The following is a 65,832-nucleotide window of genomic DNA, read 5'->3' as shown; positions in this document are numbered from 1 at the left end:
CATTCAATGTCTTTAATCCAATCCTGGATGTTATAGGAGATTACATAGTTCTGTTTGGGTGGCTTGTGTATCCTTGTTGCCATTCCATCAAGAATTCTGATTTTATTTACTACCATCTCTTTTTTTTTATTATTTAACCAAAATCAATGCTTCCTTGCTGCCGACTTCAATCTCTACATTTTTTTTTTCCATACATGCAACTGCCACAAGATAGCCAGTAAAATCCCTGCTCTTTAAAATCTCTTACATCTCTCACCTTTGCTGGTGGCTGCTGCAGTGGTTTCAGTTACCTCATTCCATAAAGGAGCTTACTGGATTGATTTTTACTCTCATCAGTGGGAGCAACGCCTTGTGTTCTGTTCAACCCATTACATTGTCTTTCCATTGTGGAATAATTGGAAGATGGTAATAGTGATGCTGCCACCTAAGTACCTTCAAATGAATTTGTTCATATGTGCCAAGTGCCTTGCTAAATTATGCCCTTACATACACATGAACAACTTTCCTGGGTTTACAGGGGAAAAAAAAAGGAACATCAATATGTTATCCAAATCTTTTCCTGGCATTACTTTTGCAACTTAAGGCCAACCATTTCAGGCTGGTACTTAGAGAAAGTTGAAACATCACCTTTTTTTAATTAAATTTGCCATGGAAAAAAGAACAGTGGTCTTACTGTGCCCTTTTTTATACAATGAGAATTTTATAGTTTTGTAGTGGGCTGAAGAGCTGAAAAGGCTAATGATTTATTCCAAAAAACAGTATGAAGTATTTCTTTCTTAAACTTTGACTTAAAGGACAGTTATTGTCCATAAATGGCTTTTGCAGCTGGTTGTTGGGTTAGGTGGTACTGGGAAAGCTGGCAAAACAACATGAAAAAATTCAATAAAGGGTGCAAAAAAAGAAAAAGAAGAGGTACTTTTGGTAGAGCTGTAGGAAAACCACCAACATGAGGAAGAAACCTGCAAGAGGAAGAAACCTGCAATATCAATATGTAGAAGTGAAAGCAAATAGTGAATTACATATGGTTTCACAGAAAAGTATAAAAACAAAGCCCACAGAATTTAAGCCTCCCTGTGAAGGATCCCATTGCTGAGGAAGGAACTAACAAAATTCTCTTCCACTTCTTTGGCATGACTACTCTGTGCATATACTACTTAACTAGGTCATGCCTGGGATATTTTTGGGAATCTTCCTGTTAGAAAATTACACTGAAGGGAATTTTAAAAAGAGCAATTAAAATAATTAAAGAGATGAAGGGATTGATTTATGAGACAAGATCAAAAGATCTTGAATATTAAAACATGTTTCACAAATGCTGTGGAGTTTGGATGACATCACATTGTTAAGATTAGCACAGACTGTTTGGAAAGAGTTTATTCAGTGTGAGATTACGTGTGTATTTTGAAACTAGTAGAAACTGCAAAAGTGAGGAAAGAAAGGTTGAGGCACTGGTGTTTGGAAAGCTTTGTGCTGAAAATCAAGGACAGAGACCATACCCTCTACAGGTAGACTGGACAGATTCAAGACACCAGCTGATGAGAACAATCTTGCAAATAGCTGGGACAAAGGCTTTGCACAGTATCAGTAACCTGCACTAGATGTGTGTTTTAGCCTGCAAAACCTCTGTTCTTCATACAGGATCACAGCAGGCTGAAATACCCTGTGTTTCAAGTCTCTATTTTTTTTTTAAGCAGGGTGTAATAGCATTTTTAACCACAGGTTTCCTGTTCATCTTCTCTGACTACATTCCCCTCTGTTCATTGTTCTGAAAATATTTAACCTACAACTGCCACAATCCAAAGTTCACCTCAGGAATGAAAGTTAAACCCAACTTCTTCTCATACACAGCTAAGAAACATCATTTAAGAAAAATATTTTTTCTCCTCATGTTTTTAACCTGTTCAGAAATTCATTAACTTCAGGTTCTTCTGAGTCCATCCTAGGGTTGACTAGAGTTGACAGTAGACTTTTTTTCCTGAATGGCTAAAAAGTTTCTGAAGTAATGACACATTTAAGACAAGAGTTCATAAAGGTTGTGTTAGCCCTTGTTTAGGAACACATGTATATCTCATGGCTTTATCACTTGGTAATAATGCAGCCATCTCACAATGCTAATTGAAACCTTGAAATTAAACATATCTTTCTAAAATATACATACATGAGTCGAGTTCTTTCTCCATGCCTGGGTCTGTATATTCAAAGTATTGATGAACATTAATGCAATACAATTAAATAAACAGAATAACATATAACCCCAAGCTATAGTACCAAAATGGGAAAAGCAGGGGCTGCAAACAGAAGAGGGCTAGAACTTGGTAAAAACCCTGAAAGTGCTTTCATCATCTTCACTGTTTGTGCACTCTGGATCAGTTTTTCCCAAGGAAATTTCTTTTTATTTTTTTTAAACACAGTTCTAGTCCTTAAGTATTTGCTTATCATTGACAGAAGTCATTGTAAATTTTGAGAGGTAGGAGAGGAAAGATAATATTTCATTTTAGAAAAATATTAGTGGGGTGGGATGAGAAGGGTCTTGTAAGTTAATAGTTGTAGAAATTGAGGTGACAATGTGATATAATCATTGTGACCAAATTTGAAATTTACTTTGTGAAACAGCACTATCTTATTATATAAGATGAAATTCATGTTTTCTAGAGGTGAACAACTGTTTAATACAGCTAGGAAAACCAGAACTGATTATTGTAATGAATTTCCTTCTTTAATTCTTATTTCTACTTTTGTGCCTGAGCACGTTACTGTTTACTAAAACAAATACAGTTTATCCCCCTTCTCTTGGATGCTTTCTATCTAATATGTAGGCTTGTTGGGGCATAGCTCTAAAGGCTTAAAAAAAAAGATAGACAACTGTCCATTTAAAATTAAATTTAGGCAGTGTGGATTCTCCATCTCACTGGAAATTATGAGAAAAATCTCTAACTTTAAAGACGAGCATATTGAGTTCAACAGGAAACTTACTCAGGTAGATTACAAGATGAATAAAGACTCTTTCTTTTTTTTTTTTTTTTAATTCTGCAAAGAAAGACCCTGGAGAGTCAAATTATATCATAGGATGTAAGACTTCTCACAGAACAAGAGAACAATTTCAGGAAGTTAGCAAACTCAGATAAGAGTTAATTACTTAAATAAGTGCTACCATAAATTATAGCAGCTATTATATTCCCTGCTTTTTGAGAACCCTCTGCTGGATTTCAGCCAGAGGGCTGTGTGTGAAACCTAGGGATTTCCTTTGGTCCAAATAGACTTCAGTTTGTTTCCTTTGGGCAGAGGTTATTTGGTGGTGAGACCTTAAGTCCAGTCATCCCAGGATCCTGGTCATCCTGCACATCTTCTTCAGGGACACCTTACTCGTGTTAAAACACTCACTAGTCAGGTTCCAGTCCTGACAGAAACTAATGAATTATTTTGATAACACTGACAAGTAGCCACAGAAACCACTCACAGACCCTTCCTTACCTTTGCTTTCCCAGCAGCATCCTCTAAGCTTAGCCCACATCATAATGGGAGGTTTGGGGTTGGGTTTTTTCCTAATTGCCAAAATGCCACAGACCTGACAGAGTTTCTTTCTGTGTTTCTCTATAGATGTTTGACCATTCAATAGAATTCCTCAGAATCCTAGTAAGTATTTCCTCACCCCCAAACCAAATACAAGGAAAGGCTAGATGAATGCTGCTTTTCCATCTCAAACACAGTCTTGCCTGTGAACCTACCATATGATGCAGCAAAATTTGATCAAGCTTTTCCTTAACATCTGTGTTATCTCTCAAAACAATTATATCCTATAAGAAGTCCCTCTTGATGTTTGAAAATAGCCTTTGAGGAACCTTTTTTATAACTCCTATCAGATGATCTCCCCTGTTCACTCTTTGTCCCTAGTCATCATCTGATCCCATGGGCAGATCATCAGGTGATTCCCAGTACCACATCAGATGATCATGATCCTGGATAGCAACCAAAGGACTTGCCTGGCTTGTCCACCTTCTGTCATGCCTGTCACCTTGTCTGCATGCACTCCTCAGGGATCAATAGGGCCTGCCAGCACTAGTCTTCTTTTATGACCTAAGCTATAGAAGTTATGTCTGATGGCTGCATCAACTTGTTAGAATATCTAAACCACTCCCAAGTGGTGACTTACAGAGTACAGGACAGGACCTGTGCTTCACAATCAAAAAGAATGTAACAGAAAAAATTGGATTCTGATGCCTCATTTCCCCACACACACAGCAGAATGACAGCAAGCTCAGGTGAGGTCAGATAACCAGTGCTAGGGGTGGCTGTGTGTGACAGGGTTGGGACTGTAGGATAGGCCTGTTTCCACCAGCAATACAAAAGAATAATTTTTCTATTAAGCTGGTTTTAGTTGTTTGCTTGAGTATTTTTTTTTTTTGCTATTCTCCTTCGGTTTTGTTTCTATTTCCTAATAATTACTGTCACAAAACCAATAGTGCGCAGGTTTCCCCAATCCCTTCAAATTACAGCATCCTGTCTGTTGATTAAAATTTCCCATGGCATGCAGGTGTCTTCAGGAAGAGCTTACCCCAAGATATCAGAAAACACACTGAATAGGTAAAGCTTTTTCATCACAGCACTCTGTATCCAGTGGACATCATTCTCCTTTCTTATGACCAACATTAGCAGCTACAGTTGAAACAATGTAAATATTATAGAAAACTGTAAACAACCTGATCAGGACAAAAGAATTTCTTTTGCATCTTTTAAAACTCTTTATATTAGGGAAAAATATACATGGGGTGATCATTTGTAATCCTAGCCTCTCATAGCATGAAGAAAATAATATTCTTTCTGATCAAAGGTTTTTTATGAAGGGAGAGAATCCCTGCAACAGAGAAGAATGGATGGTAAATTGATTAAAATTAGAGTAATGAATTCATCCAGACAGCATGGAGGCAGTAGGACAGAAGAGCAAAAGAGAGGGAGTGTAAAACAAAAAAATAGAAAATATATTTTACTTTAACTAGACATCAGTAATATGTACTTTATGTACATGTTTTAAAATATTATTTCTCATAAAATTGTTCCTTTTAGTTACCTTTACCAATTCTCTTTTGAGGGATGATGCCTCAGTGTGCATTCTGTGAGAAATGCTGAGAAATGATAGTGTGAATTTTATTCTCATATCTGTATTGTATACTGGATTCAGGGCTTCTTACATGAAATCCTGCTGCCACTGAAGTCAAAGATAGACTTAATGCTACTTTGAAGGGAGCCAGGACATCAGTATTTGTCTGGTGCCTGCAGGCAAGGTTAGACCAATACTCTTTTTTACCTGGTCATCTGACTGTCCAGGCAGAATTGTATGTAACAGCATTCAAAATATAAAAACAAGGAGAATGAACAAAATGCTTAAATACATGCCAATAACTCATACTAGCTACAATTAAGTCATAAACTCAACCCTTCAGAGCTCTCTATTTTATTGATGTGTTCAGCTTTCTTATTATGAGACAAGGTATTACTACTATGCCTGTCATGAGTGAACCTTTTGATTGCAAGTGCAATACAAATTCCAAGTCAGAAAATGGTCTCTTCTGCAGAGGGATTTCCAGATTAAAGAAACAGGCCAAGGTGCCAGTGCAGAACAGCTGTTGCACATCAGGCTCTCGTGTGCACCCTGTGCATGAAACTCATCTCCTCTAGCTCAGATGTCACAGTCCAGGAGCCTGCACTTGGTCTGGTTGTCTTGACTGCATTCAGAAACAGCAGAGAGCCAGTTTTAAGATGTAGTTCATCTCTTCTATTCAAACCAGATCAGATAAAATGTGTTCTGCTTATATCTGTTGCCTATGAACAGTCCAGGTGAATTCCACATTCGTGGAGTGCTTTGAACAGATTGAATTAATTTCCTTCTATTCCATGATACTCTCAACATGAAACAAGAATTGCCATGTGGGGATGAGAGCCATGGTTACTTTTTTTCAAGTTTTCTCCTTAGCAGAAACTTTTGCACAAACTTCTCAATTTTCTATTGTAAATAAGAAACAGCATGTGCTTAGGAAAGAGAGATGAGTTTTCCAGGGGTAAAAACAATACACTAAGATAACACTGATCCACTCAGCTGGCCATGATCTCATTTTATTTGCTGTCAGACCATCTTTGAGTTCATTAAATAACATCAAAGAAAAAAAGTTGAAAGGACTTTGTGAAAGACTTTGTGGTTTTTCACAGACAGTTCCTCTAAGAAGTTGTCAGGTAACATCTAATCATAAATTTGTATGTTTTTTTAAATGCAATGGAAATCAAAATGTAGAGTCAAGAATATAAAATAAGAAAATATTGATCTATAGTTCATCTAAGTACTTTCACAATTAAAACTAAAATGGATAACTAAATTTGGAGAAATTGACAAGTCTAGTAGTCAATCCTCCAAAACTTACATAAAGATTCTGACTCTATTGACAAGGTAATATAATAATAATGTATTGCAATCTGTTACCAAAACTTCACCAGAATTCAATAAAGTAGTAATAGGCAGTAATTACAGCAAAGTGCCTTTTGGAATTGACATAAAAATTTTCAGCCTGAAACAGCCTTGTAAACAACTCTTGTAAACATCAGAAAATTCATGTGTCCTTGCAACTCAGACGTTTGTTAGGTAAGATACACTGATTGTCCCCACTGGTGCCAGCTGAGTCTTTACTAAAATGTCTCAGCTGATACTGTGAGGGAAGCTAGAGCAGTAGGTTAGGAGTCAGGAGATCAGTGTTTTAATTCTTAAGTTACTAATGATTATTCCACCCAAAAACTGGTGGCAACAGTACTTTATTTCTCAGTTAGTTTGTGCATCCATGAGAACGAAAACTGTTTCTACTGTGATATTTTAAAAAATACAAATTCAACAGGTAGCTCTAAATTCCTCTTGTGAATAATGTATGTGAGTAATGTATATGGTATTCTACACAAATTTCCCATAATGATTCTTTATTACTTGCCTTATATTATTACTTGCTTTATATTATCTGACTGATTCCATACACAGCCTTTAATATATTCTCCAGTTATTTAACAGGTTGGTTTAGATTTCTTTTTTAGGTTTCCTTCTTTACTCTGTTAATTTTAAACTGAAAGAACTTCTGATGAACACAGAATGGCATGTAAAGATATTGTCAATGAGTGAGCAGTTGTTCAAAAGATAACACGGTTTGCTTAGAAGTTTTGGCTGCAATGCTTATGTAATGACTATTATTGCCAGCAACATTAACCTCAAATACAAGAAAATCAGAAAAGTAATCAGATAGGAATACTTACCATATGCAAAGTTCAAATGTAGGTGTTTTTTTTTTTCTTCCCAGCATCAGAATTCTGAAAGGTTTTCTTCAAAGGGGTGAGAGGTGAAAATCTTGAGAGGGAAGATTTTCAAATTTTTAAGGGGATTTCCAATAGAACCTGCAGCTACTGGTAACACCTGAGGATAATTTTCAAAGGTAGGACTTTTGAGTACTGTATCTACATTGACTTTTGGGCTGAAAATGGTGAATGAAATGCACACTTGGAAAAAGAGACAGAGCAAAATAATTTCTTATGCAGAATTCAAATCATCATTAATTTCCTCTGTGTGGAAAAGATTGGAAGCAAAAAACTCTCTTGATGAGAGTTATGTCAAAGCCTAGGCACCAAAGATGCCAATTGCTTCAATAGACAAACATTGTTCAGCTACACGAAGGAAGGCTATTCATACAGAGTTCTGTAATCTAAGGACTTCAAGTATCTATGGAAAAACAATTAGTATTTTCTGTATTTTAAAATTTATCAATTCAGAGTCTTACTTCTGTGAGTGCATGAATAAAAAAAAAAAAAAATAAAAGCAAGTAGCTATTTTGTTTGCTGTGATTTCCCAATCCCAACTTTACCAGCATGACATGAAAAATTAAAAATATAAGTGAATAGATAATGTTGTTAGAATTTCTGGTGTGAAAACATTTTAATTTTTCAATTAAAACTTGACAGAAAGGTTGTTTTTATGACCTAAAGCAAAAGGTGGATAATTTAGTTTGGTCTGGCTCCTATCCTTTCAGTGTTTTGGGATTGCTTCTATGCAGGGGTTAAGCTGTAAGAAGAAAAGAATGTATTGTCGTACCTGCAGGGTACTAGAAATCCTGGTCAGGTTTCTCTTCTGATCTAGGCAGTGATATGGTGGCCTTGTTTTTGTACTCTGATGAATTCAAGCTGCTGTGTTCTGAGTGCTCACTTCTTCCTGACCTTCTTTCTATTTTGCCCTGTTTTCAAGGGCTACATCTGTCATAATCAATGACACTGTTTCATTGTGCCAAAAGAGCTCAAGCTGGTGTTTTGCCAATACCAAAAGACACTGATTCAAAAAGATACTTGAGAATGCTGAAATAACTCTTGGATTATATTTTCTTCCTGATTCCTGTTTTAAATTGTGCACTATTGTATTTCTCTTCATCACATACTCAAACTGACAGAGCCCCATGTAACAATAAACAATATGAATTGCCAGCCTTTAACTTTTACTGTTTGCTTAGAGAGTGTGCAGGAACTAATGAGAAAGTGTATGAATTCATTTTTGGACCAACAAATGCTGAATAACAGATTTTGCAATTAAAATGGCTCAGGAAAAGACAAGATACATTTTCTATGTGACAGCCACTTTTGAGTATGTCAAACAAAGCTATAAAACTTAACCAATATGTCATGCAGACTTCTTGGAACAAATTCTGCAGTTGCCTGACTCCATTCTTTCAGGAAACTTTTCTGCAGATTTGATTGCACTCTGACATGGTTAGACTGTGGCACTGAGGAGCACAAGGAGCCCAGGGCTCTCCTGGTCGCTGGGGCCAGTTTTGCTTTGTGTTGTGGGCAGCTCAGCAGCCAGACTGAGTGTGGAGCCTTTGCTGCAGCACTGCAGGAGTGTGGAAGCAGCACCCAGCTCTGCTTTCCCACACACTGTCCTGCACTGAAACTATGCAGGTGGATTAAAAGACTCTGCCCTAGGAGATAACAGCTTATCCTGTCATAAACCAGGCTTGAGTAGTGATGCTGAGATCCCTCTGGTCCCCCTTTCCATTCCTAGGGTATGGGAACAAGTCCCATGGGATCACATGGGAGGGGCTGCAGTGGAGCTGCTGGAGGAAGCCAAGATGCTCAGAGGAAAAACTAGTAAGCACCTTACTCTGTATGTGTTCTTCTTCCCTGGAAATGCTTCCTTCTCAGCATTTCTACTGTTGGATCCCTTCTAGTTATGAGGCCACATGATTGTGGGTTTGCAGGGTAAACTCAAGGGACTCTAAAACGTTTCTTTGATTTCTGGACAAGAGAGCAAGCCCATTATTAGTATTGTATACAGGACTGTTTAGACTACTGACCACCTGGCAACAAATTTGCTTTATTTTCAATTAGATTTATTTGAGGTGTTGGAGCAAGTCCAGAGGGGGGAAACAGAGCTGGTGAAGGGTCTGGAGCACAAATCCAATGATGAGCATCTGAGAGAGTTGAGATTTTTTAGCCTGGAGGAAAAGGGTCTCTGGGGAGACCTTATTGCTCTCTTGTACTACTTGAAAGGAGGTTGTAGCCAGGTGGGGGTTAGTGTCTTCTCCCAAGCAGCAAGTGACAGGACAAGATTAAATGGTTTTGAGTTGCATCAGGGGTGGTTTAGATTGGATATTAGGAAAAATGTCTTCAGTGAAAGCATTGTAAGGCATTGAAACAGGCTAGCCAGGGAAGTGTTGGAGTCACCATCCCTGTAAGTGTTCAAAAAACATGTGGGTAGGGCACTGGAGGACATGGTTTAATGATGAACATGGTGGTGGCACTAGGTTGGACTTGATGATCTCAAAAGTCTATTCCAGACTTAACCATTCTATGGTTTTCCTACTGTTTTTCTTTTTTATTCTTTTCCCTATTATTTTTCTTTCTCATTCATGAATATCAAGCTAAAAAAATATTAATTTGTTTTCCCTGTATTTTGTTCAAAATGTAAATGGTAATTTTGATGGGAAAGGGACCATAGTTCTCTGCTTGCAGGTAATATTTCTGGTCAAATCATATCTTGTGAGTAGCATTGGCTTCAGGCTTACTTCTTTCAGTAAGCCTCACTTCTACCTTTATAACAATTCATGGGGTTCAGTTTAAGGGATTGTGCATGTGTTATTGCCAGAGTAGTCCTATTCATGTGACATCCATCCTGCATGGCATATCCCATTGCCTGGGTTATGTGCAGTCTGTCTGAATGGTAGCCTCCAGTAAGACATTTACAGTATATCCTTCTGCAGTTTATAAACTGTTTAGGAGTTAAAAGTCTCATAAGTGTTCCAGCCCTTAAAAACAAGCATTCACACTTCCTATGTATTAGTGAAATGCCCACATTTATTCACAAATAATTTTCTGGGCTGGTTCTATCAATTCTAAACCACAGCTGAATCAATGATATTTTCTCCCTTCATCTGGCTTTCAGTCAAGCCCACAATCACTTTTCCTGTGTGCCTTGAATGTTTAATTGGTAAACACTGCAGGATAATATTTAACTACAAATAAAAATCTATCGTTACTGCCATGTCATAAACACATAGGGAAATTCCAGTTTAATTTTCTGAAATTGCTTGCTTGCAGCACTAAATATGTGGGATTAAACTGACTTTGAGAGAATGCTAACTGAGAAGCAATAAGATGCTTTTGGCCTGGTGCTGTTTCTGAAGGCTTTGCAAAGATGCTATCATGCAGTATTTCAGTCATGGCAGGAATGAACTGGAAATTTCCTGACAAGAGGTGGTGGGTAGGTAAAAGGTTGCTATAAAACCTTAAGCCTCCCCTAAGGTCATATTGCAAGCTGCTTGAAATAACGAATCTTAAAAACATGTAATGCAACTGTGGTGTAAATACAAAAAGTGCTGCTTGAGAAAGTAGACAAAGAAACAATAAAACCCCCCAATATCTCTGAATGAAGGAGAAGCAATGACTATCTATATGACCTGTCTTCAAGCCTCATTCTTTCTGCAGTTTCAAGTCCCAGTCATCTCTCCCATTCCCCCTTTCAACTCCCTGTCCCTCAGTTCCATTCTCTCTTCTTTCTTTTCTGTGATCATCACTTTAAATCTTTGCTGACTGGAGGCCTTATTCTTCAATACTCTCCAAACTGTTTCACCACTACTAACCTGGTTTTTCATTTGCTGCATGCTACTCCAGCCCTGCTTCTGTCCATAGCTCTTTGATATTTAATTAACTTATTAACTTTCATTTATCTTAGCAGCTTTATCTGTTATTTGGAAATCAGCAGAGCTTTCTCCATGTTCCCATTCAAACTGCACTTTTGCCCAACCTGTTCGGAATGCAGCACTGTTTGTTCTCAGTTCTTCTTCCTTTCTTCTTCTCCTAAACCATACTTTATTCTGTTTGATACCATCACTTGCATTCCCTCCTGCTGAGTCTTTCCTATGATGTTCATTCCATCAGTTTCTGATTTCTCTGTTGTTTACAACTGCTTTTCTTGCTCTGCCTGCACTGTTACTGACTTCTTGACTGAATTAATTTTCAAAATGCTGCTGCTGTTGGAGTTCAAACTACATGACAGAGATCATGTTTAAGACCTAGTATTTCTTTCCTAAGAACCAGTTTTTCCAGTGCACACTACTTCCAAAGCATATTTGTATCAGTACAAATATCTCCAAAGAGAGTTATATCCTCATATCACTGCACTCAGAAAAAGGGACACAGAGAATTTATGATCCAAATACTGAAAATAAAAGGGATCAGCAAAACACCAAAACATTATGGCTCCTCTTTTACATGGGCTGAGCTGAAAGTTTAATTCAGGTCTTGTAAAACAGTCCAGATTGTTACTGGTGGAAGTATTCTGTTACTCAAACCACCCTCTTCCTGGTTTTCCAAGAAGTAAAACCAAGCCTGGGCAGATGTGGAGATTTTCTCATCCGTAGTTTCTCAGTGTCACATTTAAGGTGCTGTCAATTTTAATGGCAGATGTATTGCAGGCTTTACTGTCACCCAGTAGAAACTGGTCCAAGGCACTAAACCAGGCTGCTATTATTTCAGCTGTGCAGGAAACTAGTGTGATTGTGTGTGATAATATGGTTAGTGCCCTTAGTAGCATTTGTCTTTAGTTTTTCCAACCATTTTATTTTTTCTTTCAGTGGGAAGTAAATATACAAACACAAATGTTAGTTAGTGGTAAGCAGTGGTCCTGGTATGCAAGTTGGCTCTTCTAAAAATACTTCATTTTCTGTTCTCTTGCTTTGGAAAAATAAATCCTTTAGACTGAGAATTCTAGAAATGCACCCGGATTCAGTCTTCGCTTTCCAGAATCTTGGCTGGATCTTTACATGATTAATGTAATGCTTATTCACTGTAAAAACATCTTTCTTCCTGAAGCAAATCATCCTTCAATGTGAATCCAGGTTTTTGCCTAATATCTGTGATGCCCTCAAGGGAGATAAAGCATTAGGCAATAGATTGTATGAAAGTATGTAACCTGGTATATATAAGCTAATAATCTCTGGCCAGAAGTGCAGCCTTTCAAACAGTTGCCACAGCTGGCAAACAACACACAATTACACTGGGAGTCGTCGTTCTCTACGCAGTCCTTGTCAGTCATATCACCACAGTAATTTCTTTTAAAGATGTAAAAACCAGAACGTCTGACAAACACTTTTGCTAATTAATTCCCCAGCTAAATCAAGAGTACAACACAGAAGCCATGCTCTTCCTTTGCTTCCTCCTGACTGCATAGGAATGGATTGTTGAGAAATTATCACTTTTTCATTTAAAAATCATATAGTACTGACAAAACAAGGGCAGGCAGATACTAATAACTCTGCAATATGGTTCTGGATTTGTTAGAGAGAAGGTAAGGTGGGAAGAAAGTGGGGAGGTGGGAGAGGTGCTGGGAAAGGCAGGAGGTAGAAGAGATACAGGTTGTGAATTCAGTGTCAAACTGGTAATCATAGAATCCCAGCATGGTTTGGATTGGAAGGGACCTTAAAAATCATCTCATTCCAACCTCCCATCCAATCTGGCCTGGAACACTTCCAGAGCCATCCTCAACCTGGACAACCTGTTCCAGTGCCTCACCACCCTCACAGTAAGGAACACCTTTCCAATACACAATCTGAATGTGCCCATTTGCAACTTAAACCTTTTTCCCCTTGTCCTGTCACTGTGCAGCCTTGTGAAAAGTCCCTCTCCAGTGAATGAATGTGGCAGTCAGCTGTGACAAGGAAGTTGTATCTCTAAATGGCTTTCCAGCCTTCAGGCTTGATCTTGGCAGAAAGACAGAGAAAAGGCTAGTGAGCAATTCTGAAGGAAAAAAGTGAGTATTTACAACTACGGCAGAGATGTACAGTGTGGGAGGTGGACAGTGATAATGTGAGGCCACACATGTAATTAATTGAGAATGCCTGTCTTCAGGCATACATTTGGCTTATGTCTAAGCCTGTTCTAGATAGGCTGATTTCTAAATCACTGTCTTCATCATTAGTACTTTTAAGCATTATTGTTTACTTTTTAAACTCTTTTTATTGTAATTGTAATTGTAATAAGAAGAGATTGTTAGCTCCAGATACCTAGCAATTAGAAATTATTCATCATAATATTTCAGTGATCTTAAAGACACACACATATATAAGAAGAGTTACTGTGTTACCAGACAAAAATATTTTAAAATTGTAAATTATCGAGACCAATACTTACAATTTTTAGAACATGTTCTAAAGCATTCTCTGGAAGAATATGGTGCACATGAATAAAGACCTTTTAAGTACAGTAATCAGCCACAACCCAGTGTTTATTCACACAAAGTTTTTTATTCATAAATGTACTGTGGACCAAAGAAAGAAAAAGGATATAAGGCAGTATAGGAACCAACACTCATTATTCTGTTTGACTATATTACTTGTGTAGGTGCTCTGAGCAATCCTATGCATTAATGTAGTCCTTCTGCAACATGGCTGTGGAGCAGGCTGTGCCCTGGCTGCCCCCCCAGGCTGGGTCTGTAGTATGCAGCCCCAGAGCCTGGTGCTCCTCAGACTTGTCTGTGGTATGTCTGTCTTTGTTAACTCCAGAGAGAGGCCAGGGTGACTTTCCAAATGCCTAAAGCAAGTGACTCAAGCTAGGTGGGGTTCAGGCCCTGAATTCCTCCCCTCACAGCAGCAGCCTGCTCAAAAAACAAGCAGCCTTAAAAGTTTGTTACAGCCCAAAGCAAAAAAACCTTCCAAATTCCATTTGATTGCTACATCCTTATGCTTCAATATAAAATAACTTTTACAAGATGTGCTTGAAGAATAGGGCTATGTCTTACAGTACAGAAGTAAAGAGCCTTGCAAAGAAGAGAAGCCTCTTGCTTCATTCTGTAGGTTGAAACAACTGCTTTCCTCCTTCAGTAGGTCCAGCTGTGACACTGTTCTTTAGGCCATGCCACCTTATCCTGCTATCACTTTAACACTCCCCTCCATACAGGGCCAGGATGTTTCCCACTAACCTCAGTGTAGCCAGACCGTGTCTGTGGTGAAGAAGGATGGAAGAAAGGAGTCCTTCACATTTACATATTGATAAGAGTCTTATTGCTCGTGCACAATTTAGCTCTGTTTTCACACGCATATCATATTCAGGGACTACATCAAGGACTCCACTTAATTTGGACCTACAATTTCCTGGTATCAGGTCTGTCTGGCTGCAGTGTTAGATTTCATAGGACAACATTCCAAAGCCTGCGATGCACAAGCAAAAAATCTCTGATTTCAGATGCCCAACTGACAATAAATTAAGCTGTTCTTAAGACAGCTGACTTTCTTTACAGCTACACAACAGCAAGCTTTTATCAGCATCAAACTGCTGCTGATACAACAAGGTCAAACATTTCGAGCAGTTGAAGAGGAGACAGCCATTTCAAAGCTCCTTTGTTCACAAGATTCCATGGCCCAAGATGCACACTCCCTAGACTTGGAAGAAAGTTAAAATGTTTTTTTTAAACATTGAAAAGCTATTTCAGCAAATTCTTTAGAAAAGCAAAACAGCTTTTAAAATACGAATGCAATTTTATTCTTTAATATAAAAGCATTTTCCACCAAAGCTTAAATTTGCAGCATCTCTTTAACATTCCTGTCCAGCAAGAAAACACCTCATTCTTCCATGGTTTGTATGCATCTGCAGATACAACAAAGATTAAAAAAACCGCAACAACCAAGACACAATTTAAAACATTCCTGGAAACTTTGTGGCTCTGTCCTGGAGATTTTTAAGTAGGCCAAGACCTGAAACTCACCTATAGTATTACATAAACTATTCAGTGGTTCACTAAACAGACACTGGATTGTACCCAGGTTGTTCCCCATCTGCTGTATCCTGCTCCCACCCCTGCATGCAGCATTTTCAAAGACAGAACTACCCCTGCTGCATTTAGTGGGATGCTGGATTATAAAATTCCACACTGACACTGAATGCTACTCTGAGCCTCTCCACAAGAGGAGCAGCACATCATTGCCAGACCCCAGCCTGGACACTATGTGAGCTCTTCTTCTGCCAGGGATGGCCATGTGCAGAAGAGCTCAGGGCTGTTTTGGGTAAAAATCTGAGCAAGTTCTGGAGGGCTTTGACCTCAGGGTAAGAAAGGTCTTAATGGTAGAGCTTAGTGAGATCTAGTGGCCTGAGTCCCTGCTAAGGACTGCAGGTGCCTTTCTGGGGCTGGCCCTGGCAGGTGTGCAGGTCACACAGGGGAGCACAGCGGGATGAATTCCTGTCCTGCAGGGATGCTGCACATCCAGGCCCAGACAGAGCTGCTCAACCACTCCTCTTCACTGCAAGTTGTGTTTTATGGATCTGACAGTGCCACTTCACTGCAGCTACAGCCTGTACAGTTCAGAGCCTTCTAAGGCCACTAACAATCCTTACTTTTATCTAAACTGATGCTAGTGCAGGCCAGCAGCCATTAACCAACTGCTTATCAAATTCTTATCTCTGTCTATACACAAACCCATGGCAGAAGACAAAAGGTTTATTTTGCCTTTTAACTCCTTTTTGATCTAGAAGAGTGCCTTCATTTAAGGGGCTTTACCCCTCAATTTATTTACTTGTAATTAATAATAAAAATATTTTTTAAAAACTTGCATGACCATTCAATATCTGGATTATTTTTGCTATTTTACATCAGAACATGACAGGTTTGATTTCATGACCACATATATGAGATCAGTGTGATTTATACATTTAGTGTCACATTTAGTATCATTTTGTTAAATGATGCAGTTTTATTTTTTCTCATTTGCACATGCTAAAAGAGAACCCCTCTAAGTAACCCTGTAAGTGAAAGCTAAAATGTTCTCTTTGGAATAACTTTTGGTATTTTCACTCAAAATAGAAAAAAAAGAGGTTAAAAAAAAGTGCTGTTCCATTTAGTTGAAATCTCAACGGAACAATAGGTTTCTGAATTTTTATGAAAAATTGCCATTTGATAACATGCTGAAGATTTCACAACAACGACAGTAATATTGTGACTTCTGGTCTAACTTCTGGTTCAGCTCCATTTAATTGCAGAGGTCAGTGGTACACAGAGGACAGTTAGGTTAACTCTCTTAGGAGTACCTTTGAATATAAATGCTGGAAAAATAACCAGACCCTTAATCTATGAAAAATAATCTTATCTGTGTTGGTTCACTAAATGAAACAGTGAATTTCATTGTAAGAAGCACACTATGCAAGTTTTGGGTTGCCCATTTTTTCCTTCCTTCAGCACTGCAGCACGTTTAATGCTGCAAGCACCAGAACATCTCCAGGGAATAAATTCAAGCATTTAATAAAGAGCAGTACACAGTCAAAGTGAAGAAAAAAAAAAAATGTTGGTATAACCAGTGGCAAGTATCCAGGAATTTATGGTTTATAATGCACGTTCATAATCTTTGTTGATTTTGCAGCAGTGATAGAGATACAGGTGGTTTGGCCAAATATCTGCTAGTTATTCAAATAGCTGCAGGAATGAAAACAAAGCCAAGGGGCAAAATATTTTTAAAATTGATTTTCTTAATAATTGCATTTGTAAGATTAACTCATGCTGAAGGGGGAATGTGGAAACAGCAGGAGGAAAGTTCTGACTTTGACTAACTGAAAGTCAGATTGGTCCTGATCCTCAGTAAAGGAGAGGGATGCAACTCTGAAGTCTGAACACCTGAACTGCTGTCTAGGAGAGGCTTTTTCTGCCCCTCTGATCTTACTACCAATGTGCTTCTACCAAAGAGGGAAGTTTGTTAGTTCTAGTTGCAGGTCAGCTCTATAAATGCTTCAGTGGGAAAAAAAATAGTAAAAAATCTTACTGTGCAGTTATTTGTGATTCTGTAAATGAACAAACCACCTCTATCACTCCCTTCCCTTACTTTGTACCATTCTTAACTGGAAGTCTCATTTCTTTTCTTCTGCAAGTTAAAAGCCAGTCAAATGTACAGTTGTGGCACTTGGCAGAGATGGTCACAGCTCCCTCACACAGCCTTGTGTCTCCCTGCTGCCTCCACAGCTTGAGACTGATGGGATTTTCCTCATAACATCAGCCTTCCCTTTTCTTGCTGTAGGTACCACTACAGCAGCAGCACTAATTCCTGCTGCTTCCAGACCTCATGCAGGAGAATGCTTGTATTTTGCCAGCCTGACTTTCATACAACAGTCTGGATCACACTATTCTGAATAAATAGAAAAGCTTAGATTAATTTTATGGCAGATGTACTTACTCAAAAAGCCTCATAGTCTACTGTAATTCAAAAAGAAAAAAAAAAATCAATGAAGAAAAGGAATCTGTTTGGCTTGATTTGATGCCCACGTGCAAGCATCTGGTGTGATACAAAACGCCCTCAGGTATCTTTTCAAGTATCCAGCAGCTGGTCCAGAATGTCTTTGATCTCCAGTAGGGCCTCACCCACATCTGGAAGCCCCATGTGCAGGTCTTAGAAACCCTGAGACTCATCCACCAGGAGGAAAAGGAGACAAGTGGGGGACGAGGTTCAAAATGGTCTTTCAAGTCAGATTTTTAACCTAAGAACACCTTAGGATATCTCAGACCACACCAGATGCCTGCATGGGACACTGAATCAAATTCAGTTGGTTTGGGGAAATTTAAAACAATATCTTGTAGTATTTTAATAGATGTTCTCAAAGAGCCATGAAAGGTAAAAAGGACAGGAACTTTTATAATGCAATAGCAAATAAAAAGGATGACATTAAAAAAAAAGGAAAAAAGTATTTATTTTCAGTTTGAAAGATTCCTTTGAGGGGGAAATAAAAAAAGATGTAGGACCATGTGTTTTCAAGACAGTCAGAAGTGGCAGTGACAGTATTCAGCCACTAATGAACTTGCAAAGAACTAAAAAGAGGTAGAACTAATCATAAATGTAGAAAATATGATACATAATTGGTAAGAATATCCAATTGTATTTCAACACCACCAGAGCCTTACAAGGATGGAAGCAAACACTGAACTCACATCTGAGGTAAAAAAGTGGAAAATTTTATCTAGCCACAAGACATTTATGAGCTTAGTCCTCGTAAGTGTTGTGAATTCTCTCAGTTTACCACCATAAGATTAGAATCAAACCTTAAATTGTATTTTGTTGTGTAGGTCACGTCAAAATATCATAAAAATATTTTAGAAAATATTTAAGTGAACTCGGTGCATTCAGATCTACCAAACATGTTTAGGAATACTTCTACTTGGTGGTTCAAACTGGTATGATCACAGGAAGAATTATATTTAGCTTTCTTTATAAAGTTACCAAAAATAAGACTCACAGATAGAGGTTTTCTTTTTAAATTTCACCCTGAAATTATATTAGTGAATAAGGCAACATTCCTCAGGATGACATTAGGATATAATTAACTGTTTTTCCAGACTACAAGAGGAACATACCTTATCACAGTAAAGGATAACATTTTCAAAACCAACTGAAAAACCACAAAACTCTCCTAAAAGCTTACATGATTCAGAATAAAAAACAAAAACTGTTGCATCTACCTTTAACATGGATAAGAGGGAAAAAAAAGCATCTCTTCATACCAGGAAAATGCAATTCAGAAAACTGCAAAAACTGCATAACAACCTATCTGGGAAATCCTACCAATGTGCCCAATCTGTGCTTTGTGTCCACTTTTCATGGTATTCTTTTATCTGGGAACAAAGCCACAATTGCTGAAACAGCTCTGCCTGTATAAAGTAACAGTGTGTCCAATAAGCAACAAAGGACGATTTAGCTCTCAGAACAAATAACCTGGCTGACGCAGATGAGCTTGCTCAAGGAACAGAGCAGCAGCACTTCCCTCTGACAGAGCTGGTGCCCACTGGGCACCCAAGGAAACCTGTCCAGAACCAGGATGTGCCCACCTGGGCTGGCCTGGACAACAAAATCAAAGGTTGTCATATGTAAGTTCACCTTTGAAGAGCTGACATTCTAAGTTCTTCACACAGGACTGGCCAGAGTGGTTTTTGCTTACCTTGACGATAACATCCAGTGTCAAATATTTCAATTATTACTGTGATAAGCTGATAAATAAGGGAAAGTAAAGTGATAGTTATTATTATTTTTAGGAGGTGGTCAGATACTCAAAAGGATGGTGTATCTTGTTGGTACCCAGAGAGAGAATATGAATGACATATGAAGAGAATAGAAATATATCCGAGAATATGGCAATTGCCACTAATAAGGAATGATGTCACTCTACCTTATTTTTAAAAACAGACTTAAGCACATCAACAATCAGACAATGAATTTATTTGCAGGATACATTTATTATACATAGAAAACAATACTTATTGTTTGGTTAATTAAATAGAGAAAAAAAGGAAAACAAAACCACAATACATTATTCAGTGTTCCATATATTTGCTAGCTGACATTTTCAAAATGAAGCTTTCTTTTTTTTCCATTTTTTAAAAAAACCCATGATCAAGAACAATGCATAGTGGAAACAAAGGGTCTAGAAATCTAACATTCCACAGCTGTGAGTCAGTGTGAAAAATAAGGCCATGTAGAGGAAAAAAACCCCACAGTGAATTTCTAAACAATACGTATTCCATTGACAGGCTTCAGATAAGATCAACTGAGTATATAAAATCTAAAAACAATGTGATATAAGGAAAAGATTAATTTAAAATATTATCAAACAACTTGGAAATAGATTTTCCTAGTGATGGCTTGGAAATAGCCTCCAAACTTTCAACCCAGGATCAATGAAGATAGATTGTACTATAATGCTGCAAAAACCATCGCAGGATGAACATCTAGAGGTGAGAAATATCCAAGTCCATTTTACAACACAAGCTACAACTATCCACACTACTTATTCAGCACATATTTATGGAAGGAATGACAAAGTGCTAAGAAATAAGTTTGACCACCAGTCACTGAATTATTCAGTGAAGGGCTGCAAAACATATCTTCCTGCTCTGAAATGTCAATTACTAGTTCTTTTCAGGTTTCATGACAATGTAAACGGAATGAAAGGAATTGCAGTGTCATATCCTGCTCTTTGTTCCTGTATTTTCACACCAGGTCAGCAGTGTGAAAGTTTCATAAAGCTGCCATAAACTGAAGTCCTTCACTGCCTTAAACGCTGCCATCTACCCTTCACATGATGGAGTGGATGAGCCCAAGGACCAGCAGTCACAGAGCTGCTGCTTGCTGGCAGTCCCCAGTGCAATGTTCCCAAACACTGCATGGCTGCAGGGTGTGTGCCCCAGGTAACTCAGCCACATTAAACAACTATTCAACAGAAAGCACTACATGAAATTCAGGATAGAAAGAGTATAAAATATTTGCCAATATTGGATCTCACCTGTTTTAAGATTCAAGATTCCTTACTCACAAGATTACAAGAACAAAGCTGAGGCAAAACTGGTTGTGGAAATTGGTCTGAGTGCAGGTGTACATAATGCATACTTTACAAATAACTCTTTATATCTAGCATTTAATTCACATATTTTTAAAACAATTAATTACAGACTAGGCTATATAAACCTTAATAAGCCTTCTTCATCTCATTAGTGATATTCAGATCTGTATGAAAGCTCTGAATTTGTAAGAAATACATAATTTATCTTAAAAATATTCCTACAAGTCATCTTTGAATCGTGTAACATGTATGAGAAGCTATGGGAACACTGGGATTGCTGATGTGCTAAGCTCAACAAAACATATCCTTATTAAAACAAAGCTGAAACACCCTGCCATGGAGAGTTCTGTCCTGAAAACTTTATTTCTTCAGTATACTCTACACAGAGCTCTTGTTCATCCCAGTTCTTAAGAACAGCACAAACAGCAGCAGTAAGAGAGTGGTGCATTCCAAGGCTGACCTTCTTCAGTTGCCCTGAAAAAGCTGTGTTTACCATGCTTGTAGCTGAGGCTTCACAGAAAGTAAGAAACATACTTTAAACATCATCTGAACAAAACTCATGCAGACTGTGGTTACATCATATCCCCATCACTTGTCTTCTGTTAATAAAGAAGTTAAAAGTTGCTTATGGGAAAAAACATAAGTTTCTATTTTCAAATCCAGAGAAAGCCACAGAGAGAATTCACAGAGAGAAGGAAAAACAAAAGCCTGCATTGCAGAATATGGAGTAAGGAGTAAGCTATCACTAAAAAAACATTAATATATCCTATGGCTATGTATGTATCTGTTACAGAAATGTATGCATACACACATATCCACAAATGTAGAATTATCACTGAAAGAAACTATCAACATGGTTGTTTCATTCTAAATAAAAGGAATGAGTTAACACATTTTCCATTGTGGCTCCTAATTTGTAATGACTCAAGTTTGTCTATACTTTTTCTAGTGAAGCCTCTTTCATTTAATTGGTACAGATACAAGCTGGTTTTAATTTCCTAAGTTAGCAAAGAGCATGTAACACCCCCCATGCTAAGGAGTTTGCCATTTTCATGTTATATCATGCATTATCAGAACATGCTATGTAAATATTTCCTGATATAAAAAACCATTTCATAAAAAACAAAGTAGAACAATGATTATAATTATGGAATTCTTCTGGAAATTTTCGAACAAAAGCTAAGTATAACATTTCTGAATATTAGACATTACTTTTTCCATCTGATACAGATTTAAAATGCTTAGTATATACATAAATAGTAGCAGCCATCCAATCTTTAAGAGTGCTGTATTTTATAGTCCAGTCAATATGCCCTATAATTATATTGATGGATTCAGTATTAAAGATTTTGAGGGGCTAATTATAATAAGATGTAAAAGGATTTAATTTAAAGACTTTCTCTTTTTACAAAAACAAAACACACATCAGAAATACTCCAACACACAAAAGCCACTCTGTACTTTTGTGTTTTCTCTTCCTAAATAAACGACCAAAACCCCAGGAAAAATTGTCCCAGTAAGTGTATGTATGGCACATGCTTATCAGAATGTAATCCACATATAGGATTATAGAGAATGAAATTGATCCACTGAACAACAACTTCTTCTTCAGAGAGTGGCCCAACCTATTACTTTCTAATTACACTAATCTAAGATGTGCTCGGTCACTCAGTTTGCTTAAAGTCTTGATTTAAAGAACCTGTACATACCTAAATCAACCCTTACCCAGTTGAATTTTACATGTGGAGGGATGGACTCATGAATTATTTTTAAGCACTTCTAATGCTCTCTCTTCCATACATGCTATCTAGAGTCTGTGCAGTGCACTAGTGTGTCTGTTTTGCTAAAGCCATGGCCAATGTGTTCCCCATCCTCTTCTTGCTTATGAGGCCAGATACAGACTGAAGTTCTACTTTGTGAAAGTGTGGCTTTCAGTGACTGTGTAAAGTAAACTGGCTTTAGCTTTAGTTGATAAAACTTCATGTTTTGGTAGCACACAAAATAACCAGGAACAGTCTGCCCTGCCAGCCTCATTATGGCAGATGAAATTTGTGTATGTCAATTCAGAAGCTTTGGGTTTTTCCAGATCTGTTGCCTACATCTCCATGAGAGGCATGATGCTAAAGGATTGTTCCAAGCCATTGTAGTCAACATGAATAAATAAATATAAAACTTGACAAGTTTTAAAACTAAATATCCTGTCTTACTAAACTATAATAAAATTTCCAAGTGGAAATTAATGTTTTGCACTGTAGATTGGATGAGACAGAGGAAAGTGTCAAGTAGAAAGCCACTGAAAGGAAGAGCTCAGATCAGTAAAGAGCCACTGAGGTGAGAGAGCAGTCTGGAACAGAGCCTCAGAGACAGGGCCTTGAGCAGGAGCAGGGCTGCTCCTGTCCTCCTGTCCATGGAGGGATGGCACAGTGACCCATCAGAACAGCTACTCTGAAACCTCTGTATGTTTCCAAGAGTGATGACAAGTTAGACTATAGTTTGTTTTATCTTTCTTGCACTTTGTGTTACTTTTAATGGTCCCCAAAGGGGCCAGCTGACACTGGATCAGAGTATTTACCCTCCCCTACCAGGACCTGTCCCAATTTGCCTGGGCTGAAATGACTGAAAAGGAGAGGCACAGGCCAGACACCCCACAGAGGTAAACCTCAAGGGCCCACCCAGCCTGTGGCAGCACTGGAAGGGGATGTAAACTGGCCAACAACAAATAAATAGACATGGTCTCTCATTACTGCTTGCATCATCATAAGTAAGGAGTGCATCTTAAGTGTGAAAGCTACTGTGCAAAAGTACACATCAGTGGGCAAATGCAAACACCACAGAGTAATGAAACTGTCCAGCAACACCAGAATTGGGCTTCTCCCCACCTTGAATTTACCCAGGCTTTTACCTCAAGTGCCAAAAGAATCTATTTTACCTGGTCATGGATGTTTCAGTACTCCCTGCAAGCCAGGATCTTTCAGCTTAGGTTCCACTTCAGTTCCTGATGGAAAGGTCATTTTTGTAAAGGAACTCTGAGCTTCAGCAGCTCCTATGGGGAGTACTGCATGAGGCAGAAGTTGCAGGGTATTTTTCAACAATTTCCTATTTCAAATATTTAGGCTCCCAAACCAGAGCATTTTTGTTTAAATATCAGCCTATATTGAGGCAAGGCTCTGACTGAACCTGATTTATATAAACTAGGCAATGTATCACAGGAGGAAATGGCATTCAATACATAATCCTACTGGGTACAAAACATTACAGACCTAAAGAACTTCAAAGCATGTCAAACATACTTCAGTCAGTAAAACACTGACTGCTCTTCCACTGTTCATTTGAGAACAAGGATATGGTCTGTATTCATCCCAGGAAGCAAAGCTAAATATTTAAATAGTTCAAATCATAATCATATGCTTCCTTTAAATAATTAATATATAAGACCAGCTAAATATCTTTGTTAGCTACCTTTGAACAGAATGAATTAATGAATTCTAGCCGAAAAAAATTAGCCTGTGAAAACCATCAGTGAGTTACTGTACATATTACATGCATAGCATCAGAAGATAGACACCATAAAAACAATACAATATTATTTTCTGAGTAAAACACCACGAACATTACATATCACTTAGGAAAACTGTGCACAGCATACTTCAGCACTCAGAAACTAAATTTCAGTTATCTTGTAGCTATTGCTGACAAATATTGCCTTTTAAAAAACTTCAGCTGTGTATGACAATATACAACTGAAAGTGTGAGCAACACAAACATGTGGGCTTTGCTATCCTCCCACATGCTTCATTTTTAGCAGACATTGGCACTTCTCATCTACATCCTGAGGACAACATTCCTCCAGTCATTTTGGCAGGTGAAAAGGAAAGCCACTCACCCAAATGGCTGCTCTCTCCCCTTTAACACATGGTACCTAGCTTTTCTCCATTTTGAGATCAGACTTTTGGGCTTCTCAGAATCCAGTTTGGTAGAATACTAAAGTAAAAAAACCAAAACAAGTCCCTGAAGACTATGCTGACTGAGAAATGATCAAAGCCCATACAGACAATTATTTAAATTAAAAAATAAAACTAGCTTTTTTCCCTCCCACTTTACAAATGTTTGAGGCAAAATAATTCCCTTATTTTGAGATCTGAATTAATGAAGTCTAATTTTTTCCTATGAAATCTTAAAATTCAATTTCTCCAAAAGTATTACCTAAAGAGTGCTTAAAGAGTAAATAAAAAGGCTTCTACATTTTCCTATTAGATTTCCCATGAGAACAGGCATAGTGTTGTAAAGTTTTAAATTAAAACAGCAACCCCCAGTTGATTGTTCTCTCAGTGTCATTTTAAGGGAATTATTTCAATCTCAGTACTGGACAAATTTTAAAAAGTAATGGATTCATTATTTCTGTGTACTTTCAGAACTGATGGAAGAATATCCAATGTTCTATCGTGCTGTCACCATCCAAAGTCCCAGTGCAACATTGGCAGCCAAAAGTGCACTACCAGCAAGCAAAATCAAAAAGCCAACAAGCTCTCTGTTTTGTTTTTCTACAATTAGGGAGCTCAGTGTGGCTTCCAGGAAGGAGTTTAATATCCACTGACCATCCAAAGCGAAGCAGGGTACAGCATTGATAACTGCCAGTGCTCCTGATAGTGAGATGAGGTACCTGGTTGAATGTAGTTAAGGTTCATTAAGAGTATCTGAGAAAATGTAAAAATCAAGAAGTTTTAGAAAAAATATATGTATTGTATTTCTAGTATGCAGAGGGACATACATGGGTTATTTTTCTAGCTACCATTCCATTTCACAGAAATTATATGAATAAAATTAGTTTTAGCCCGTAACATACACACTCAGAGAACTGCCTTTACAGATTTTTATTTTTTAAGAGCTAAGTCTGGATACTTAAACCTGCACTTTTCACAACTTGAGTGAAAGTAGGAGACAGCAAAACCACCATCTTCTTTGCTTGCTTTGTGTGGCTTTGGAGGAAAGTTATAGCTCTGGCACCATGCCTGAAGTAAGAAGGTATTCTAGACCCAAGTATGAAATCATGATTAAGAATATTTTCCAAAACACTAAATGACTACAATATAATCAGAAATCTGACCTACCTCTCCTACTTACCTGTTAGCCAGAAAAGCTGAGTGGATTTCTGTACAAGTGTGCATGTGAGAATGAGGCATGGGCAGGTAATTTTTACTGCTGGTTAAAGGCTTGCTAACTGCAGTACCTGCCTCTGTCCTAAATGTCCAGGCAAGAAGACACGAGTCAGAAAGCAGCTGAGGCAGCACAAACCTTGATCTGCTCCCAGAAAATGGGAGCTTAAATGGTACCTTTACTCTGGCTCTAGGGACTTGTCATTAAACTGAAATGCACAGCTTAGTTATTCAATGGCCACACATAAACATTTCAGTTTCTAAGGCTAAGGGTTCCTAGATTAGCCACATTCAAGTCTACTAATCTATACATATGTGCATATATATAATCTCATTCATTAATAAGCAAGAGTTAACTGAATTATCCCATTTCTTGAATACCTATTTTCTTTTCTTTTGAAGAAAAAAATTTAAAACCCCAACCATATCCTGTTATTTAATTCCGTAAAATGACATAAAATAATAAAACTCTGACACTGCAAAGCTACAAGAACATCTCATTTTTCCTGACTTATATTCAGGCTTACTTTGGCTTTCATGTCACATCTGTTAAGGCTCACCCTCAAGAGTTAAAAAAGCAATGACCAAAAAATGCTTTTAAGCACAAGAAAGTGAGAGATTTCATTTTCAGCTTGGTGCATGGACAACAATCAATGCAGAGATGGGATAAAGATGTGAAATCAATACAGAAATACTTCAGGACATCCTGTCTAAAATGACATCCAACTGAAATTTTGCTAGGTCACTAAATTCTAAACAGTTCCCTTCTTACTGTAAAAGAACAAACATACTTCAAAGGATACTTGCAAAATGTCTCTATCACCACAGGCAGATCAATACTTAGAAAGTTTTGGCGTGGCACAAAACTGCTGAGACTTACTGAAATGAAAATACACAAAGCATGAAAAGTCATTCCAGGGTTATAATATTATGAATTTTAGTTTATAATTTTGCAGAAAAATCACATGTGAAATGACCCTCTTCCAGGACAAATAATCAATCTCAGTAAGGGTTTGATTAGTATTTTGTTTTTGCAAGAGTGCAGCTATTATATTTTTCTTAAACTGGCCACTATCACAGTAAAGTCACTACACAGAACAATTAACATTTCAATAAAACTGGATCTAAAATACATATTTCAAGAGATATCTTTAGTCATAAAGACTCCACTGCATGATTCCAGTATTTTTCAAAGAAAAGCCGTTATAGTTACCAGACTTTTTCAACATATGCAGTACACATGCACACTGTGCGTGCACACATGTATTTTCTCTGAAGGCCAGAAAAACTTTCTCTTGCAGTACCTGCAGAAAATCCCCTTAACCTGAGGCTGAGCTCATGGTGTACAGGAGTGGGGGAGATGGGGAGCAGAATTCTGGAGTCCCTCTCAGAATGCAGAGGCTATGAGGGGGTGCACAGCTGCATCACACACCACCAGTTAGCCAGTACATAAGTAGCTTCTCTTCTGTGTTCAGATGATAAGTGACTTCAAGATATAACATGGTGCAACTCAAAAACCTGGGGGTGGGACTCAGCATCAGTGACTGGAAAACTGCAATGTCAAGGACCACATGATCTGGAACACTTTATTACTGTACATATTGTTATTTGAAGGTGTACATGAACCTTCAGTAGACTGCATGTCAAATGTTTCTGAGAGATTCTTCAAGGCAAGTGCAGTAGTTTGAGACCTGCCAGAAGGCACTTTGTTAGTACAGAAATGTTCCATCTGAGTAGCATTCTGGGTCTGCCAGCACCAGGGACTGTTTGAGAACTATTCTGTGACAGCTGCAAGAAAGATGCCTTTCGTACTAAAAGGAAGGCACAGCAGGGTCTAATACCCAGAAGGAAGAGGTCAGGGTAAATTAATGCAGAATTAGAAAACCACCTTGAAAATAAACTTGCATAGTGCAACCAATATTCTGTCTTTAAAGAACAACTTCAGATGTGAGCTCCCAGCCACAACAGCCTGAATTTTCCCTACCTATGTGGAGAATAGTTATAGCCTTAAGAAATACATACTCCACAGAGATATTTGAAGGCAAGAGTTCAAATCCCACTCAGTACAAGCATCCCTTGGGAAAGGAACAGTTTAGTTTAACCCACCATTGGAGAAATTTTAACCATATGCTAAGAGAACACCGGGAACATAACATACCAGAAGTGCTGCTAAGTATATCTTACTTAAGAGTGAGATCAGATTTCTTCAGGTTCAATAAAGAATTCAAGGACACAGCAACAAAGGTGAGGGAAAGTAGTTCTAAAGGCACATAAGGCAGAGAACTGGTCCATTCAGTCACATAAAGACATTTTCTTCTGTTAATAGATGCTCTCCTGATACGTCTAGCCAGCAAACATACCAGGGGTTGGAAAGATATGGACAGCAAGGGGAACCAAAAAAAGAATGTGTTTGGCGTGGCAACAAGCAGAGAACTCTTCAGTATGACAACTGCCAGTGTGCTTGAAAGCTGCATTTTTGCTTAAAGCTTAAGACTGACCCTTGATTTAGGGGAACTGAGAGAAAATAAATCTGTAGGACGACTGAGTGGAAAACACAACAGATAGAAATCCTGGATACCACCCAGTGCAGAAAGTCAGAGGTATCCAAGTCCATCACAGAATCAATAGAATTATTTGGGTAGAAACATCATCTTGTTCCAACCTCCCTGGCACAGGCAGGAACATCTACTAGACCAGCTTGCTCAAAACCCCATCCAGCCTTGCCTTGAACACTACCAGGGATAGGGCATACACCATTTCTATAGGCAACATGTTTCAGTGCCTCATCATATTTAGTGAAGAGCTACTTTATTGTATACAATCTCTTTCTAGAAGAAAGCCTGTAGTATAAGCCACTGATTATCAGAAATACAACTGGGAAGTTCTCTGAAACATACTATGTGTTTCTCTAGTACTTTTTAGTACCAAGGCATTATTGTAAACAAATAGTTGAACCACAAAAGCCCTAAAGATAAAATATTTTTCCCTTATACCCATTGTACACACAGAATTACTCAACTAAATGCAATATTTTATTAAAATACTGTTTTAGACTTATCTTAAAAATTACATTGGTTAACCAAGCAGATACCACAGCCTTCTGCAGCTTGATACAGGGGCTTGCCCCACTGCAGGTGCAGGACTTTGTACTTGGTCTTATTGAACCTCATGAGGGCTCTTTTCAAGCTTGTTCAGCTTGTTGTTGGCTTCCTATCCTTCAGGTGTGGCAACCACACCACTATGCTTGGCACTGTTTGCAAACCTGAGCAAGGTGTAGAACCTCTGAAGGGTCCCAGCCCTTGGGTGAAGCTGCCCTATGGGATGTGCTCCCCTGCTCAGGGGGGCAGCTTCCCAGGAGCACCCTGAGCTCCACCCTCACACAGCCCCACACTGGCTGCCCGCTCATTCCATGGCCATGAGGTCACACAGCCCCACGGCGCTCCAGCCGCTCTCCATGAGCACCCTGAGTGCCATCCCCACACAGCCCTGCCCTGGCTGCATGGGGCCATGAGGTCACAGAGCCCCATAGCCATAAGAACCAACTGCTCAGCCCCCATCCTTGACTGCAGCAGCAGCAGCGTGGTGGAAGGGAGACCATGGCCCTTGTCCACCATTTCTTCCTTTCCTTCCTCATCCTCCTGATGGTCCTGCATCCCAGGACTGCCAACTATGTTCCACAGAAATCACAGGAAGCAGGTGAGCTGCCAGCAGTGGCCCAGCCTTTCATGGGCTAGTGGGGTCTTCTCACCAATATGTTTTTAATTCCACTGCTTTAGTGAGGGTTTCTTCTGTGTGAGCACTCTCCTGTTAAGAGTCCCAAGGGTCCATCTCTCCTCCAGGGGTGTTGCACATTGGGTTTGAAGAGTGCTGAGCTGCCAGCTCACAGGTCCCCAGGTCCTCCTCTGCAGCTCTGGCAATTCACTGACATCTGGCTCCCAGATGTTACCTGACCCCCATTCAGTGCTTCCATATACAAAAGCAGAAGATCCCAACACGCAGTGGAAACATTTCTCTGTGCTTGCTTCTAGCTGACTCCCTAGCAGATTCTCTAGCAGCTTGGCAAAAAGATGGTTTGGAGCCCCTGGACGAGCCTGGAGCATGTAAGTTCACAATGTCCTTTTCTTTGAAAGAATAATTATCACTAATGTGCCAATAGCTTATTAATGAGCAATTTTCTTTAAGATTTTGAGGCCAAAGGCGTGCAGAAATCTTCAGGAATCAAGCGTATGCAGAATCCCATAGGTACGTTAGTTGGAGGAAGGTACATTTATCTTTTTAACTTCCTTCCATATGAAGTGCAAGTTGCTCATTCCAAGGCTGATGCCAGCTACTGGCATGGCCAGATAATTGCTGTGCTATGGTCAGCACAGGACACCTGTGAGCAGCAGGCTCTTTCCCCAGTGCCTACTCCTGCATATCACACTAGTGACCAAGCTGAAAGCGTGTTAGGGTCAAGACATCTGGATCCCATTGCAGAGACGATGAAAAACAGGACTCTTGCACAAACATAGCTCCCCCTGCAGCTTCATCCCAGAGCTTGCCCTGAGTACCTAGACCGCCAAAGCACAAAAGTAGCCCCAAGCAAGATCCCTCTCATGAGCTGAAGTCCACATTAGTGCTCAGACTCACATATTGGGCAGAGAAACCAGAGGGAGCCTCCCCTGCATCCTCCTGAATCCTCCATGCCTGAGCCATGCTGAGGCTTTACCTGTCTCTAATTTTTAGCAGTGCCGCCTAAGTCTGAAGAAGAACAGCATAAGAAAGCTGGTGAATTTCGTCAAACAGATGCAAAGCACCCAGGTACTGAGCAATCCTGCTGGGGTTCCTTATGGGGAGACACATCTTAAAACCTGGGAGTGGCTGCAAGGGGTGCCCATGCTGGAGAAAAGACAGACAGGGAGAGAAAGGCTCAAATGTCTCCTGTGAGGGCCTGACTCCATCCCCTTGGGGAGTGGGAGCTGGCCCAGAGAGGGAGAGTTACAGTGGAACTTCCTGGTGAGTTTTTGTCAAAGGAGTGACTGGCCAAGCAGCAATGCTCCCCACTGTGCTCTCCTCCTGATCATTTGAGTTCTGTTCAGATAGACAACCTGTCCCCAAAGGGGTGGGAGTGTGCCTCCAGGACCAGCACTGGGGGGAAAACAGAGAACATTCTGGTGATATCAAACATGCTGCAGGTTTACCAGTGGTAAACTGGCAGAGGACAGGCTAACATTTTGCATTGTTCTGCAGAAATGGTTGGAGAAACGACCAAACAAACTCCTAAAGCCAAGGAGCACATCGAAAGTATCTTCTGCAATGGAGCAGGCTGCATGATAGGCATAGTGATAGTCCTGGTTGCCCTGCCAGCTGGGGTACTGATGTGTTCTCTTGCAATCTGCTGGTGGTGTGAGAGAAGACGGTAAGTCATTGATCCCCCCCACAGCTCCTGCTTCCTTCAAAGGCAGCTCACAGCCACAAAGTATTTTTAGTCAGGCTGCTGTGCAGCAGCAAGTTAATGGCTGGTTGAAAATCTTTGCTGAGGCTTCTGCAGCTGTCAGCAGCTTTAACTGGCCTCTTATCTTCTGGGTCTTCTCTTGGGGAGCCTGCTTGGACTGGAGGCAATGTTTGCTCAAACTGAGCCTGCCTGGACAACAGTAGTTTGCATGAGCAACAGGCAGAGACAAAACAAAGTCAGGATGAGAAAGAGTGGAGGGTGGTATTGCTCTAGAAAGCAAGAGGTGCATTGGCACCTGCTGCTGACCAGTGAAGCTGCCCAGAGGAGTCCCCCTGCTTGGCGGTGCTTCTGCCAAGGTGCCCAGCAGCTCCACTCACAGCAGTGAGCCCTGCCAGCCCTGGGCCCTGCTGTGGAGGAGAGTCCCTGTGTCTCACCTGCAGCTCAGCCACCTCCTCTCTCCACAGGCGTCTCTCTGGAGACCAGCAGGAACGCACCGGCCTGATCACAGGCACGGAGAGCCAGACCAGTTCACCTGAACCTGCCCTGCCACTGCAGTAGCCCTAAGAGACTCACACATCTGATCCCTCTTCCCCTGCCCCTCCTCAGCTGCCCTTCAGCAGCTGTGGGAACTACTCAGCCCCAGCCACAAATCTGCTGGCCCAGCCCTCCAGCCAAAGCTGAAGGCGGGCCTGCCAGGGTAGGGGTTGGACTGACAGAAACACAACCAACAGCTTTAGGGAATGGCTTTTTGTCTGAATAAAAGGGACATTCTTCACACAAGTATTTGCATAGTGTCAGAATATCCAGAGTTGGAAGGGACTCACAAGGATCAAGTCTAACTCCTGGCCCTGCACAGGACATCCCCAAGAGTCACACCATGTGCTGAGAGCATTGTCCAAATGCTGCTTGAACTCTGTCAAGCTTGGTGTTGAGACCACTCCTATGGGGAGCTGTTCCAGTACCCAACCACCCTCTGGGTGAAGAACCTTTTCCTGAAATCTGATCTGAACCTCCCCTGGCACAGTTTCAGGCCATTTCCTGGGGTCCTGTCCCTGGTCACCAGAGAGAAGAGATCAGTGCCTGCCCCTCCACTTCCCTTTGTGAAGTTGTAGACCACACTGAGGTTTCCTCCAGGCTGAGGAAGCCAAGTGACCTCAGCTGCTCTTCAAATAGTTTCCAGTCTAGACCCTTAATCATCTTTGTAGGCTTCCTCTGGATGCTCTCTAATGGCTTTATATCCTTCTGATACTGTGGTGCCCAAAACTGCCCCCAGCACTGGAGGTGAGGCCGCCCCAGCGCAGAGCAGAGCAGGACAATCCCCTCCCTTGCCCAGATGGCATTGCTTTCCCTGATGTTCCCCAGGACACAGGTGGCCCTCCTGGCTGCCAGGGCATTGCTGGCTCATGTTCAACTTGCAATTCAGCAAGACACTCAGATGTCTTCCTGCAGGGCTGCTCTCCAGCCTGGCATTACCCAGTTTTCCTGCATGCACAGGTCAAGTGATATCCAAAGCAAACAACTTGTTAAGTTAAAGGCTGGTATCAGAACATCTGATCAAAACTCCTGTTCATGAGCCAAAATAGCAAAATGGCTGAGACAGCCAGTGTGTATTCAAAGTGTATTCAAAGGTTTCAAAAGACACACACTGCAAAACACTGTAGTTTCAAAGCTTGACTGTCCCTTGACAAATACCTAATGGCCACTACCATATCACCATACCGAACCTGAAATTATGCCTATATTGAGAATGGATCATTGATCCTCTTCCCTCTTTGTTACAATAAACTGTTGCCACTGACAGCCACTAGACATGGATCTAAACTCCAAACCTTGCTGCTGAAGCAAGCTCCAAATGCAGATAAACTCTTCAGGAAGTTCTTGAGCTCTAGAGACTGTAATACGAAGCAATGAATTTTGTGGTTGTAATGGATCAAACCTAATGGTAGTAGGCTAATCCACTGAAGAATAACAAAAGAACTACAGAAATTATGTTCTACAGGCTTGTCTATAAAGACACTTCTGGGAAGAGGTGAACAGCAATGAGCCTGGGTGAGAGAAAACAGTCATTGTTTTCCCACTCTAATTAAACAGTTCTTTGACCTGGAAATAACATTTCTTTTGTTGGCTAATGCTAGATGGTGTTGGCAAATATTGAGAAGAATTCACAACAGACACAATTTTAATTTTAAGCGACTTGGAGACTAGAGTGGCCAAAGAGCTTTTCAAAACTTCTTCGTGGGGGAAAGGGCATGTATGCCATGGAGGAGACAGACAGCATGGCATGAGATATTTCTGTGTGGTGTCCTGAAGAACTATATGTGTAATCCTTTACACCTGGGTTAAAATCAGTGAAGAACCATCCTCAGCTATAAGGGTAAACAGGCATGGAAATACTGAGAGACCAGGCTATACCAGAAAGACCTTCATCAAGGATTATGGCTGTTGTTCCTCATAAACGTGCCCAAAGCCAGGAAGTGCCTTTTTTTTTTTTTGTTTTTTTTAGAAGACTCAGACACAACAGAAGTAGGAGACTCATCAAGCTTGAGGAAATGGTCTTCTAGGTAAGTTCCATCTTCTTTTCACGAAGAAAATCTTACAGTTTTTGATCTGTGATGGGCAGCAGTAACATTCAGGGATATGATGTTTCCTCAAGTAGTGTGAATTCCTAATACAAATCTATTAGATTCTACATTAGATTCTTCCCAACCAACAAGGGCCAAAGAAGGAAGCAAAAACGTTGCACTATTAGAAATGACATGAGGAAATAAAACCCCTCATACATAATAAAGAAGAAACACTGCAAATTTGCATGGCAGTACTGATAGGGCCCACCATTTCAACCTTACATATCCATTGTTCAGTAAAGGAAGGGACTCTAGAACATAACTAGCCAACAGTAAGAAGAGTTTAAAAGACTTAATACCATATGTGGTGAACCAACAGTATGAATTTATATTGAATAATATTAGATACTTTTTATAGAAAGAATGCTAATTAAAATCAATACTCAATGTGTCTGTCCCAAACAACATGCACTCCTAATCATCATTCTGTTCTGGTTTTAGCCAAATCTCTATCATTGTAAGTTCATTTAGGATTACAATTCTTTAAAGTGTTACTATTTTTAAAATACTGGAAACAAGTGCTATATATAGCCTGTATATCAACAAAAAATATTTTTACTAGGATATTTTAATTTGAGGCAACAGAAAGATTTAATAGAAATAAAACTTTAGACACTATTTCTTCTAAGCAGCAAATATAGACATATTTTTTTAAAAAATATGCCACCTGGAAGTTATCTTCAAATGAAAATATGAAATAATTACTGCTTCTCCATAAATCAGGACTACCATGACTACAATACAAGCCTAAGCAGAAAACAATGCATGAATAATTTTAGAATGTTATTCAAACATTGATTTAGTGACATTTCTACAGAAAGTATAGTCATAGTACACACTAATACTACAACTCCCATATTATGTTGTGTGTTAAATGTAGCACCATTCTAAAAAGTAATGTTTCCTGCAGGCAGAAAGATCACAGTAAAGAATAAGGCATTACACTAAAACATACTCCTATTTCAAAGCTCACACAGTAGAGGAAGAAATTATTTTCTTTTTTTAACTGTAAAAAACAGTTAACCACACTCTGATTAGTCACATTTGGGAAAAAAAAACCAACTCACACCAAACCTGTTGGCCCCAGCCAGTCCTGCACAGTGCAATGCTAAGTCTGAAATATTTATAAGTTGTTTCATTAGAATGTAAGAAACTCTATGATGGTACAGCAGACTGCCTGCTACCCAAGTCAAGATCCTATCATTTTAGGTCTAGTGTTTTTCCAAAGGGAACATAAGAGCATAGATTGCATTTGCAGCAAAGCTGGTAATAAAATCAAACTTCTAGCTTTGAAATGAATACATTCAGTGCACAGTTCCAAGGGTAAATCACTTTAAAATTCTGCTCCTATAAGTGCATGCAAACAGTATTTTCACAAAGTAGCTTCTTAAAGAACTACCTGTTTAAATAACAATAACATGCTTTCCTGACTTCTGAAAGATTGGCAGGTTCAATTCTTCTGCAGAACTAATGCAGTGGGAAACACCAAAAAAATTCAATTGTTCCAATGTATTAAAAAGAGACCAACATCAATTGTTCTTCAGTACAAATAGTTTGTATTGTTAAAGACCTAGAAAAGGAATTCTGAATAATTATAAAACTCTATTTTTAAAATATATTGCTGTGTTTGAAAAAAATGTCATCAGATATAGTAGTGTGCGTTGGTAACACACAAGTGAAAAATGTTTTTCTCTTAAATGGCATGAGGCCAGAAGAAACAAATGAAGAGATCATATTTTGGGCTTAAATGAGAGTATGTTGCAAAAAGTTGGAATAAATAACTCCTCAGAGTATCAAATTACCAGTATGGAAAAGTAAAGTCTGATAGATTAACTAAAAATACAGTATCCAAGAATATTAATGGATTTACATTTCCAGATTTCATCACTATTTCTAAAGCTTTTTTGTACCTAATTCCAATGCTTATTCAGAAAAGTACAATGCCTTCCTAAGGAGATACTTCCAAGGTGTTTGAGGCAAAATCACCCAGAGAGTTTCAGCTGTCTGTAAAGAACAGATACCTTTCTCACAGGAAGGAATAGCAATTTAACACTTTAAACTTCTTAAAGCCCATCTGCAGCTAATTTTCAACATGTCACTCAAGCTATCAAGTAGGATGTTGATGAATTTGTTCAATTCTTTCCATACTCACGTCAGGAGCAGAATTACTTTTTATTTAAATAAGATGCCCAAAGGAGAGTCACAGTGAACTTCCATGTAAGGAACTAAAATTTTATATGTGACTTAATTTAGGGCAGTCAAATGAAAGAATAAATCAGGAAAAAACTATGCTGTGATAAGACTTACTGCTCAGTAGTCATGGGAATCTGTCACAGATCCTTGGATATTAGGTGTCATTTAAGCAGTCATGCTAATATTCCAGGCAAGGTGCTAGAGAAAGGTGCTCTAGAGATTTTACAACAGAATTTTGAGACATTCATGTGCTAGGAAAATGCAGGTACCTGGTTCCTATGACTAACCTGAATTAGAAGTGCTCTAGAAATAGCCCTTTCATACTTTTTTGAAAGAACAACTATCTCATATCACATATGGTTTCTATTACCTTCATAACTCATTGCACTGTAACCATTTCATTTTAGGCCTGAGTAGTCCATGTCTCTCCACTGGCTGTAACAAGAAATGGATTCTGCTTAAAACAAATTAACTAAGAAGCACTCCAAGACCTTGTTTAAGCAGGCAGGCAAAGGAAACCATATCAGAGACTGTTTTTGCTAAACTTTCAATAAATAATACCAACCTGTGTACTGAAGATGCATGGGGTGTCCAACATACAGCATGTCAATATGGGGTGGATGCTTTACCCTGATTAGCCTTGTTTGGTTCTCCAAAGAAGGAGTCACACAAAAGCTTGGAACAAAGTCCTTATGGCAGTCCATGTTGGTTCGACACACTTTGCTGGCTTCGATAACTTTTCGTGCTGGCAGACAGGCATACTGCAAAAGGATTAAAATCATTATGAAAGCAGAGCAAAATAAAAGGAACAAAATACCTTTTTAAGCAAAGAAATGCCTCACTGATAAAAGCCCATGAACAGCTAAAATCTGATATTTTTCCTCAGTTTTTTATTGTCAAATCCTGACAAATCTCTACCTGATGCATATTCAGCCTGACATTCCATACTTTTTACTGTGGAAGAGAGGGTATGCACATATACCAAAATTAAAGGAAACCAAAACTCTAGGAAAGTACACACATGCACAACAAAAAATCATAGCATATAAACATAGGTCAGTGATTTCTAAAGGACAGAGCCTGTACCAACATCTCAGTGACTTACCTGTTCAAGTTGAAGTTTTAGCAAATAAACAAACAAACCTACCAGGTGTGTGGTAGCTAAGAAACCATTCTCAACTAAGGTGAACACAGGGTTCAATGCACTGCTGTGCCCCAAGCCCTGTCTGTAACACTTTCACTCTGACAGACCAGATCTTTCTTGCTCCCCAAAGGCAGTACAGCAGAAGGGAACAGGAAATCAATTTTCCCCTTCATGTCTCTCGTAAAATCTCAGTCATACTTTTCCTTTTGTTCTAAAAAACAGGAAAAAAGAATCCTAATCTACTGTTTGCCTTAGGAGAAAAAAACCAAAGTAGTTTCTACCTTCTCAGCCTGATCATGGCACTTCCCATAAATGCATGAGAGTCAGACCCTCAACATTAACTTTGATAAAAATTCCTTCTACTTTAATGAGGGAGAGGACACACTTTCAAAAACTGCTGCATAGCACTGCAAAGACCATTTAAAAAACTGTTCAAAAACTCACAGCCAGTCTAAGGACACTTGAAAGTCAAAAGGTCTCAAGCTTCCTGATGCTTTTATTTCTTTCTTTTATTTCTTCCCAGTTCATAAGTAGCAGCTACAAGCTTAAAAACGCCTGGGCTCATTGGGATAGGGATTTATAAAATCTTGCTGCCACTGGCCATACTCCAAATGAACAACTGAAATGTGTTCAACTCTTAGTGGCTTAATACCACAAAAACACCCTGAAGTTGGAAGTTTACCACTGTAGAAACTGTAAACATAGCAGATTTGGAACAAATTTATTTGAATTTCTTTGGGCATTTATCACTAGAGTCAGAACAATAACAAACTGGTACATGTAGAAAAGTTTACATAGTTGATTCTTGTGCTCCTCTGCTTGTAAAGGACCAACAGAAATATTCCATCACTGTCAGTATGGAACACATATTTTAACAAACACTGATGCATTTTCAAAGAATCACAAAATGACTTTGGCTGGAAGGGACCTTGAAGATATCTCATTTAAACCCCAGTCATGGGCAGGGACACCTTCCCCTAGATCAGGTCACTCAGAGCCTGAGCCTTGAACACTTCCAGGAATGGGGTATCCACAGCTTCTCTTTGGGCAAACTGTGCCAGTGCCTCACCATTATCATAGTAAAGAATTTCTTCCTAATGTCTAATCCAAACCTACTCTCTTTCAGTTTAAAGCTGTTTCTCTTGTCCTATCCCTACATGCCCCTGTGAAAAGTCTCTCTCCAGCTTTCTTGTAGCCCCTTTAGGCACTGGAATGCAGCTCAACCCTTTTATAAAGGAGTTAAGTCAAAATTCTACTGAGAAACTTTGTTTCTACATGACAAGAAAATCAACATGATGAAAATAGATTCAAGTATGGGCCCTTATTTTGAGAAACTGCACAATCTCTAGAATGTTCTTTTGAATGTTTTTATTTAAATTAGGGAGTTGCTCCTGGCTTCAGACAAAATAACTGGACAGATAGCCCAGGGCTTTGCTATCTCTGTAGTGCTCACTGCCTTTAAAGACTGAAACACCAAAATGAGGAATTTCAATCATCTTCTCAAAAGTTGTTTGTTCTCACCAGTATTGTGCATCCAAAATACTGAAAATTACTGAGGTGTCTTTCTGCCTAAAGGAATGAGGTGTCTAAGATTTTTTTATGATTCTTCAAGACCCCATTTGATTATGGGAAAAATCCTATTTTGTGGCTTTTAAAGCTGTAATTGGGAGAACATTACACATGAACACCTTGATTACAAACTGTAAATATTCTTAAATACTTGAGTATGCTGCATAGGTATCAGTAAATATTATTAATTTAATAAAAAAAAATACTTAGATTTACCAAAGAGAATTAGCAGTTTTAAGTAACTTACCAGATGGCTTGTCCAACTTATTGCTAGTATGAAAAGCAAATGTCTGTGAGGCTGTTGTTACTACAACATTCAACTGTGCCATCAAGTCTTCTGTAGACTAAAGAACATAGGCATAGAGCAAATAATGTTATTTGCTGAAAAAATTAGTCTCTGAATGAAGTAAATCAATCATACTGCAGCCTTCAAGAATTACAGTAATTCACACAGCCTAGCTCAACTAAAAAAAAAAGCTTCACCACCAATATATGTGAATGTCACATGATTTCAGTCATGTCACATACTGATTTTTTCTCCTTAATAAATCTCCTAGAGATGCTGGGGATCTACCACTGCAATGTTTTGAGCATTACAAGTTGCAAAACACTTTTATATCTATTGTCCCTAACTTGCACCAATGGTTGCTTAGAAATTTGTTAGCTACTACTGTAGTGATTTCACTGGCTGGCTATGGAAATGCCCAGGACTCAAAACATACTTTTTAAATCATGAAAGCTTTCCAAGCCTTGAAGGCTGCAGCAGTGAAAAAATTATGTTTTAAACCACGATTTAACTAGTCTGGTAAAGAACCTTTGTATATATGCTCTGCAAATGAACTAAGCCTAACTTACTGTTCAGCAAAGGCTTAAACACACACAGAGGCAGAGGAACAGGCACAGTAAGGATCTGTATCACAGCAAGTGCAGTCCCTTCCTCAGGCAGACCAAGCCTGTGACACTGGTTGCTGATTTATCACTCCATAACCTGCAATCCACTGACATGGAGCTTTATGCCTGGGGCTTACAGGTGCAAGCACTGTACCGTACAAACCTTTCTTCAAAGTACCCTGAGGCTAAGAAACCACATATATTTCTGAATAGCAAATGACCATGAAATTAGTTTCCTTATAAACTACATTGAAAACACTTATTTTTTTTTTAATTTCAAGACGATCCTAAGGGTATTGTTTTTTCTCTAGCTTCAACACTCAGTTCACTCTCCATCTGTTTTATGGTCAACTAGATGGAGTCCATTTGTTATATACATTTTTATCAATACTCTGTATTTATGTCAAGTTGTGAACTGTCAAGATTCTGACAAATGACAGCTGCTGGAGACCAAACGGAATTCATTTAATTTCAGAGGAATATTTCTCACTGCCGGAGGCTTATGACTCCAAAAATGCAGACAGACTGGTCTGATTAGAAGGCAGCAGTGGGGACAATGGGCTGCTAACACAATACAGCAACCAGGCTTGGAAGCAATATTGAGTCTCCAGCATAAAGCCTCTAATATTTCAATCTAAATACGACTGGTTCATCTGCAGAATATGCAGTTTTATTACCCCTGCCCAGCTGAAAGCACAGCCAAAGTTGCATTCCTCTTCAGAGGTATAATCCAAACTGTCAGACCTCTAAAAGCTGGTTCTTACCCATACTTCAGTAGTTTCCAGTTTAAACATTTATCCCAGTACCAGCTATAAGATCATTTTCTTTACATTCTAAAAAAATATAAACTACTTTTTTCAATTTCATGAAAGTAGTACAGTGCATCAAAACCATGGACAGTTGAGTTGCCTGACCTCCTGTTTATCTCCAGGATGATGGAAAAATACAGTGACAATTTTAAAGGTCTGAATAGCATCCTATAGGCTTTGCCCAGTTTCCATAAATGCTTGCATGAAAGAAACTTTAGAGAGCTTCAGGGCATGTCACAAGATGCTCAGGCAATTTAACTTGACTGTTCTTTTTTATTCTGCTCAATTTTTGTTTATTGTTCTAGTTTACTTCAGTCTTCTTTTTTCAGCAACAAGTACTCCAATGTACAAAAGGAAACAGAAGGAAGTAGACTAACTTCCAGAAGCAGTATGTGCAATCCAGACAAAGCTGAGTTTACAGGCAATGACATAAAACCCTACAGCGAGACAAATCCAAAGAAAATTATGGACATATCCATAATAAAGCACATCATTGGGTTAAATCATACAATTTACAATGTCATGTTGATCAAAGCTGTGAAGTAACGTGGAATTTACATCTGCAAGAGATCACTGAGTTGATCCATTTTATAGAACTTAAAATAGAGGAGATAATTGTACAACTGCTAAGAACCAAGTTCTGCAATATCCTGAAGAAGCAAATTTTATTATTCAGATCATATAGGATATTTCTATAGGATGACTGCAAATCAAGAGCAATTCTTATTTCTAGCCCTCCCTCACTTTCAGATTTCACAAAACAGTATGGCACATTGGTAACTGTTAAGACAAAACAGCAGATTTGACTTACAAGAAATCTGACCCCAACAACAAATTCTAAATCCAAAATAGTCTTTAAGACATGATAAAATTAAAATATAAATTAATTAACATACAAAATAATGAGGAGAGCACCTTAAGTCATACCTCTAGCTGGAAAGCTTAACTGCTGTAGGGTGGCTGCACTTACACAGTAGCCGACCTGTGACTTCTCTGAAATGTCTCCCAGACACGAGTTCCAGTCCTCCACATTATAAACTGGGCAGTCTTGCAGGTTAGTGACAAGGTCTCCCACAAAAAGACCTCTCGGCCCATTGGCAGGAGAATCCTGAGAAGAACAGTGCAGTCAGTCACATTATAGTGAAAACTACAAGGATTAGTTTACAGCTCTACTGAATACTTTGAAGTCTTTAGGTTAAGACACTATAAAATGGGGAGGAAAGAAAGGGAAATGAAAATCTCCAAGTGTCCTGGAGACATCTTCAAATTTGAGTAATTATTTTCATATTGGTCAAAATGGTAAGAAAACCCACAACATATTAGTAAGTTCAAGTAACTTAATTTAATACCCTGAGTTTTCCAAGAAAGCAGGTGTACCTATACTTTTAAAGGTAATAAAGCATTGTGTCACTCTTTCCTGAGTTTTTTTCAATTGACTTTTAGATCCAAGAAAGATTGGATCCTTTCAGCTCTGCTGTTCAACTATGCTGTATTTGATTAAGTCAGAAAAAAAAAAATCATTCCTTTCCAGAATCCCAAAAGTCTATCTCTTCTCTGCTTCCAGCTGACCAAACAAGGAAATCAGCTCAAAATAATCTTTAACATTAAAAACAGATAGCAGTAACTGGAGTGATAATGCAGTTCCAGTAGACTTGCTTTGTGCCAATACTGAAAAACAGTTAAAAACTCGCAGAAATAAACCTGCAAACTGATCTAAAATATCTCAACAGGTCTATAGTATGCTAATTAATCTATCATTATTCACACCATGTTCCCTTATTTACTAAGATACTGAAAGGAAAACTTTAACCAAGTTCAGTATATCAGATTCTGCAAAGGGCTGCAGTGACCAAATCTGATGGTGATAATAAGAGATACAGGTACATCTTAGGCCACAAACCATATAATATGGAAACAACAAAGACCCTTCTTACCTCTGCAACCTCAGTGACAAGGGCCCCAACACCCGTGTAATAGAAAGGGAAAAGAATGGCTGGCAGCAGAAACAGCACCATGAAACTGGCAACACCAAGAACAAAATTATGCCACACCCCTAAAAAGAAAGCCAAAAAAGTTTCTAAATAAACACTAATAACAAAAAGCTGTTTTTAAAATGATCCTACAGCTGCCTTCTAATTAACTTTCCTGAAATTATTACTTTAAGAATAAATGAAAAGTTGATTTGTGAACATAAGATTACAAACTTTAGCTTCTATGATGCCACTGTGTAAGGGAGTTTTAGACAAACCTCTAAGCCCCTGAGAATTATGCTATCAAAAAAGACAGGACAGCAGTTAAGTCCATTTCTAAGGTGTCATTCTAACAGATTAAGAATTCATGTACCACTAAATATTTTCTAGATATAAGAGTGCAGTGTACCCAGAAGAAAAACTGGGCTGTATTAAAATACAGCTTCTATCTACAGAATTGTCTTCAATCATAAATATTAGAAAACAGCAGAATGAAATGTATTCCATGTTACCTTCTACCACGATAAACTGCTGAATTTAAGAATCTCAATAAATTACCTTATTTTTTGAATAAATGCTGTTTGTCCTAGAGAGCAAGATGTCTGAAATTTACTTGCAATTCAGTATTTTTGATGGTAACCTAAATTATTTCAATTAAAACTATTTGGTATGTGTATATGTGCCAAATGAATTTAGAAAATTATTTGAAAAAAGGTTTCTTCTACAAGAAAATATGGACCCAAAACCCGTACAATCAGCATTTCCTGACATGCTGTTTTGGGAACATATTTGCAATTGCCAGTTTTATAGTATGTGGTTCTCCACAAGAAGCAATGAGCCACCATCATAAGACACAGCTGGTGCTCATCATCAAAGCTTTATGGCTTTCCACGTTCAGCACTACACAAATTTTCTCATTTAGTTTGTGTTCTTGGACAAACAGTTTTTTATGAACAATGCAGGAAAACACAGTGTGGCAGAGTCTTTATTTCCTTCTTACAGTACTTCATCTTCTTTTGAGGAGTTGGATTCAATACTACACTTACAGTGCAATTACAGCACAGAAATTCAATTAAATATATTCAAAAATATTATTAAATATCTTTCTTGCAGTGTATATAACACAGAAATTATAGCATATGGCAGACTTATCTCCCCTGTCTATCTTCTCACCTCACCTCTCACATCTCACCTGACCTTCTTTTCCACTTCTAATGCTGCAGAAATGAGAGATTTTTGAAATTCTTGAAGTAAGGGTTTGTTGCCATTTCCACTTGTCGATGGTTCTTAAAGTAATTTCTTTCTATAGTTTTAATTGTATCTCATGGGAAGGCACTCAGATAGAGGAAATGTTTTAGTAATCAGTTCTCCTTATCTCACATACACACACTTATTTGCAACAAATCCAGAAGCAGTGAGCAAATATTTTTAACATTATTGTTTTAACCTTTTTATCTTAGAAATATTTTTTCAGGTTAACAGCTTAACAAAAGACAAAAATGTAAAACGGAAACAAAATTCTTTTGTGGCTGCTACACAGAGTAAACTGAAAAAATCCCAACCCTTAAAATAATAATAATAAAAAAAGAATTGATGGAACTGCTAGAGAGTGACAAGGAATACTTTCAAACAGCTAGGAAATAGGAGCCTTGCTAACCAAAACTGACATCATTTGCTGTGTGGAATACAGCAGAAAGTCTAAAATAGAAAAACTCATCCCAGGTGATCCACATCAAAATAAACATGCTCCAAATGAGAATACCTGTAGAGGCACACTGCTCAGTCTACTTCAACTTCATCTTGCTAAAACAGCCTCATCCTTGGACACCTAATTCCTTACATTTAAAAAGGGACACTTTAAACACCTTAAAATAATTTATTAACTATTAATTATTAAAAAAAGAAAAAAAACCAAAAACCTCCTGTTAAAGACAAGATTAAATGCATTAAAAATTATCTCAGAAAGTAATACAAATATTTGAACTAATTATAAGGATGTGCTGCACAGAATTACTTTTCATCTATCTAGTAGGCATGGAATTATTCTATAAATATCACAGTCTTACAAGAACACTCATTTCCTATTATTGAACATATGACGCCATCTGCTGTACAAAAAATGTATTTTTTAATCTCCAGACTATAGCTGGACTACAAAAAGAATATTTGGTATTGGCATCTAGTCTAGCTCTGTTACTTTGCTGCTATACAAAAATCTGAGAGCATGTCTCTCTAAATTGAAATTTCTGAACACCAGGAATAGGTTCATTCAACTATTCTGACAAATAAAAGGCATTTTATCATTATCAAACATCCTAGTTCTGAAACATATCTATGATAAACTGAAAAAAAATGCATTTATTTGTTATACCTAACTGAAAGCAAGCCATTCATGCTGACCAGTCTTGCAACAAGTTTGCTCCTGCCCTGTCTTCCCCTATTTCAGGTTTCCTGAGAAACAAAAAATTACTACAGGTGTTTGCTTGCCATCAAAACATGCAAGCAATTATTCTGTATTACAGCTTGGAATTCTATTTTTCTAGATAATGTCTCAGGAATCTGTGAAAGCAAACCATTTTGAAATTCAGTATGCCTTTTCCTTCAGTTCTGTCCCCAGTAGATGGAATGGAAACAGATTAATTTGAGAAACGGGGTTTCATAAAAGTTAGCCTATTGTAGTGAATGATTTTTGTTGATTCAGGTATTTGGAATACAGATATATTTATTTATCTAACATCTGTAATTATTTACTTGATTTATGAAAGCTTGAAAACATGCTTGCTAAAGGCTTCTGTATAACCACCCCCTACATGTTTTAGATGCAATATTCAAGAAACAAGGTTGATAACTGAACATTACAACAGGCTGGCTGCCAGCCAGCAACAGAGAAGCAACAGTATCAAGAACTGAATCAAGATGATAACTTTTCTATCTCAATTTCAGTTCTTTGGGAGCCACCTTTGTCTCTAAAAATAATCATACAAGTGGTTCAGGCAGAATGAAACAGTCTCAGTTTGACTTTTCACACCAACCAGGCTCTACTTCCAGTAGCCAGAGACTTCAAAAAACATCAATTCAAAAACATCTGGAGGTTATCTGGAGCCATAAGCTATGATTCTCTTTGGATGTTTCTGTTTTAACCTTCATTTCCTCCTGATGGCAACATCAAAACACAGCAACCTGTATAATAACACAACTCACAGGTCAGTGAAAATCACTCACAATACTATTGAAAAATAGATTGCTCCTATTGCAGAAAACAGTAGTGAATTGTTCAAGGATATTGACCTGCGACAGGAAGTCCTGCTCTCATAGCACCATTCTGGCTGAGTATTTCCCAGCTTGTGTGCTCCAAGGTTTTGTTACATAGGCCATAAAATGTGCAGAAACATCCCAAACAACAAACAAAAACGACAGAGGAATCCTTCACCCACTGCAAGAGCTCTTTCTAATGAAAGGAAGATCAGAAACTACAGTTTTTCCCCAACCACACAACTGGAATTTCTTATGCACAACTATTCTGAATTGGATCTAGAATATAATAATGTTTTTCATGACAGGAAATTGGCACTCATTTAAGATCCTAGAAACAGACATCTCTAGCCCAGAAGGCAGCTCAATAGGGACAGTAATGATCAAATGATTTTCTGAGATTCCAACACAGGTTCAGAACAGAAGGATCACTGTTAGGTAAAGAAAAGCTTTGGTATTTACTCATTCTAAACCTTAAATACCCAATCAAAGATTCACAAATGATGCCTTAGAATAAGTAATGGTGCTAAGCAAAGTTTTAATTAAAACCCACAAACTATTACCTGCACAAAATATCCTTAACTGCTGGACAGGAGATATCAGCTGCAAGTGAGTGGTGAAGAGGTCAACAAATGCTCCAGGATAGACAATGAAGATAAAAATCCCAAATCCATTAAATCGTACTTGTTCTCTTAAAAAGAAGGAAAAAAAAAAGTGAAGCAGTGTGACTGCAAACAAAAACAGAGACTCTACATAGCACACATCTTTTAACAAGAATTACTAAAATTTTAATTACAAAACTAATTTATTTTTTATACTATTAGTAATTGAAAGATAATTAAACTAAAGGATGTATTCTGCAGTAGTAGTCACTTCTAAGCAGTATATATTTTTAAGTTTGACAAAAACATAAAGGTAAGTTCAAATTATTTTCTGTCTTGTGGTAACAGTAACACATAAAATTCTTTTTAAAAACCTACCTAACTTTCATGTTAAGATACATTTCAACATTTGGGGTAATTTTTCTTTTAAGTAAAAAAATGGCAGTCCATAGGAGGCAGTTTCAAACTCATCTACATAAAAATATTTGCAAGAAGCAATGGCTTTCCTTTTAAAGAAACACTTCCACAGTTCTGGAATTTTTAATTCCTCTGTTTTTCCTAAATGGAACTTAGAGTACGTTGTAAACTAAAAATGAGGAAAATGTCATCTGAAAAAATGAAAACAAGTCAAGAGGTTAAAAGGACAAATGCTAATACCCTTCCAAACCTTAACAAGCTATGATTCTATTTAAATATATTAGTAGCGAACACTATTATACAAATAATATTTTTTTCCAAAGATTTTGCAATTACTTTTAAATGGAATTTTTTGGAATAAATACATTAAGGCTTTTTGAAGCTAGAAATTGCATAAGAGACTTAAGAGAGGCATGACAAAGTCATGTTCCAAAACAAATCAGGCACAGATCAGCTATTCCCATATCTTTACTGAGGCTATATACTGAGTCTAACATTTTACTTATTTACATTTATCTATTTAATGTGTATATATACCAAAAGAAGACAAAGAATTATACAAAATTATTCCGAATTAAGTCATATATTAATACTGTGGAGTTAACTCATCCTATGCCACCAATTAATAATAGGCAGTTCAAGGTCTATTCAAGATTTCATGACTTGGGTAGAAGATACACAGGGAAGAAGAAAAATACTTATTTGGTACATTCCTTCATTAAGCTAAAGCTCAAATATTTAAGTTCTTACAGTTCACAGCTAATGTCTTCTAGGACTGAAGTTGACAAAAGTGTATAAGATTTCAGGAAGGTTAAGGGACTTGCCAGAATGATAAAATGTGCCCATAGCACAGCTTTTTAGTAAAGCTGAAATCCTGAGGATTTACAGTAACAGCACTATAGAAGGAAAATAAAGCCAAGCAGAAAACAAGAGCAGCAACATTGGCTGCCAATGTATATTGGACCAACTAATTCCTCCTCTGGAAATAGCTGTAAAACCAATTTTTTGACAAAAATATAACCCAAAATTGAATATTCAAAGCTTTTGCTCTAGACCTTGAATAAAGATATCACACCATTAAGATAGAAGAATTATTCTTCCTTTCTGCTTATAAAGGGCTCTGTAGTAACTCCTAGCTTCTCTGTAGTCTGCCGGCAACATGCAGTATAAAGAAAATTTTGTTGTTCTTCCTGTGATGGAACAGGCAAAAGGCTCATCCTCCATAGAAAATTCCCTGTGAGTATTTGAGGGAAGAAAGCTGAAAGACAAGCAGAGCGTATGAAACACAGAGGGTCTCAAACCACTCTTTTGACTGAGAACTTTGGGGTTACAGAAAAAGTAGTATATAGGTTAAAATGCAGTCATGACCCCCTGCACTGAGGAAAATCAGAGAAACAACTTAGGGCTTTATGCTCAAAGCAGAGTTAATGATGCTGTCCAGCAGAAATGTGGAGGACACCTGAACATCAGCCCCAGTAACCACTGCTTAACCTTTTTATACTACAGTGGCATTTAAAAGTAATGACTAACCTGTCAAATAATTTTTGTGAAATAATCATCAGAATTAAAGACATTAAAAATATAATCTTTGATCACTGAGGTTAAGAGGGACAAATTACTGCTTCAACCTGTTCACATCATATTTCACAAGCTATGTTTAAACAAATCAATTAAAAATCTATTTTAAGTATCACTGTGCAATAGCACATGAGTTCTTTTCAAGCGCCACAGGTGTAGAAATGCAATTGCTGTATAACAAACAGAGCCACTTAAAAAAACTGTTTTAAACCTGATGCTGTGTTTGCAAAGCAGAAGCCTTTCTCATGATCTGTATACTAGACACTATTAAAACTCTATCCTTAATTTGCACAGCCTTCCAAACTTCAAATCCAAGGCAAAAAAGAAGTACAGACTAAACAGACTCTAGATAAAACAAAGCACTGCTAACAACATTCACAGGTAAGTAACTGTGCTGGAATATTTGGCTTTGTCAGAGTAGGGAAAAAGCAAAAGAAATTACCGAATAGCTGCCACCCCATGGCCGACTTCATGTATCACACCACTGATGAGGATTGCAGAGAAGAAATAGGTCAGCTGGCTGACAGGCAAATTGACACCAGGCACCTGTTGACGTGGGCATGACAACAAAACAAAACACAGGAGGAAAACAAGAGGTACAAAGACAGATCATTCTGCTCCTAGATCTGCTGCTCTCACTCACTTCTTCAGACCCACAACAGAACAGGGGCTGTTCTCATGCAGCACAATCAGTTTGCACCTCTTTCACCAACTTATACAGTGTATTTTAAAATATATTAAAAATACATTATTTTGTTGAACGTTCTCCAGGCACAAAAGCCCTCTCCCTGCCCTATATATTCCCCACAGCTCTGACCAAATGCATCCTACTCTATATTAAGTTCAAGAAGCTTATAAAAATGTACATAGACTTTCATTCAAATGAAATAGGCTTGGCACTGTGAGCATTAGTTTAGAATATCCTGCAGCCAGTCATGTAGGTATAGAAAAGATGCACCTTTCAAAAGAAAATAATAAAAAGTGTATGGCACTTTAAAGAGAATGAACATGAAAAGTTCAAAAATGAGTTGACAGCTGAACAGTCAGTCTCTCCCTTCTCTCTTCCTATACAAATCACAAGATTATCCCAGTTTACAGGGTCAAAAAAAAAAAAAAAAGAAGGTAATTTTCATATATTCTTCACATTTTAGTAGTCTACATGTGGCAATTTAACCTTAAAAAAAAAAACCCACCTTGAAATGAGCATACTATTTTAATTTACCTAAGACATAATATACAGGTCCCTCATATTCTTCTGTTACTGTGGATTCCCACTACCCCCAGGTCCTTCAGTGCACTTGTCACGGGACATCAACTGCTTCAGTCACTAGCCAAGGTATGAGGAACCATCCCCTCCTTCCTCCTGATGGACCTTCATCCTGATTGGTTCCATCCCCTTCAGCTGCTGGGCTGCAGTGGGATGATAAGGCCACTCCTGCTGCTTGCTCTGGGGCATTTCTCCTGTCACATCTACAGCTTCTTCTACTCAAGGCAGGCTGTGCTCCAGCATGCTCACTAACAACTGATGTGAACACCTGAACTGCAATCCAACCTCACAAAAGAGATGCTGTGGGCAAAATCTCCTGGCCTGTCTACAGAACTCTATAAAAACCAGCATGGTGAAAAACAAAAGGACAAAAGGCTGCACATCCAACTAGGCAGGCTGGATTCTACCTTTGTTCAGTCCTGCACATTCTTCATTTATGTGCATTTACCTACTCATGCAACAGAACTCTGCAATAGGTTGTTGAGACAATCTAGCTAAAATAAATTCTTCAAAAGGATTCATTAATGTTAACCACCTCACAAATTCTGTCCAGAGTGTGATGGTGATAAGGAATTTACCTTAACTGGCTCAGCTATGGTACCTCACAGTATGAAAGACAGCCACACTTCATTTCTTAAACGTCACTGCTTGCATTGCAGCATCAGCTGGTGGCACTAATGCATCACTTCAGTGGTGCTGTCTCTGCAGTGGGAGGACAGATGGCAACAGCAAGAGCTGCTATCTCAATTCCACTATGACTACAGCCTGCTAGAACACAGCACCAGATGCTTTCGGACTACGTCAAAGAAGCTATTTTAAGATTCACCTAAAACAGAAGCTACCTCTCATGAAGGGTTCTGAAACCAATAGCAGTATTTTGTTAAAAAGCATAATATCCTGTATTTTATGGCCTTCTGGAAATGCCTTTAGTAAAAGAAGATCCTTTGCTTGCAACTAATCTGCCTCTTTCCTACTTTTGTCAGTAGGTAACCAACAGAAGAGGGAGCAGCTGAAGAGAAACAGCCCAGTTACCCATAGACAGGTGTTTTAAATCAAGTATGACTAAACAAAAGAGGAAGTGTACAAAGGTCTTAATAAAATATAAGCAGAACTGTTTCCCTCTCTCCATACCCAGAGGCTTAAGGCTGAACAGCTTTATGCCACAGGCTAAAATTAAGTTTGCAAAGAAAAAGTGGGGTTTTGCTGGTTTTTTTTTAAACTAATTCACTCTCTTCCAGGCAGTCAAATATAACCAAATAATTTAAATGAGAAGGTCCTCCTAAGTCATTCTTAACCTCTTTGCAACCACATAAGTCTCTTTTTGGTGTCAATTTACACTAGCACATTCCCCTTAAAAAGAATACTGAAACTTGCTAAAGCCAGAATTACACAGCTGTGACCACTCAGAAATGAAAGAATGAGGCAAGAAAGGAAGAGAACCACAACTCAACTTAGGAGAAGTAACCTTATCCCCACACATGACATTACTTTATCCCTATCTATTAAACTGTTTTCAGTGCCAGTCAATCCTTTGAATGCAGTGCTATTGCCAGTATGCAGTCACTGAGGAAATAAGTCCACATTGAAATTGTGAACATTATCCTACTTTTCTACTTTTGTTGTTCCAGTTCACACCAGATTAATTCCAAAGGCTCACATTTACTTTGGTTGTGCCTATTATTTTCTCCAAAGAGCAATATATTGCCAATGACCACTTTGGTGTCACAGAAGTAGATGGATCCATACAAGAATCTCAGGAAACGAAGATGTAAAGGAGGCTTTCCTTACTCCAGAAAGGTTAGGACACATCTTGTTGGAATGTAAATTACAAAATTTTCTGTCCCATGTTCAGCTCATGCCCTCCACAATGCAGACTGCCTACTCCTGTCTGCCCCTGGAGGTAATTCAGGAGCAGGCTCTGGACAGGGGACAGCAATGGCAGTGACAGCAGCTCTCCCTCAGGTCTCACTGCCTGCTTTTTCCAACACAAATGCACTCTCTATATTCACTCTGCTTGTGGGAACCCAGCCATCCAAGGGCACTGAGTTTATGGCACGTGCTAAATCAGGCTTCCTGCCTCATGCCATTTTGTAAGTCTAGCTGCATGCAGTCAGTTTAGTGCTTACAGGAAGGTCTATTGTGTCTGCACACAATTCTCAACATCTGTTCCCTTGAATAGCTGAGTACTTAAACAGAGTAACCTTGCTGGGCACCTCTGCTCTAAGCCATGTAGGCTTAGAAGCCATGAAGGCAGAACAATCCCATAAGACTTTCTGAATTTCTGGAAAATGACCATATATTTTGGCCAGATTGCACTCCTGATATAAAAAGGTGACTAAGAACCCTTCCTAGTTAAAGCTGTTGCAAGGCAATGTCAGTTCTTCCATTACTGCCTTGCAAAGAAATTAAAAAGACAGTATCTGCAATCTTTCCTATCCTGTGAAATGCATTCCATTCTAAAACCATACAATATATTGTCCAGCACCAGAAATCCTAAAATAATTAAATATATCATTGGACTTTAAGTAGATACTGCCAGAAACAGCACTTGAAATTTCACATAGTAAATTAAGTCATAAGCCCTTGAAATATCAAAAAATACCTCCTCACTAACGACTCAGCTTCTACTATCACACAAATCTTTTTGCCCTTCTTTCCTTTTCCACTGCTGTTTTGTATAGCATTAAAAGAAACAGAACTTGTCTGTTCTTGTCAATTATGTATGAGCTCTGCAAACTTTAAGGTCACCAGAGCATCTACACTGCATAGCTCACAGGAAACAAGTACTTAACTCAGTTTTATATTCTTAGAACTATAATTTTATTCTTAGTACTAGAATTCAAGTCTTTTCACAATGACTATCCAATCCCCACTCCTGAGGATTTTAAATATAAACTCTTCCACATGTTTGCCTTCATTTGCCCTTTTACTACACCCCCTCTCCCATTTTAAAGGCTGGTAAAAACCATCATGTAGATGAACATCAGGAGTTGGGTTATTCTTGCAAGGGAATATTTAAGCATTCCATACCCCACTAAGAAGCTGCTTTAGATCTGCACACAGCTCTCAAGCAAAGACCTGAGGAGGGAACACTCACCACAACTTGCAGCATTCGATCATTCTGGGCTTTTGGAGCCTCGGTGAGCATCTGGGTCAGAGTTTGCAGCAGGGTCTTTCCGAGCAGGATCACAGAGCCAAACATGGCAAGTATTCCAAACACCATTCCTACACTGAACCTACACAGAGGAACAATAGTTCAGCAATGCACAGACACAAGAGAAAAAGGGTATCATTTCTGGCTATGTACATCTCTGCTTTACAGCACAAGTTATTGCACAAAACACAGGGCAAAACTTACCTGATGCTACCACAATTCATCAACAATCCAGTACAAAAATGATAAAGGAAACTAGTAACAATAATATGCAATAATAACACAAATAACATATATTCTGCTTGTTTAATAAATGTTTTACATCCAAACCATATCCTAATCAATTTTCAAATACTTTATTCAGTTACCCAATTTGTGTAACTTGCTTGCAGCTATGAATACATAAATTTATATGAATACAGAACATAATTATGTGTAATTGACCATGTTGCACCACAGCATCACAGATTTAGAGATCTGGATCAAATGATGGGGCAGCTTATGTACTTACATATATATATATGTAAGCTTCTTTAGTAGATTTTGATTCTTTCTCACAAACAAGAAAATGGGCTAAAGAACAATAAATGAAACTGAATCTTTTTTAAAGAACAACTAAAAAGTACAACTGCAAGACCATACCAACACCAATTTTTTAAGCTATATTATTCTTCTCACCAATTTTTCATTAAAATCAATGTTGAAAATAATTTCAATTCATGTCACTCCCCCTACTGACAAATTTTTATTCAGCATTAATATTATTATTCTTATTTTACACTGTGCTATAGTTGAAGGATGTGATAACTTTTTTTTAAACTAAAACACTTCAATACCAGTCCTTCTTCCTCTTACAACAGCAGACCTGCTCTCTTATCAGCCTTAATGGAGCTCACTGGGAATTAGAAGATTTATTTTAAGCAACATGTACTTGTAATGTTAATTAAAAAGACTAGTGGAAACATTATACTGCAATAAATTATACACATTAAAAATTGTAATTGATATAGAGCTATTTCAGACTGATTATTACAAAATCATTACATACTAGAGAAACCAATATGAAGCAGATCTCCCTTTTATTACTATCTCACTGAGGGTAGCAATACAGGAAATGAAAAGAAATTCAAACCTTACTCATATTTTCAGAGCAGACACAAAGTAATGCTAGGAAGGCAACTGAACAATATTTTTCTAAACCAGTCCAGGAGAACCCACACTAAACCACCCTACTTACCTACCCACTACCAGCACTGTGCAACCTTTGCATGGAAAGGTGCAGGCAGATAAAAGACAGAATGTAAACAAGGTGCTTCTCAGCAGGTATTGTTGCTGAATATCTGGGCAATGATTAACTACAGGGACAGGGATTATCTACAGGGATTAACAATTCAGTACAGCTGTCTCTGAATACTTTGTAAACTCTAGTGATTGGGAGAGCTAAGTCTACATCATTGGAAAAGATCTAGGATCCGAGCAGCTGCTTTCAGACCTACTTCTGTATGCAGTATGGCATGCAATAGCTGTACTCTTCAGAACTCTGCATAGTTCAAACCACAGATAGTTTAAGGATTTTTAGTTTATAGAGTCTTAATATGCAACCTGTATTACATTTATGTAACTTTTAGCAGAGGATAAATACTTACACTGGCACATTAATAACTGGTTCTATCATTAGCCTATTGAAATAAGCATGTCTACCCACTGCCCTTCTAATGCTGAAAGACACCAGAGTGATTCAATTGTTGACTCTGCATTTGACAGAAGAAAAAAGGCACCGAATCTATACCAGAAGTAGAGGAATCTGGGTTTCCATCTGCCCCAGCTGTAGAAGTGGCGGTTGAAGAGAGCTGTTTGCCAGCGCAGGTGAAAGGGAGAGACGCTCAGGCCGTACGTCAGCAGCCAGTCCTCGTACGACGCCTTCAGAGAGCTGGAGGACTGCAGAACAACCGAGAAACAGCTTGACCAAAACATTCCAGGAAGATTTTGTAATGTGACCAAGAAGTAAACATGATCTCTTTATATAAAAACACATGCATCATTTCAAGTAATGTCCTACACGTCATTTACATTTTAACATATAGGTAGGTGCAACATGCAGTACGAAAAAGTTATGCCATTGTTTTGATGTCACTTCCAACAACTGAAGGTTTGTGAAAGAGACTGGGTATCCAGAGTCACCTGACAAACAAAGTCTTGCATCATCTTTCCTAGTGTTAAATCACTTTCACTAGTTCTACTTTCTGGTTAGAAAGCTACAGACTTGACCTTATTCTTTCAACATGCAATTACATTCCATATACATTTCAAAAATTACAATGATGAAAAATGCTTCTTTTGCATCCAGCTGAAAGAAACTTTCTAATATAGATGAGATATGGCTCAGTATTGCAGATACCTGTTAGTAAGGATGAAAATGAGGTTTTTTTTTTCAAACACAAATACTATGCCTAAAGAGGGTCTGGAATATCTGATCAGACTAATAAAAAACCACAAGGAATTTAAAATTATCAACCTGTATTGCAATACAGTTTCACTGTAATAACTTCCCAGCATTTCAAGACACTTCTAGTAGTTCCAAAGAGATGTGACCTATAAATGTGACCTATGAATACTCACCTGCAACAGTATCTTGAATTATAGACCAATAACATGGTTTTTGCAATTGCTAACTTTACTTTATGGCACCTGCATTCTCAACAGGCTTCAGTCACCTGCCTCATGGAAGCTTGTATCAGAAACTCAGATGAAGGAATGCTTTCTTTGGAGGTGAAAGAGGAACTTAGAGCTCAGGAAAAGCACAGATGAGCCTTGAGTCTTCTGATATTGGGCAGTTCCCAAGGCAGGAGTGTCTCTGACACAACCCAGACAAGTCTTGGGAGCTGTCTGAACTGGAGCACTGCTCCAAAGTTCCCCACAAGCAGAAGCACCTACTGAAGACACCCAGAATGTGTAGTCCACAACAGGCTCCCTTCTCCGCCCCCACAAGGAACTTCACAAGTTTCTGGCTGTTGTCCGTGGTCCTTTGAACAAATTTAGAACTTGCCAATTCCTTGCATTCCTCCTGCCCTGCAACACAGTGGTGGTGGGGGTTGAGGATCTCACACTGCACAACTGTATTAACAGCTTTTCTCATTTTATCAAATGAATTAAAACTTGAACACTGAAAGTTTATTTCAAAAAACAAATTTCCTCAGATGTGAGACCCATTTACTTGAGTCATTGTTCCCATATCACCGATGACACCGTTTCTTCTTTCTGCCTATATATTTCTGTGTCATTTCCTTCCTCTTCACCTTACTGACTTCAGCCACATTTTTATTCTGTCATCTGATGAGGACACCATGATGAGGGCACCATCAGAAAGTTTTACTGGAATGCATTCCCATCAACACCACTCACTCCCCACAGCAGCATTAAGTTCAGTGTCCACAATCATATCAGCTTTTGTTAATTTAACAGAAGAGATCACTAAGGTGATTAGACTTGTACATAATTAGTGATACATAAGCCAAGGAAACAAAGAAAATACCTCCTCACATCATCTACCACATAATTAAGAACAAAAATGCATACGTAGTTAAGCACCTCTGATATGAGAAACTGTCTTTTGTGAATTAAAAAAAAAATCCTATTCATTCATGCAAAAAAACCTCAAAACCACCCTAATACATTATTCTACTAATCACATACATTGACTTGACACACGAAAATTTGTTCCTTTTATCACATGCAAACCTCACTTTTTCCCCTAGAAATGCCACAGATTGGTCCCTTCAAATTCATTCTGACAACATCACAGCCCCACTGTCTGAGCAAGACAAATAAATATGAAGTTTTCCATGAGAAATATGGAATTACTGACCATAAAACTATTAAATGTGGAAAAGGAATTTTCCTTTTGTATTGTCCTCACAAGTTGTGCAAATGTTATTAATAATCACTAAAAGATTGCAAACTTTTGCAAAATATCTTAAAAAGCTCTTTGCAAAGTTTTGGTCCTTCTGTCCTGATCCCAGTGGGATCACCACATTATACACACACCCTCATGCCCTGGTGTGCTTCATTTCAAACTGCTTTCAGACTGGCCTTGGCTCTGCTTCTTTGAGATCTAGGGGATCTTTGTTAGATTAGTGTTACTATAAAAGCAGTACCTATTTATTTATGCAAGCCTTTAAAATGCTGGACATCTGCTAAATACTTCAGGAGCTCCACTGGTGTCTGCCAGCAAGCAGGAGTCCTTAACATTCCTCTTTGCTGGCAAAATCTGTTCAAGAGCTCTGAATCATTTCAGCTTCCTGACTTTAAAAGCTGAGAGCCAACCCTGACTGAATGTGTCTAATACATCCTTTATTTCTCACAGCAGAAGGAGGGACAATCTCCTACCCTTCACTCATTCCTGATCCTTCAGGCAGAATAAAATGTGATGACTTAGGATGCTGGAGAGAAGGAATTTAGGGGTCTGACACAGATTCCCTCTTACAGAATCCAAGCTTCAGCAAAAACTGTGGCAGTGGTACAATGAGGAGCAACAAGAGAGACATAACATTCAGAATTCCACCTTGACTTGGCATAGCTCTAGTTTCCTGACAAAAATGTATTTTTTAATTCTAGCAATATTATAATATGTGTATTTGTCTGGGCAAAAATACATTTTTACACAGTTTTCTACACTGCACTCATAGAGTCAGACTGACAAATTAAAATATTTAAAAACTGAATGAAACCAGTAAAGGAACAAACTGAGCAAAACACACTGCACATTGAACAGGTTTACAGAATAAACATTAGCTGCAAGTTACAGCACACATCCTTCTCTCACTGAAAATATCAACAGGATTGCACATGGCTCCCACATTAATTTTCACTCATGCTCTGTACATCCTCTTGGTATAATTACATTGTAAGTGATTTGAGATTTAAACTGTACAATTAATTAAACAGTACAATTTTGTTGTGGTTGCTAGCAGCCTTGGGTTGTGACTGTGGTGGAGATTCATATAGCAGCAGAAAAACAAGCAACCCGAGCTTCCTAATTATATAATTCTGGTTATTTAATCCAAATTCTTTTTCAACTGTGGTACTCACAGTGAAACCTATAACTGAGATGTACAGCATGAGATCTATCAGTAAGGTCAGTGAAACTCAACAGCTCCCACATAATTCCTGATGATTAATAACTGATTCCTTGGTCAACTTTTAGTTAAAAGATTAGAATTAAAATTTAACTCCTGGACTCTCATGCTTGCTATAGAATTTCTAGGGATTCTCCCTTCTTATTCAACATAAATTAGGCATTAAATAGGCCCCAATATATGGAGGGGGGGGCAGGTTCCTCCCTTGCTGGTGCAAGAAATGCAGTGGCTTTCCATATTTACAAAAGAGAATAATTTTATGGTCTAATGCAGAAAAAGATCTTCAGAATCTCAGAGATGCAAATGGTCTCAGCATCATGGCACAACAGGTCTGGTACCTGAGCTCAGTTCTTGCTTCAGAGGCCAAGTCTTCACCAGACACAGAGCTGCTGCCAAGGGAAGCACTCCTGGCTGACCTTCCTGGTGTGTCTCACTGCAGTCAGAGCACGTTCTTCTGGTACCTGGCCAATTCTCTCTTGTGTTTCAAAACAATGCTGGTTTGCTTTGCTTTTTGTGTCTTTTTTTTTTTTTTTTTGTTTTTTTCCCAAATACTTAACACACTTGCTGTGTTAATTTGAGAAGTCTTCAAGTAAATGACTTCAGGTATTTGTCATTATGCACAGACTAATATTTTGCAATTATCAGCTTTCATCATTAACGGAGCTACATTTGCTCTCCAATTAGCTGCAGGGGGAGACACTTTTCCAAGCTTTCTAAGCACCTGAATTTTCTTGTATTTCTTCCTATATTTTACAAGAGTGACAAAATGCACATTTTGTACTTTCATATCACTGAGCCTTATCTGCCTTGGCAGAAACAAGATGCAGCTCCTGGACTGTAAAATCAAGAATTACAGATCAAACCTTTCATTTAAACAGCACACAGCCAACTTTGCATGCATTCTGTGCAATTTCGGTCATGTCTTAGAAATCGTACCTCTGAATCTTTTAAAAAAACCCAAACCACGCCACACCATTTAATGAAACTTGAGCAAATGCACAGACGCATCCCAGATACAACAAATGTTGTCTCGGTGTAATCTCTGTTTAAACCTTCCCCCCTATATCAGGAGGAAAAGGATGCGTCTCCTAATACTCGTAAAGGATCAAAATTTATTTCTTTTTAAAAGTATTTGTATCGAGTTCTGTCTCCACTTGTTTTCTAGCAAAATTAACATCATTCCAAAGAAACAAATACGCATTACTTTTTACATTTTTTTAGGGAAATCATCATTATAAGGCACATACTCTACACCGCAAACTTACAAGGTTGTCTTTCAGGTTTTGTTAGTATGACAATAATAACTCCAGCCAGCACGTTCAAATGCCTCGGGCCCGGTTCAGCAGTACATTAAAAGCTGCTGTCGCTAACTTTTGGCGGCTTTGGCGCTTTAGCACAGAGCGCAGCCGAGCGCTCCGGGCGGCGATGGGAGCAGGGGCAGCGGGCCCGGCTGCGGGGCCTGGGCCGGCACCGCCTCAGCCCGGGGCGCGGCCCCTCCGCCGGCCGGCCACGGCAACGGGGCCCGGGGCCGCCGTGCCGCCTCCCGGCCCCGTGCGCTCCGCGCTCTCGGCCCTCACCTTGAGCAGCGTGTCCGCCAGGTACACGGCGCACCAGCCGCCCAGCACGGTCACCACCACCGGCACCGGGATCATCGCGGGCCGCGCCGCGCCGCAGCGGGGCAGCCCCGGAACCCAGCGTGCCCGGAACCTTTCTGCGACCGGCTCTACTGCCCGGGCGGACGCTTCCGGGCAGCGCGTCGGGCGAGGGCAGGTGGCGGCATGACGTCACGGAGCGCGGGGCAGCGTTCGGGGCGTTGGGGCGGCGCGCGTGCGCAGTGGGGGCGGGGCCGCGCAGAGGGCGCTGAGGGCGGACGGGCGGGGCCGGGGCGGTTCCCGGGCCGTTCCCCAGCTGTTCCCCAGCGGTTCCCGGGCGGTTCCCGGGCCGTTCCCGGGCGGTTCCCGGGCGGTTCCCGGGCGGCTCCCGCTCTTCCGCCTAAAGGCGACGCAGCTGTGGGCTGCTGCTGGGAGTTCTTTGGAGCGGCTCTCCTGGCCGCGATCTGGAAATTGCGCGGGAGAATAAATGCTGTTTGTGGTGGCAAGATCAAAGCACGTTGTGGAAGCGCTTCAGTTACGAGAGAGTAACAGGATTCCCTTTAACCGCTGACGTTCTCTCAGGAATTCAGCACCTACCTCGTAGCACAACAAAATCTTTCTATGAGGCTGCCTGTGAGGATGGCTTCTAAGGAAATGCTGCTTGGGCCGTGTTTGCTTCCTAGCCCACTGTCAGTGGTAACTCTCCGACTGTGTGCCTGTACTGGCTCTGGCTGACATTTCCGCGTTTCCCTCACGGCTTTGTTTTGGTACTTCACAGAGGTGTTGGTAACACACCGGGGTTGGCACAGCATCAACAGTCTCTCCAACATTCTCTCATCAGTGGGCTGAGGGTGGGCAGGATCCTGGGAGGGGATACAACTGGGACAGCAAATTAACCAAAGGGATATTCCATAACATGTGGCGTCAGATATAAAAACTAAGCAAAGGAGGAGGAAGCATTTGTTATTTGCAGTGTTTGACCTCCAGAGCAACAGAGAAAACAGCCCTGGGCAGCCTCTCATCTCTGGCATTTGCAGGTGCAGAGCAGGAATTGGACTAGTAGCAGATGCTGGCTTTTACTACTTCTGTTTGCTCAATTCCTTTGTCTTTCATCTCAACTCAGGGTTTGTTTTCCCCCTACATTTAGATTCTCCATCATTCTAGCAGCCCTGCTTTTTTGGTGGAAGCTGTCTGTGTTGACTGATGCCTTTTGAGAAGGTTGGAAAGAACTTCATTTGGACATAAAATCAGAAGAATTACAAGAAGTGTATCCAGCCCTGCATGCCACCAAATTTGAGTTTATGCACTGACATAGATGACTTTGAGATGTCCCCAGCATCTAAAAGGAGTTTAAAAAGTCACAGATTATTGAGATCTGATAATGATTTTTTTCTGCACTGGTTCCCAGTCTAATAAATTTATCAAATCATTGAGAAATTATGCAAATATGACTTATTCTACACCTTATTGGTTGAAAAGTTGTTCCATAGACCAACATGAATTTAATATAAATATACAGGCTATAAACCAGTGATGGTCTTCAGAAGCAATGGAGGGGAATTGCATTCAAACAGTTGAGAACACAAGTATTTTACTGGTGTCATGCCCTCACTGAAATAAAGCAAACTAAAATGGACATGTTTAAATGAATCAGTTGGTGACCAGGTTTTGTAACATTATTGTATTTTTGCTTCTACATTCACTTAGTGTACCACAAAAATACAGACTTGAAAAGTTTTCTTAGAAATTGGAAGTGCAACTAAAAAAGGAATGAAAATAAAATACACAGTCTATATTTTACTGCTGGAAAGTTTATCTCAAGAAAAGAAACAAAAATAAGAATTCTCTAGAATGCAGAAGATGGATGTTCTGGGTGAACTGCCAGCCCCAGTGTTCTGACTAGGGTAACTTGAGCAGGTGTTTTGCCCGTGGCAGAGGCAAAGTTTATCCTTGTTCCCATGGAATTAAATTGTTGTGGACTGTGACCTGTTGCACAGAGTGGTTGCATTTTAAAAGTAAAGGTATTCATGATTAAAGATTTCCACTTTAAGATGGTTCAGGAGGTAGCACAGATACTGATACACGTTTTACCCCTGCTTGGTTTTACTTAGAGCCAGGTCTTGAGCTGAAGCAGTGGCCAGAGCAGAAAGCCCTGCAGGCACCACATGAGTGCAGAGTGTCCAAACGCTGTTCCAGAGCAGTTCAGCTGTCAGAGTGTCAGGAGTCACAGCTGAGGTTTCATCAAGGGGGCATGACTGGACCTCAGCAGGCCAAGTGACTAAGGATGTTGGGAAAGTTAAACATCAGTCATCATACAAGAGTGTCTAAGTCCATGCAAAAAGCTTAGGAAAAAAAATCTCTCATAAACAATACTACTGACTTAATATAGTTTATCAAGTAAATACTAAATAGAATCTGTTAATAATACAGTAATTAAGATATTACCAAGTTCAATTAGTGATTTAGTATCATAGTCATCTTTTTCTAGACATGGTAAATGTATTTATTTGAGATTAGTTAACAATATTTCTAATATTAATCTCTTCAACTTTGATCTATTATTGAAGTGGATACGTGATTATTCAGATATTACCATAGTGGACACGTTGCAAAATAGGAGTAAAACTACCCTGAACAGCACTATCAAAACCCTTTATATTAGAGAGGTTTGCAGGGAAATTGTACCCAATTGAAGTTCATCAAAGGCTCAGACCTAAAATCAGCTAAGTTGTTGATTTTGTCGAGGAGAGGTTGTAAATTTTTGAAGACACTACAATCAGAACATGAATTGATTGGATAAGTGTTTGAGCCTTTGGGAAAGAAAATGGGTTTTTCATATGTTCTGAGTAGTCTTCATCTTTAGAATATTGGGCATGGAGATGAGCTAAGGACAGGAAAGGATGACTGGGATAAATTTCTGCAAGTTTTTATTATGTCAGTGTAGCTTAAAGTGAAGGGATGCTTCTAGAGAGTACATTTCCAGAATGAGCCTCCAGGCCTGCCTGAGAATTTAAAGTACAGACTGGAATGCATGAAAGCAGAAATCATGGGAGAAGATTAAATAGATGGTCCATTAAGCACTTCTGCAGGTTAGGAGATTGCTTCTGGAGGAAATAAAGAGATCAGAATAAAGAAGAAATCTGACACAAAGAGGAGACATACAGAAACTGGCACACTACAGAGATGTGTGCAGCATTGGTTGTAGAAGTATGAAGAAAATATATGTTTTCATTACCTCAGTAATATTATTGTATAAAAAATCTCAGCATAGGGGAGTAACTCAGGTAGTGGAATTATGGAGATACATGTGTGATCTTTTAAACTGAAACCCAAACAAGAAAGTAAAAAAATGCTTTCATCTTTGCTGTGGTTAAAAAAGATAAGAGCAGAATGTTACACAATTTTATTGGTTTGGGTGTTTTTATGTCCCAATTACAGTATAAAACAGTCTTGCTTTATTTAAATAGAAGTGAAGTCAAAATACTCTGTTAGGGTTCAGGATTTGTTTGCAGTATTTAAACTTGTTGCCAAAAATACTTGCTAGAAAGGTGGCATTTTGATTCTTAAAACAATTGAAATTTGTTCTTAAGTCACTATTCACATTAAAACATAGGTAAAGCACAAGTGTTCCTAGAAATATGTCTAGATTACTAGATTATTCTGCAAAAACCAATAGTTATACATGCTTTTTCACCAGTTGTCTCACAGTGTTGATCTATAGCAGAACAAATGATAGGTTTTTCTTATTTGCTGTCAGTTTGCAGCATTTACTCATGTTTGTTAACTCGTTAGGCAAATCTCAGCTGGAATTACATCTAAAAGAGGGCCCTCCAAAACTGTTGCATTCCAAGGAGAAATAAATATCAGACTTTAAAGAAAAGCAAAGGAAATGGAGAAACTTGAGAAATGTGGCTTGAATATTACTATAGAATACAGTTCCATAAATCATAATTTCCATTAAAAATATTCATTTCAGGCTTATGCTACCCATTTTTAGATTGTAGTCTTGCGTGCATCCTCTGTAATCATTTAGCAATTATACATGAGAAAAATCTATTTTTTAGCAGCTATTCAGCATTATCTCTTATGTTGGGAGCCCTTTACAACTTTAAAAGTCTATCCATGAAAGTGAATTTATCTAAATTACAGGAAATAAAGGGCTTAGTCAGTGAAGGAGGAGACCATAAAAGGGCATAATATAAAAAAATTGTTTCAACGTTTGAGGGAATTTTTTTTTTGCTTTAAATTACCTGTGAAGTCCCTGTGGACACAATCCCATATTCTACTGCAGAATGCAAAATAAACTGAATAGTTTTAGTCTAACAGGTATTGTTTCATGCCAAGTGTAAACTGAATTAAATGTACATGATAGCATTAGATCTATCAGCTTTGAACCCCAAAACCTGTAGGGCAGCCTTAAACCCTAGGGAAAGAAGTGGCCTTATCATAAGCAAGTCAAAGTGAGGTAACAGTTTGAGACAAAGTAGTCAGTAGTTCATCATTTCCTAGGCTGTTAAAGCCTGGAACATTTCTCTTCATGGGAGCATAGATTCTGTTGGTTTGGGAGGAGCCTTAAAGCCATCTAGCTCCAATCCCCCAGCATGGGCAGGGACACCTTCTCCTAGACCAGGTTGCTCAGGGCCCCATCCAGTCTGGATTCATCTGTGCATATGTGATACTTGTCTGTTCTGAGCAATAGGAATGTCTTGGCACAGGATGAACCAGTGAGGATCCCCAGAACTGTCCACTTGGACTGTACAGGTGGCTGAAGCAGCTCCTGGATTGCTTCATCATGCATCACAGCACTCAGTTAAACCAGCACTGGTTTAGTTCTACCTCAAGGACAGAAGGGAGCAGCTTTGTGATTACACAGCACTGCACACAGGGGATAAACTGATTTTAACTGGTGTCCCAGCACTACAAATCCACTCTGCCCCTTGTCAGCCAGAGCACCTGTGAACTATCCATGACAAAACTGTGGGTTTGCCTTACACAGACCACTTTGCGTTAGGAGCCCAAGCTAAGAACATTTTCCTTTCTTACTACTAAAAATAAATAGTTTGAGAGTTGGCTGCAATAAAACAGGGAACATCTTCATGGATACTCTAGTCAGAGTATAGTCAGTACCTCACCAGTAGCTGGTGGGCACAGAAACAGAGCAGCCTGCAGTTCTCGAACGTAATTTCCAAGACAAATGATTTTCAAGCATCACTTTTATCTCCAGACCTTGAGAAGCAAACTGTACTTTAAAGAGCTTTTGTTGCACAGCCAGAGGAGATGGAGTGAAATAATATAGTTTCTTTTTCCAGGCTTGTTTTTATCCTTGTATAGAAGATACTGCCTGTCCACAACTCTAATTCATATGGGTGTAAAGTAAGATGTGAAGATTTTTGAAACTACTTTGTGTAATTTCCTAAGAGAAATGCTTTTTGATCCTGCAGATTTGATATTGTATTGGAAAACATCTTTGCTCAGTGGAGCAGCTGGAGGACTTATCTTTCTGTGCCAACACTGAATTCTTTTGGCAATTTCTTTCTGAACATTGCAATATTTGTATGGCAGGAGGCCATTGATAATTGAAAAGTGTTTCTGTAGCAGATTTGATTAAAAAAAAATAAAGTTTAATAGAGGTCATGTTTGACTATTTGATAGACAGGTATGACTAGTAGATTTATTTGTATCTTCACCATGGAAGGCATTCATTCTTAATGGCCCTATTTTTTCAGAACATTGGAGGTGTAACAAGGTAAGGATGTTTTCCTTAAGACTCTTGAGAACTAAGGTATCAGAACTAACTGATACTGATTCAGACTTTAAAAACCTTCACACCCACGATTTAATGATCTTCATCTTTTATTTTCTGTTCAGCAGGTACAAACCAAAGATACTGATTGATAAATCACATATAATTCAGCAGGTTGGTACAGTTGTCCTTGAATAGTAACTTTTTTTCTAAAGGAATTAATTTATTTATAATGTTATTCTGCTTCCTCCAGCCCATTTCCTCATCTTACTTGTTCTGGTTGCATCTTTCTACCAGAGAGATTTTTAATGTCTTAAACATATATTTCTTTCCTCTCAACATGCCATTCAGATGAGAAATCAGCATTAGCCATTATCCATAGCTGCAATTTTTTTTTGTCATGCTTATCACAACAGATAAATAAATTACCTTCTGTGGTTCTG

General features: G+C 38.8%; 1 protein-coding gene across 1 annotated transcript; it reads right to left on the bottom strand.

Annotated features, from left to right (window-relative positions):
- Positions 1-19,722: 19,722 nt before the first annotated feature.
- MBTPS2 (membrane bound transcription factor peptidase, site 2) lies at positions 19,723-59,762 on the bottom strand. The gene is given in 11 exon segments (XM_056506013.1): positions 19,723-25,522; positions 26,819-26,894; positions 36,832-37,027; positions 39,244-39,323; positions 41,607-41,787; positions 42,614-42,732; positions 46,465-46,592; positions 48,941-49,044; positions 52,863-53,001; positions 54,709-54,857; positions 59,632-59,762. Coding segments are annotated over 11 exon segments (1,470 nt in total). The 5' UTR covers positions 59,707-59,762; the 3' UTR covers positions 19,723-25,299.
- Positions 59,763-65,832: the final 6,070 nt, after the last annotated feature.

Source organism: Oenanthe melanoleuca, chromosome 1, assembly GCF_029582105.1.
Source record: "Oenanthe melanoleuca isolate GR-GAL-2019-014 chromosome 1, OMel1.0, whole genome shotgun sequence".
Classification (NCBI taxonomy): domain Eukaryota; kingdom Metazoa; phylum Chordata; class Aves; order Passeriformes; family Muscicapidae; genus Oenanthe; species Oenanthe melanoleuca.
Note: the sequence above shows the minus strand (reverse complement) of the source record. Positions and strands in the feature narration are given on the sequence as shown.